This window comes from Gigantopelta aegis, chromosome 7 (genome assembly GCF_016097555.1).
Source record: "Gigantopelta aegis isolate Gae_Host chromosome 7, Gae_host_genome, whole genome shotgun sequence".
Classification (NCBI taxonomy): Eukaryota; Metazoa; Mollusca; class Gastropoda; order Neomphalida; family Peltospiridae; genus Gigantopelta; species Gigantopelta aegis.
The window spans coordinates 32,012,235-32,084,323 of NC_054705.1; the positions used below are offsets into that span (position 1 = coordinate 32,012,235).

General features: G+C 37.1%; 2 protein-coding genes across 6 annotated transcripts in view; one reads left to right on the plus strand and one right to left on the minus strand.

The window, feature by feature from the left end:
• Positions 1-21,989, minus strand: part of LOC121376970 (proline-rich receptor-like protein kinase PERK2) — a 29,491-nt gene extending 7,502 nt beyond the window's left edge. For 2 of the 3 annotated variants that reach the window (XR_005958564.1, XM_041504782.1), the window contains exons 1-5: positions 21,724-21,989; positions 17,872-18,012; positions 15,365-15,591; positions 7,748-7,924; positions 412-506 (exon numbers count right to left, since the gene is read on the minus strand). The gene's annotated coding sequence lies outside the window, so the exon portion shown is untranslated. Of the gene's footprint in view, positions 1-411; positions 507-7,747; positions 7,925-8,310; positions 8,468-15,364; positions 15,592-17,871; positions 18,013-21,723 lie in introns of those variants that run through there. The other variant, XM_041504783.1, reaches the window with a different exon arrangement.
• Positions 21,990-29,848: 7,859 nt separating this feature from the next.
• Positions 29,849-48,919, plus strand: LOC121376969. Of its 3 annotated transcripts, XM_041504781.1 has the most exons (3): positions 29,849-30,008; positions 30,481-32,594; positions 48,805-48,919. In XM_041504781.1, exon 2 carries the CDS (start codon positions 30,711-30,713, stop codon positions 32,244-32,246), a length of 1,536 nt encoding a protein of 511 aa, XP_041360715.1. In that variant the 5' UTR covers positions 29,849-30,008; positions 30,481-30,710; the 3' UTR covers positions 32,247-32,594; positions 48,805-48,919. The 3 variants fall into 3 exon arrangements, 1 of the variants encoding a protein (XP_041360715.1); XR_005958562.1 differs by lacking the exons at positions 29,849-30,008; positions 30,481-32,594 and adding an exon at positions 38,569-39,256; XR_005958563.1 differs by lacking the exons at positions 29,849-30,008; positions 30,481-32,594 and adding an exon at positions 46,379-46,440.
• Positions 48,920-72,089: the final 23,170 nt, after the last annotated feature.

Here is a 72,089-nt window from a genome sequence, read left to right on the forward strand (position 1 = left end):
AAAATTATACGCATCAGTAAATAAAAATAAACTCCCCCACACAACAAGATATAAATAAAATTATACGCATTAGTAAATAAAAATAAACTCCCCCAGACAACCAGATATAAATAAAATTATATGCATCAGTAAATAAAAATAAATACCCCCAGACAACAAGATATAAATAAAATTATATACATAGGTAAAATTATATGCATTAGTAAATAAAAATAAACACCCCAGACAACAAGATATAAATAAAATTATATACATAGGTAAAATTATATGCATTAGTAAATAAAAATAAACACCCCAGACAACAAGATATAAATAAAATTATATGCATAAGTAAATAAAAAATAAAGTATTCAGATGGAAGTTTACAAAGTTAAAAATATCTGTAACATAAAAACACTTTGTAATACTGACCGTTGACCCTAAATCACTGTTTGTGTGGAGATTATGATATTCACTTTCTGGGAACAAAATGGCTGTCACCTCTTTAAACATTTTGTCAATATCCTCTAAAAAGACAAACATCATCATGTATTAAAACATATTTTAACAAGCATACTGAGAGTACTGCTAAAACAATACAGGTCCCAGAGTCCAGACTCAATCTCTAATGATGTCACACACATACAATTTGTATGGCGTTGTCATGACGTTCACATCTCAGACTCTATTAGTTTCGAGTCTAAGACTCTAAAAGTTTTATAAGCACCAGACCTGGTCCCCTATGGGTTGGACAGGTAGGAAACTAGTAAGCTCACTAAAATGGTCAGACAAATGACATTTACTAACTGGCATTTCAAGGGCTGAAAGGAAATGTTTTATTTAACGACGCACTTGACACATTTTATTTATGATTATATGGCATCGGACATATGATCAAGGACCACACAGATACTGAGAGACGAAACCCACTGTTGCCACTTCATGGGCTACTCTTTTCGAGGGATCTTTTATATGCACCATCCCACAAAGAGGACAGTACATACCACAGCCTTTATTACACCAGTTGTGGAGTACCAGCTGGAATGAAAAATAGCCCAATGGGTCCACCGATGGGAATCGATTCTAGATAAATCGTGCATCAGATGAGCGCTGTACCACTGAGGTACGTCCCACCCCTTTCAAGGGCTGTGTCATATTCTGACTAGCATGGATAAAACTCGCCTTGATGCTACACAAATATGGTGAGCCCTGCAACAGTTTGCTCTGAATGTCAACATAAAACCCTATGACCTGACCTACATAAATATATTGGATGTCAAATATTTGTTAATTCTGACACCGAGTCTTCAGAGGAAATCCGCTACATTTTTCCATTAGTAGCAAGGTATATTTTATATTCACTATTTCAGACAGAACAGCACATACCATGGCCTTTGACATACCAGTATTGGGGTATTGCAGATCAGTGTTTAAAGAATTTATTTTCTTGCACTAATCTAAGATTGATAAGGTATGAGAATTAACTCCTCTTTACAGAAGAAAAGGGAGAATTGTTTTGGGGGGGGGGGGGGGGGGGGGTTGTTTGGGTTTTTTTTTTCAAAGATAAATTGAACATTCATTAATACATTTATTAATGTTTGATTATGTTTCTCATTTACCCATTTTTAATATATTCGCAATAAAAAGTCGCGTTTTTTCCATCGCTAGCCAAAACGCCTGTCGACTCCAAGACCTAAGCCACGTGACCCTGTAACGCGCTAACCGGCATAACATGATAGCGTAATTCACAGCCTTTCAGACATTTTACTGGGAAGGTGGAACACGTGTATTTTTAAAATGCGAAAAAAAAATTCTATTGAATTGAATTGTATGGATGGAATGTTCTTTTGGAGATACATGTAGTTTTCAAATGTAAAATATGGTGAACCATTGTTTAGTGTTAGGATGTATCAAAGCAGCAATTTTTCCGAACTTTAACAAACCGACAATCACAAGGTTTGCTAATTGCAAATTTTTTTTTTTTTAAATGGCGAAAGAATTTTCGGTTTGGCGAAAAAATTTGCGAAAGATTTTTTCCCTACTCGATTTTTAGAACCAAACGAGTTCAACCAGTTTTGTTCAGTAGTGTACTGCCAGCTGCTTGTCGTAAAGCTAGTAAACGCAATTAAATAAAATGAAATACTGTTTAAGACATGTTGCATTGTTGATACTAAATGTTTGATTACTATCGACAAGTTTTACTTGTTACTAGTCATGTTTTGTCGTACCGGTTAATGTTGTAAATCTAGGTCACATGGTCGAGTTCATTTCCACGAAGTGGGTACGTTGGTAACAAATACATATTGTTTCTCACTTATATACAATCATTATTAGTTAAAACTTTCTACGTTTACAGATTATATTTCAAGCATATTAAATGGCAAACTTATAATTCATTTGTGCTATATCTACTGATATAATACTAACGCCGACATGATACATCCCGCCGCCCCTTGCACAGAAATACAAAACACTCGAAACCAGTGTGAAACTGAAAGAGCTTTTCCCCCCACTTGTGAAAGACTGTCGCAGTCCAGTGTTTTGATAGCAATTACATGAAGACGTTTCCTTTGTCTTTATTTTAGGCGACTGGCTATAATCTTGAGTTGGACACCATACTAATTATAATTCAGTTATAAATCATACCTGTAGGTTAGGGAAGCTAGTTACAAAACGAGGTCATGGGGTAGGGTATGATCAAGAGTTACACACTTTAAATTTTTTAAATTTTTTTTTTTTAACATAAAATAAAACAGCCAGTATATGGCCATTTTGTTTCTTAAAAATATTATTTTTCTATTAATTAGCAAAGAGATTAAAGATACATGCCTACAGGCCTGTGGCATTACAACGGTATCTGGAGGGGGGTAGCACAGTCTCGGGTGGGACGATAGAGTTTTATCTTTATATAAAGCAGAAAAGAAATAAGATAACCAAAATATGAACAGGAATAATGGCAAAACGACCTGATACCTAAATTTATAATGTTGGTAAAATCAATGCCAGTGATAGGAAAAGAAGGAAGTGGGTGGGAGAATTGTTAAATAACTTCAGAGGGGTAAGTATTGTTATCATTACAAAACATAACGCGGGCAGGGTTACAAAAAAAAAAGAGTCAGATCTTAATTGTTGAAAGTCTCCATAATTGGATATTTATAAACTACTTTTGTCATTTTAAAATTATTTTGATGTCTTATCATATTTTTAAAAAAATGTAACAAAAACAAAAGGGTACTGGGTCCTGTTCTGGGCCTCATTTATTCCAGTATTTTGCACGCATATCTCGAAAGCTCAGATACTGAATGATAAAAGTTGTTAGGCTATTAAATATGTAAACATTATGTACCAGTACTTACATTTCACACTTTTGGTGCAAAAATATATGTATAGTGTATATCTTAGTCCGGTGAATCTTTTGGGGAACATATATATCGGATAAAAATTCACTTGTTTCTTTCAAATTACAGAGAAAGATACAATTTCTATCATTATCTGATGCATACAAAAAGTAAAATTGTCTCTTTTGTGATATACATGTATACCACTTGTGGTGCACTGACTTCAATGAGCCCATGGACGGGGATCAATCCTAGATTGACCACACATCACACGAGTGCTTTACCACTGGGCTATAGCCGGCCCTACACATATTACAAGACGTCAACTGAATAATAAGTACATTTTAGCATATACTATATTATCATAAAGAACTAGGTTAAAAATAAAATCTTTTGACTGAAATGCCAATATGTTACTCAGTGATAGAAATAAGCAAAATTTTCCACTTGTCCACAGGACAAGTCTGGTGTAATTTTCACTTGTCTGCCTGAATTTTCACTTGTCCACAGTACTTACCTTTATTATCTCAGTTAACCTCCATGGTCATTTAAATTTGATTTGTTGGTTTACAGGCAATATTTTTCAATATGGCAGAATGGAGGAAGGAATAAAAATATAAATGACTTTCAGATTATATTTATTGGGATTTATTAGCAGCATTCTCTCAAAGCCAGAGAGGACGGAATAAAAAAAAACCCTTAAAACTACAAAACTTATTATTTATTGATATACATGTTCATTGTTTAAGCCATATGTTTTTGTAACAGTTTCATGCATTCATTCTGAACTCAAATTTATCCATTTTTATTCAGTACAAAATTAATGTAATATGAACCTTTTGAATACTGCAGGTGAGATATCTCAACTAAGTTCATAATTTAAAAAAAATTATAAAATTAATTTTAACTCAATTATAAAACAGAACTTTTTTTGTACTATTTATAACATCTGATATTTTAGATATTAATAATTAAAAATTAAATTAATCATAAAGATTATTCTACACTTTCTGTTTTCAAACAAGAAAATAAAATAAAATAATAAAAATGGAAATTGTTCTTGGCACTTAATTTAAATGCATTTCGTAATTAAGGTCAAGGTTGATAACAAAACTAAAAGCTATTATTAAAATATAATATAATGTTGCTACCTTACTTTGTTCAGTATGATGCATCACATACTGTTTTTGTGCTACGAAAATGATCAAAGGTTGAGGTATTTCCATAGTAACCTAATATCGTACAGATCATTTTTCATGGAAATACCTTTTTTTGCAACTTAAAATTTAAAACTTTAATTTGATTGGTTTTAAATTTATGTAACACAAAAAAAGTATTTTTATATATTTTCATTTTCAAGGTCCCTTCTCGGCCTTTCCATGTTTGTTTTCTCGACACGCGAGGCAAAACATTTTATTTTTGTTTACATGGTTACATGGTATCGGAGCCACGATCGTCCATTCTCCCACGAGGAAAGATATCTCCGTTGCCGTTTGTTGGCATCATACTGTTGATCTCTTTTCCGTTTAGTGCTACTGTCTTTGGTTGGCTTTGGTTTCGGTGTTACACCTAACCAGCTTTCCATGTTTACGATACTGAGTCGTACACTAACAGCTATCTAAATTGACCTGATTTTCGCAGGAAAGATGCGCGTCAATAGTACCGTTCGCTGCATTTAAAAATGATAACGGAAACCAAACAAAATCGCGAAATACATGTTTTTCAGCCCAAAATTTTCACTTGTCCAACGGAAAAGCTCAAGCCATATTCTGCTTGTCCGTGCCAAATCTCACTTGGCTCGGACAAGCGGACAAGCCTTATTTCGAATGCTGTTACTGGCGAATACATATTTAGATGGGTGAAAGAAATTGAAGATTGGCGAACAAAAATAGCAACCCAGGGCTAGCCCTGTGGAAGTGGTTCTTAAACCGAACCTGTGTGTAATGGAAAGGACTATCACGATGGGATAGGATCTGCAGTGACCACTTCATCCCTGGTGATTACGACAATTATTTAAGGTGGTCGATAAATATGACACCTATTTTTTAAAAACATCTTTTCCAAGCCTGTATCGCCACCGGCACGTTCTACGATTGTGCATAATACAGCAAACATGAAACCACGACGAGCAGGAGCTAAACTAGAGCTCAAAAGGGGGTTGGGGAGGCGGAGAGGGTACCAGAGCAGGGGCAGCAGTGTAAAAAATAGTGGTACGGCTCGAGGTTGCCACTCTTCTTTTAAATTCAGTTGAGAAGGACATTTTCACAGATACAACAAATATAACCCACAAACGTGCCTCTTTTAAAAGTGGTATGGCTATGCGACGCCCCTGCAGTGGTGTAGGGAGGAGGCCCACGGGAACTCGCCCCCACCCCCACCCCATCAAACTTATTTTTAAAACTATTAAATTTTATAAAATCATACAGACACATGTATATATATATATAGTGTGGGTTGTACCCCCACCCCATCCCAATATAAAATCTTGCCTACGCCAGTGGAGGGTACCAAGCCTAGAAGTATAACAAATATGGGGCCAGTATTTTATAATTAAATACACAAGGTTTGTATATACAGTCGAACCTGGTCTAACGGTCACCTGTACATAACGGTCACCTGCCTATAACGGCCAAAATAAATCTCCCCCAATGTATTTCCTTCCTTATTTGACCTGTACCTAATGGTCACCTGTCTATAACGGCCAGCTGTCACTCTTTTTCACCCAAAATCACAGGTTGAACCTGCTATAACGGTCACAAGATGATCGTTGTGAAGACATTTTTTTTGTTTATTTTTTTCACCCTGGTTATGTCTTTACTTTTTCAATCATCTTAAAAATTATAAATTAAATGTGTTTATATGGCCATGGCTGTAGCTTTGGGTTTATTTTCCGTCAAAGTAAAGTTCCATTGTAATTCTCTGATCGTAAGTGAAAAACAAACGGACACTCAGTAACTTCTGTGACACGCAGTTACTGGTGGTGTAATTCGATTGGTTCTCGGCATCCTCACTGAACAGTAGACGACTTCCCATTGGCTGTACATAATGTAATCTGTAGGTACGGCCACTTTTGTCAGGTCCCATGGGTGGCCGTTATATTCCATGTTTGACCATCTATCATAATTAAATACAAACTTTATATGTGTGTGTGTGTGTCGTTTAAAGTCCCGTTCAGCTACCGTTAATTTACTAGCAGAAATACTCTGTCGACACCGTATGCCTTCTATTCCGGACTTCGGATGCAAATTCAAGAACAAAAGAACAGTTCGTTTAGTAATTAACTGTCTACACTGGCGCGCGATCTACATCGGCATGCAATCATACCCCTACTGTCTGCCAGTGGTCACCTGTTAAACAATGATGGCAGTTTCCCAGTAATTAGGACACCCCAGAAAGTGTTATGAAACAATTGTGCCTCTTTGAAAGCTTAATAAACGATGAACAACACCTGTAGTAACGGGTGTAGGTAACAAGATAAATCGTATTATTATTTGCATGTGTTCATACCTGCATTGCACCATACCGATCTGTCTAAAACAATAAATTCAGATCCCTATTTTATTAGACTAGATGTACAAATGTGATAAGACCAAAATGTCCAAACTAGTGTCCGTTAAGAATCAGCTGTTTTTCGAAAAATCATTCTTTGCCGTGAGCATGTTGACCTACTAACAGAATGCCGGTTGCTACGTAACAGGTCTGATGCAGCTCAAATCGACTAAGCAGTGGGTTTTTTCCTCAAGCCTTTTACAAAAAGTCACTTTATTAATAATCGGGATGGTATTTTGTTTTTTGTTTTTTAATACGGAAATATTTATGTATTTTTTTTAATATACTGTGTAATAATAATGTGCCATAAAGGTTGACCTTTAATGACACCACTAGAGCACATCGATTTATCAATCATTGGCAACACAAACTTAACTTTTTTTATATGTCTCATAACGTGTCTAATTTCGTCACTAAATTTCCTGCCCTCTGCGGAGGAGCCGACATGGGTCGACATCTGTGCCCATGACAGGCGTGCACTACAACAGCTTGCTCTGAATGTGCACGTTAAGCCCGATGACCTGAACTGAATAAATTTCTCAAAAGTGCTTCTCAATTTTTAATAAATATTTCCTGCCAGATTAAAATCTGAGAAGCAGATCTTGTACTCCAATGTTAAAAATTAATTTTGAGTCTAGTTTTTGGTGACCCCCCACCCCCATTCTCATTCCAGCTAGTGCACCACAACTGGTATATCAAAGGCTGTGGTATGTGCTATCCTGTCTGTGAGATGGTGCATATAAAAGATCCCTTGCTGCTAATGGACAAAAATGTAGTGGGTTTCCTCTCTATGACTGTCAAAATGACCATATGTTTGACATTGATTAATAAATCAATGTGCTCTAGTGGTGTCATTAAATATTTTTTTTTTTACAAGATACCTGATTTGAGTTTCTTCTCTATCACTGAAATGAGATGCTCAATTGTCACCACTGTCGGACTATCATCTGTATTTGTGTAACAACTCTGCTGTGTTCCTCTTGCCAAGTTAATGCTAACTCCACCAGTTGGAAGAGTTCAGCTAGTTCATCATATGAAAAGTTTAGACTCTTGGCCGCCTGCAAAATGGAACAAGATATTATGAGTGTTCTAGCTAGGCATATGTCATGGCACTAATTTAATTGTAACTCAGTATCGCTCGCTTGATGTGTGGTCGGACCAGTATGCAAGATCGTTCTGTCTATGTCGGACATTCCTGTTCGATACCATACATAGACAGAAACACATACCAGCTGTTTTGCCACATTATCAATTGCATGAGTTGATAGTACACAAGAATATTATACCATGAGACTGTGTAGTGGTCAAGTGGTATAAATCTTTCGCACTATAAACCAGTGCAATAAATAGCATGACAAAACAAATGGTATGTGGTGCTGTGTTTATTACATCCAACATTTCTCTATTACAATTAACAAACGTTCAATAAAATAACACAACTTACTTCGTCTGGAAAGTTGGTTGGTTAATTTTATGGAATTGACTAAATGCTGAGCATCCTGGTTAGGAACATGTCATTCCCGGCTAGGGACATGAAAAAGTACTACACATGCAGTATTTTGTATCACACATGTTAAATTTTTTTTTTTTAATTGCACGGCCAAAATTGTCTTTATCGCTATATAGTAAGATTAAATGGGTATGTAATAAATGTACTCATAACGGGGAAAATAAAAATCATAATTCATGCATTGGTTTAACGTACTAAATATGACGTCATCACGATTTGGCAAAGCACACACGATGACGTCACATAGTCTAAAGTGTTTGTCTGTAACCTCACCGTGATGCAGGGGTGTAACATTCTCTTTGAGAATGGCCAATACAGCATAACTCCCCTTTGGGGGCACCTTGATGGCCGTGAGGTGCATCCCGCAATGCTGGATGATGGGATCCTGGTGGTTGAGTTGGAACATACCTGCGGGTATGTTTTCTGGCAACAAACCACTTTGGCCTGGAGTTCAGCCAGATGGGTGGTCATGCAGGAAGGCCCGACCTGATCAATCGGCTATTCACGCCAAGCTCGAGAGCAAACAATCTTTGTTTTGTTTATATTGTCAAGAACAAACACTGTTTGATTTATCGTTTGTATTTGTTGCTCTAGGGGCGGTGGCTAGGGTCAATTGGGTGATTTATTGTGTGTTTATTGCCCAAGTATGTCAACCATGTATGCCTGGCATGGGTGCCTGCTGGTTATCTGCAGCGTCATGTTCACTTGTTGGACTCCGTGGTGGGTGGGGGCATGGTTGATGAATCACATGACCTTAATTATGGATCATTAAAAAAACACTGTAATTTAAGATGGGACCCCGAAAAGTGTCCACACCGAAGTTTCGGACACTTCTTCATCTGATAAAAGAGTCCACGACTATATCGACTTTGAAGAAATCAGAAGTGGTTTCTTCTCTAGCTTGGCCAAGGTTCCATGTCATTGAATCTTCAGATGATGGAGCCTTGAAAAAATTGTCACCTTCTGCTGTACAAAAGGGTCTCGACGGCTTGGCCAGTGAACCTAAAAGCGTTAAAAAGGCTTCGAAATGGTTCATTGCTGGTGGAATGCTCTGCAGAGTCATTCAAGATGCCTTTTGAAATCAACGATGTTGTGCAATATTAAAATCAAGGCAAGTGCACATTCATTCCTCAGGGCTCGAACTTAACGGCAGCAACTGCCGTCGGTGATATATAAATTGCCGTCGATTGGGAGCATCACCAATGGCACTTTTGTGTCGCCGGATAAAAATTACTGCCGTCGGTAAAGCTCCTCACCGACGACAAAAATTTAATGTATAAACGTGTATGAACATTATCTGCCAGTATTTAACACGGACGTTTGGGTCCTTGTGGGAGTTAATGGGCGTTTAGTTAGTACCACACGATGGAACAATATTTAGTCATGCGCGTACCCTGTGTTGTATAATATACGTTCTCACTGCATTTTGCTTCCTCACTTTCGTGTTATGCCGCCCCTTTTCACGTTTGGCAGCCCCATTTGGTTTTGTGCGCCTCTCTTTATTTTTCGGCATCCTGTTATAATTTACAGCACCCAGCTCTGCTATTTCAAAATGCACACTTTTATTAACACTGCAAAACATCAATCAGTCTATACACTGGACATCAAAGGAAACAAGCCGCAGTGTGTACGAAAGTGCAACTAACGAAAAACTTCTGTAGCTTACGACAGTTACCATAACGTAATTTAACACTACTTTTTAACAGCCTCTGTTGTGTCCCATACCAGTATCCATTTGTATGTTTAATACACACAATAACAGTTATATTTTATTTTAGTAATGAAAACATTTTATTTTTATCGTTTCGGCAATCTCAGACTGAAAAAATTACTTATTTGGCGCCAAATTTGTCACGTGATCAAAACAGTCATTCTGTCTTTTGTGTCCAACTCGTATCTGATATTTTAACATCAACTGCTGATTTAATTGGTTGTAACTGATGATTTATACTTACAGTACTGTCATTTGTTTATTCAGCAATTCCTTATAAAATATTAGAAACATTTAATAAAATAAAAAAAAGAGTTGTTAATATATACATATATATTTTTTTGGGGGGGGGGGGGGGGGGGAGAGGGAGATATCACCGCTTATAAAAACGAAAGCGTAGTGTTCATTATTAAAATCATTTATCTTGGGTGCCAAATAAAATATACACTGCCTTTACAACGAAACTTTTTATCTGCTGGCAATATCAATGCGATCGATTCACTCGATGAAGATGGAAATAAAAAGAACAGAAAAATGTTATCCCACAGTAGCGGATCACTTAAAAAATGTCTTTATTATTTTTCAGATATCTTAAAATCTTTATTAAAATAATATTAAAACTTTGATCGGTTTAGCAAAACGAATACCCGTGAATGTCACACCGACACTCTGTTTTAACTGAACTACGTTTTAACTAACAGTGCACAAAAAACAAGGCAGCTTGTACATCGTACTAACTTTTCAGTACCAGATACCGAGGGGCAAAATATGGGATAGGTATTTCTACAAAGTCAAGCAACATACAACGATATACGGTAACCAAACATGGTTGTTGTTTTTGGGTTTTTTTGCTTTTCAGTTTTTTAGTTTGCTGTTTTATTTAAGTGGTGGGGTGGGGGGACGCGCAACCATCCTCCTTTAGTTTTCGCCCAACGAGAACACTGTATACAATTTAATGTCATCCATAGATCAATTTTTCATGTCATATTCACCGAAAACTTGGGCAACTGCATCTCAGAAACACCAGGTTCCGTTAAATGTTAGCTTATGTCAGTAGTCCATGATTCCATTTATAATAAATTCTTGTTTATTGAAGTTTATCAACATAAACTGAAGAAATTTGACTACATGTACATACTGTATGATACAGAAAAATAACCTTTGTGAAATTCATTATCAGTTATTGAATCATTTACCTGAATCATCTTTGATGGTTCTTTTGAATATTTTTAATAACATCTGGATTTCTGGTAACTTTCCTTCTGATTGGAGGAAAGCAATTATTATTCCTATTCCCAAGCCTGGTAAGGATCCAGCTAATCCTACTAGTTATCGCCCTATTGCTCTGACAAGTTGCATTTGTAAAATCATGGAACGAATGATCAATCGTAGACTTGTCTGGTATCTTGAATCCCATAAATTGCTTACTAACGTGCAATGTGGGTTCAGATCTAGACGTAGCACGGTTGATAATTTTGTTAGATTTGAAACATTTTGTAGGGAAGCTTTTATCCATAATCAGCACTTGGTTTCGGTGTTTTTTGATTTGGAGAAAGTTTACTATACCACGTGGAAATATGGGATTTTAAACGACCTCCATGGCATGGGCCTTAGAGGTCGACTTCCAGTTTTTATTTCACAGTCCGGGTGGGGTCGACTTTATCTGACATTCACCCACAGGAGATAGGTGTGCCTCAAGGTAGTATCCTGTCTGCGACTTTATTTTCTGTGAAAATTAACAGCATCACCCAGTGTTTAACACCTGGTGTTGATTGCTCGTTATATGTCGACGATTTTCAGATTTGCTATAGATTGTCCAATATGAGTATCATTGAACGTAAGTTGCAGCTTTGTTTGAATAAACTTCATTAATGGGCAACTGACAATGGCTTTAGATTCTCAAAGGCAAAAACAGTTTGTATGCATGTCTGCCAGAAAAGAGGTCTCTATTTAGATCTAGTTTGTTTTTGGACAAAAATCCAATTCCAGTTGTGGAGGAGACTAAATTTCGGAGGGTTATATTTGACAGGAAACTATCTTTTGTGCCCCATCTTAAATATGTTAAACAGAAGGGCTTGAAAGCTCTCAATATTTTAAAAGTTATTGGTAATACGGAATGGGGAGCAGACCGCAAGGTTATGCTTCGTCTGTATACAGATCTCTTGTGAGGTCAAAACTTCATTATGGGTGCATTGTGTATGGGTCGGCATGCAAGTCTTACTTGCAGACGCTAGATCCTATACACAGCCAGGGACTTAGGCTTTGTTTTGGTGCATTTAGAACATCTCCTGTAGAGAGCTTGTACGTTGATGCACACGAACCTTGTTTGGGAGCTAGACGTGCAAAGTTTCTCTGCAGTATGCTACCAAGATTAAATCATTACCAACATATCCTAAACATGATGCGGTATTTTATAATAAATATATGAAGTTGTTTGATGCAAGACCAAATGTTGTTCGTACATTTGGTCTGCGCATTAAGCGTTTTTGTCGCTTTCCAACATTGATTTATCACTTTGGAAACTCCTTCATATTTTGTTTTACCACCTTGGAGTATTACACCACCTAACATTGTGTTTGATCTTGCACATCTGAAGAAAGATCGTACAGATGCTGTTGTGTACAAGCAATTTTTCATGGAAATTCAAGACAGGTACCGTGATTACATTTCTGTGTATATAGACGGATCACGGGATAGGAATTCTGTGGCTTGTGCTACAGGTTTTCCCATTAGACACAATACTTTGATACTAGGATTTTAATCAGGGTAAGGCCCTGATATTTTTGCACCGGAAGTGTCAAGTTGTAAGTACCGGTACATTATAGCCAGTCACCCAAATCTGTCCTGGACTGGGCGTCTGGCTTTCCAGACGACAGACCCAGACAGACATGCTCGAAACCTTCGTGGTATAGGAGCATGTTAAAACTTATCCATCCATCCAGTCACCAAAAATAAAGACAAAGGAAACGTCTTTATTAGTTTATATCTTACTGCTATCAAAACACTGGCGTGTGATACTCTTTCACAAGTGGAAAAAAGTTGGCATCAGGGGTAATGAAAAGGCAGATTCTGCTGCCAAGTTTGCTTTGCCTCATGCCAGGGTTGGTGTACCGTATACTGATTTTAAACATACATGTAGTATCAACCAATATATTTTTTCGACTTGGCAACATGATTGGGACGGTGCAGTTGCGAACAAGCTTCATGCTATCAAGCCAGTCTTGGGAGAGTGGCAGTCCTCCTATAGGCAGTGCAGGAAGGATGAAATTGTCTTGTCATCCCGCATCGGTCATACTTACTTGACCTATTCATTTATCTTGAAGAACGATCCTCCACCTCAGTGTGAACACTGTCAGTGTACTCTGATATGGTACGCCACATTTTGGTGGAGTGTAAGAATCTTAAAGAAACTCAAAAAGATCTATTTGGCCAACGTAATGTGATGGAATCATTTCGATTCCATCCCGAATTTGTTTTACAATTTTTACGTGATACTGTCTTTTATTCTACATGGTTCATACAGGCAAGGACCCATAAAATTCAAGCACTTTTCAAGGACTTTTCAAGGACCTACCTTATGTTTTCAAGGACCATAAATACAAACCTTAACCAGCCTTTTCGAATAATATTTTTTAATAGAAAATGTATATAGCATTTATCCCGGAATGGGCCGAGTACATTCGGGTCGCGGAACGTCGCGAGTGCTGGAATGAAAGTGCGAACACGGAAGTAAAAATGCTAAATTTCTTTCGAGATTGTTCCGTAATTTCTGGTTAAAATGATGCACTAGTCACACTGACATGAAATTCAAGCATTTTTCAAGGACTTTTGCACTTTTCATTTCAAACTCCTAAATTCAAGCACTTTTCAAGACCGTGCGAACCAATATGTTCTAAATTTTAATTGTATCTATCTGTGATATTTGTATTTTTGCTCAGTTCTTTACACTGTGTTTTTATTTACCTGTTGAATTTTTAACTTGATGATGTTCATTATTTGCTTGCATTTACCATAGTTAAATTAGTTTGACACCCAATAGCCAATATAGCCAATGTATTTTTCGTGCTGGGGTGTCGTTAAACATTCATTCATTCATTCATTCTGATTTCAGTGTTAAACTTAAAATAAAATGGTAGTTTAAATGCAATTCATTATAGATTTTTTTTTACAGAATATATAGAACTTTGGGTTTTGAAAATTATCTGTGAACTGTGAATTAAAATATAAAGTTAAAGCAATGCCCAGAACAGTAAAGTAGTTTACACCATTTCTATATACATGGACGGGTACCCATTGTAGGCTATATCGAAAATAAAGGCTTTAAAGAGACTAGTAATAAATAGAATAAGAAACTCGGTACCAGTTACTATCAAATTTATGTCGTCGTGAAATAATGTTCACTATAGCTAGCGATAAGTGAAAATTATAAATTGATAATAACTGGTAACTCGTTTATTATCCTCTATATCTCACCCAGGGTTCTCCATTTGTAAGAAACGATCCTGCACACTTTATTCTGATGACATACGTAACAAACTGTCAAACTGAAGCATTATTATATTGCTATTTATCCTATAATTTACAATGATATCAATGTCATACACCCAATTATTGCATGTGACAATTTAGTGTATTAACCGTGTTAATAATGGTATGGAAATAATGTTATTTATCCTATTAACACTTCCAAAATAACATTTTCATTCGATATTTAGTAAATGACAGCACTAAAGTCAGTAATATGATGTCATCACGATTAGCACAAATTACTTTGACGCCAAACACTTTTAAGTAAATCTTATGAAAATGTTACACTTAGGTATACACGTCTTGATGGTTTGTAAACAAATGACCCATTCACAGCAACACATTATTACCTAGAGACCTTAAAAATGGTCACTGAGAATTTGCTACTCGTGTTTTTTTAATATGTAAAATATCAACCTCGTCTAGTTAATCTGTATTTGCCTCGACAAATACCGATTTAATGTAGACTCAGTTGATATTTTTCATATAAAAAAAAAAAAATTGTGACGAATCCTCTACTGCGTTAGCTCTGGGTAAGCAAAACAATTCGCTAAATTATCTTTAAATATGCAAAATCCACTGTTATTTTTCAACAAAAAATACCAATTACTACATGAAACGTTTTTGCTAAAAATCAAAATAAAATTTGCCAGTTGTTCCTGAAATTTGCAATTGACGAATTTGGCGAGTGACAGAGCTAGCCTTGCTCTATGTATGTAATTTACAGCTTTTATTCTCTAATGTTATTACCTCATCTAACTCGGATTTGTAGTTTTCCTTCAGATCGAAAGCGCTTTCAAATAGCTGTCCTGTATACAATGCGCTGAAAAGTCGAACTATCTGTAGAATGTCGTCGTCTCTGCCAGTATAATCGACACCCTCTTTTTCATCGTAAATTTGTTTTGCTGTTCCAAAATCTAAAAACTTTATATCTAGTTTGCCTGAACTTGTGTTTTTCTGTATCATCACGTTTCCAGCTGAAAAACAAAACGTTGAAAAAGACAATACATTTTAAATAAGATTTTTTTTTTTTTTTTTTTTTAAACCTGTATAATTTTAAGTTTTTAAGCATTATGAAACATAATGTTAATAGGCAGATTCACGATTACTCAACGATACGGTCTGGTGCCAAAGTTAAAACACTGTTTGACATACAGCGACAAGGTGCCAAGTGAGTTATGACAATAAACAAGTCGGGGTCTGTTGTGTTATTTTGTTTCTGAAATCGGATTAGATCCAGAATATTGCTGAAAAGTCAAATTATCTGTAGAATGTCGTCGTCTCTGCCAGTATAATCGACACCCTGATTTTTATCATAAATTCGGTTTGCTTTTCCAAAATCTAAAACCTGTATAACTTTTAAGTTTTTAAGCATTAAGAAACATAAAAAGAAAACAACAACAACATTAGTACGTTCTAAAGATACTTCAACTCGTGTAACATTAAAAAAAAAAAAAGGTATCGTAAATTAAAAAAAAGTTTCTTGACAAATTACAGGCCCTAATCTTGTTGGCGAAATTAGTGTTGTTTTTTTTGCTGAAAGTTGGCTCAAGTTGCCGAGTTATTAGCAGTAGTGAGAAGTTGAAGTAGCCGTAATATTCTGGATCTAATCCGATTTCAAAAACGAAATAACACAACAGATCCCGACTTGTTTATTGTCATAACTCACTTGGCATCTTGTCGCTGTATGTCAGTGTTTTAACTTTGGCACCAGACCGTATCCTCGAGTAATCGTGAACCTGCCTATTAACAGAAAATGGTTTCTGCGCATGCGCACTGTAATGTTTGATTGATTTGATAAAATAATGGTTTATCTTGTTCAATTTATTATCAAAATCAACCAAATAATGTTAATACTCATGCCAGTTTCTGCTGTGAACAGATTAAATACATGTCGTAGTCTAATGTTGACATTCTTCAGATACACCTGTAAATGGGCTATTGTTTTTTAGAGTGATGCGTGTCGCGCCACGTGCTGCGACCAGTCAAGTGTTGTTAATCATCACCCACATTCAATTCAGTATTGCCACAAAAAAACTAATTAATACTTTAATTTTAACATAACGACACATTATAACTATTTAATAATATCACGTTTTTAACCTTCTGACTACTGCAGGCGAGATATCTCGCCCGACGTCACGTCAGTCGATATACTGTACACTGTATACAGTGCATTCCCCAATTCATATTTCCCGCCGTTTTGCACACGACACTCACCGGAAACGGAAATATAATTAAAGAAAAAAGATTTTTTTTCAAAATGGTGGTTTTTGTTTTGATTTTTTTCAATTGAAAATACCTTGAAATTTTTAGTTCAAAAAGTGATTTTCGGCAAGTATTTTCGCTTGACAACAATGGCGGCACGTCGCGGTAATTTTCAGGGATCGATAGCTGATTGTAACAGCTAATTTGATAATAAATTTGATCGTTTTACCAACAACGAAAATTACCAAATATTGCAATATGAATCGTAGTTCGGGTTTTAAAAAAAATTCTGGTCAAAAAACCACTGTTATCGGGAATAATGGACATAAATACTGGACAGCTGGCCACAAATGCCCGTAAGTAAACGCAACTTTTTCAATTTTTTGCCTAATTTTAATCACCATTAGCCGATCTAAAATAATAAAAATTACAAAAAAAGACACGAAAATAATACTTACCGATTCATATATGAACTTTATTTCATGTATTTATGAAACATTTAAGTGAATATATGTGAGTAAAAATTATAAACTTTACCCACTCAACGAGGTTTTTGTTAAAAATTAATCCAGTAGTCTAAAGGTTAATGAAACATAGAACTGTTTAGTTTAAATTTTATTACCAGAAGTAGTAGTTTATATTGAAATATTACGATTAGAAAAACGAGTGTAAAATTCTGAAATTCTCCGATAGAATGTGCAAACTGGCGAAACGTTACAAAATGTACTGATAAATGTTCACTTTGCCTATTTTTATCAAACGTCTCCCCTTTCTTCTTAAGTCATTTCTCATACTTTTTCAATTCTAGATTATGGCCCGAATTATCATCAATTAGAGTAAAGATTAAATTTACTTAGTAATACATGAGAACAAAATAAACAAACAGTACCATATTGTTTTTGGTGCAATAATCACTTTATATTTTCGCATTTTAACCTGGCCAAACGGAACTTTAATTACATTAGGTGATAATGTGATAGTGGTACTCAATTTCAAGCCCTGTTCAATACATACAACGATCAGATAAAAAACTTTAAAAGATGACTTACCGTGAAGATCTCTGTGAGTCCAGTTTTCATCGTGCATTGTTTTAACTGCACTCAACAATCCTTTGTAAATATACAGACAAAATGGCCGACGATATGGTTCAGGGATTGTATGGTTTTCTATGATGTCGTTCAATGTAATTGCTAGAAGGAAGAATAAAAAGAAAGAAATGTTTTATTTAACAACACACTCAACACATTTTATTTACGGTTATATGGCATCGGACATATGGTTATGGACCACACAGGTATATTGAGAGAGGAAACCTACTGTTGCCACCTTCATGGGCTACTCTTTTCGATTAGCAGCAAGGGATCTTTTATATGCACCATCTCATAGACAAGAGTAGTACATACCACGGCCTTTGATATACCAGTCATAGTGCACTGGCTGGAATGAGAAATAGACAAATGGGCCCACCGATGGGGATTGATCCCAGATCGACCGCATACCGAGTGAACGCTTTACGAGAGGGCTACGTCCCGTCCCTGAAGAATAAAGGAACTTAAATCAACAAATAACATTAAAGTGTAAAGAAGCAGACTGTAGATGCTTCTCAAAATGTACAATAAGCTTTGTAATAATTAATGTCACAAGTAATCTTGCGCTTTCCATCTAATCTATTTTGACTACAAAAGTTTGGAGTTGTCTGCCTTTAAACACTGCATCTTTTTGCTGCTGTAAGTGGCTGCATACCAAAAGTACTGTTGCTCGAGGCGGATCTAGGGGAGCCCCAGGGGCCCAGCTCCCCCCTAAATTTTGCGATAGTTATAATTTTATTATATATTAATTTTCTTTTTTTTTATGATCCCCCTCCAAACCTTCCCCAAAGTTTCCTTGGCATTCCATCTCATGTCACTGGGTCCCCACCCCCCTAAATGGATTTTCTGGATCCGCCACTGGTTGCTATCATTTAATAACAAAAATAACAAGTAACTTCAAATCAATGGGTTGTCTAAACACTAAAGTTTGCTTTGTTTAACAACACCATTAGAGCACATTGATTTATTAGTCATTGGCTGTTGGATATCAAACATTTGGTAATTTTGACACGTAGTCTTAGAGAGGAAACCCTGCTACGTTTTTTCATTAGTAGCAAGGGATCTTTTATATGCACCATCCCACAGACAGAATAGCACATACCACAGCCTTTGATATACCAGTCATGGTGCACTGGCTGGAATGAGTAATAGACCAATGGGCCCACCTGGAGGGGATCGATCCCAAACCGACCGCTCATCAAGCAAGTGCTTTTTTTTGGTTTAACACCAGAGAACATTCACTCTTTTTATATTATTATGCACTTCTCAGTCAGGGCAGCACATACCACAGCTTCTCATATACCAAACATGGGGCACTGGTTGGGATAGGGGAATGGGGAAAATCCAATCAGAGCTAGGAGCAAAGGTCCACGGAGAGAATTTGATCCAGTGACTCAAGTACTGCAGGATATTTCCCAACCCAGACTATTAAAGGGACATTCCTGAGTTTGCTGCAAATTTAAAGATGTTATATTGACTAACAGAGACTTTTTAACGATTGTAATTACACATGAAATATATTTGTCTGCATAAAATATTAATGGCTGTATATTAAACGTGTTTCTGATCGTTCTAATATTTATACTAGGTTAAATTTAATTTTATTTCCTAAAATAAAAAATTTCCCTACGTATGAAATTATTTGGCAAAATCCAGTTTGGGCTTCTTACAAATATTAAGACGACCAGAAACGCATTAAATATACAGACAATGATATTCTAAACAAGAAAATATATTTAATATGTAAGTTTAATAGTAAAAATATGTTATCAGTCGGAAACATCTTACAATGCAGTAAACTCAGGATTGTCCCTTTCAAAACACTAATTTACCTTTTGTTGTTCTGCTTGATCCCAGTGGGTTATTGCTAGGACAGGTTAAGATGGATAACAGCAATCACCATCCCTGTTGCCAAGTGTGTTGCGGACAGAATCATAAATTGTAAGGCTTGATGTACATAAGCTCATGGACTTAAAAGATTTTAACCTTTCATTTAAATATTAATTTCGCTCTAGCCAGTGAACCACGACTGGTATATCGAAGGCTGTGGTATGTGCTATCCTGTCTGTTGGGTAGTGCATATAAAAAGATCCCTTGCTACTAATGGAACAATGTATGACTGTATCAACATGATATGTTTGACATCCAGTAGCTGAGGATTAATACGTCAATGTACTCTAGTGGTGTCGTTAAACACAACAAACTTTATTTTAAGTATTAAAGGGATATTCCTGAGTTTGCTGCAATTTTTAAGATGTTATCGACTAACAGAGACTTTTTAACGATTGTAATTGCATATCAAATATATTTTTCTACATAAAATATCAGTGGATGTATATTAAACATGTTTCCGATTGTTCTGATATTTGTACTAGGTTAAATTTCATTTTATTTCCTAAAATATGTTTTTTTCATACGTACGAAATTATTTGAAGGCAAAATCCAGTTTGGGCTTCTTACAAATATTAAGACGATCAGAAACACATTAAATATACAGACACTGATATTCTAAACAAGAAAATATATTTAATATGTAAGTTTAACCATAAAATATTTTATTAGTCGGAAACATCTTACAAGGCAGAAAACTCAGGAATGTCCCTTTAAGCATCTGAAACAGGAATAGATATTTTAAGAATATACATTTTAAAATAACGTTTTCTACATTATTGCATAATCTGCAGAATTTGTTTATAAATGAAAATGCTGAACTATTTTACTACTAGTTTAGTTGTTTAATTAATACAAGTGATTTTGAGTTGATTTATGCATAAGGCAGGTAACCACATTGAATCTGGAAAAGAGGTGCATAAATATTCCTTCTCCTTGCATTATCTTTCTGGGTAATTCTTACCACACAGGCGGAGCAACTTGGTTGCTATCTGTGTTCTATACTATTTTATTCTCTTTGCAGCCAAGCAATTCAATCTTCTGACTACTGCAGGCGAGATGTCACGCCAGTCGACATACTGTACACTGCATACAGTGCATTCCCCAAATCATATTTCCCACCATTTTGCACACGACACTCACTGGAAAAGTTTTTTCTTAACAGGAAACAGTTTAGTTTACAATATGCTAGCTTTTGTTTGTTTTTCAGTGGAAAATAGCTTGGAATTTTTAGTTCAAAAAGTGGTTTTCGGCAAGTATTTTCGCTTGACAACAATGGTGGCACGTCGTGGTAATTTTCAGGGATCGATGGCCGATTGTGACAGTTAATTGACTTGATAATAAATTTGATCGTTTTACCAACAACGAAAATCACCAAATATTGCAATATGAATCGTAGTTTTTTTGTTTTGTTTTTTTAATTCAGGTCAGAAAACCACTGTTAACGGGAATAATGGACATAAATACTGGACAGCTGGCCACAAATGCCTTTAAGTAAACGTGTCTATTTTTACTTTTTGCCTAATTTTAATCACCATTAACTGATCTAAAATATCATAAAAATTACAAAACCCCACGAAAATAATACTTACCAATTCATATATGAACTTTATTTTATGTATTTATAAAACATTTAAGTGAATATATGTCAGTAAAAATTATAAACTTGTACCCACTCAACGTGGTTTTTGTCAAAAATTAATCCAGTAGTCTGAAAGGTTAAATTGCTAGTTGCATCTTTTTATTCCCAAATCTTTTCACTGCCGAGCATTAATTGCTACTCATCTCTTTCCCCTCTTGTGTTTGTAATGTTTTATTTGTGGTGCCTGGTTTCCTAGCTAGCCAAGTAACAATACCGAATTTGTCTAGGGCCAAATATTTTTTTTTAATTAAAACAATAATAATAATAATAAAAATTATTACCATCGAATAGTGCTTCCATGTGAAGATTTATGTAGTTATATTCTAGGTGAATTAGTAACAGGGAAGGGCAAATTCCAGTCTCGTTCAGGTCAAGCCAACATAAGACTTCATTTTCTCGAAATTCAGAAATCATCACCTGAAAGTCAACAAGGAAAACATAAAAACCAAATATATTATATTATCATCCATTAAAGGCTTTTGTAGGAGATATTGCTGGCACTATAATTTGCAATATTTCCTGCGACATTCTCCTAGGAGATATTGCTTCTTTTTGTTATGTCACTGTGTATGTTTCAGCACTAAACCTATCATTAGTGACGTGACGTCACACCACTGTCGTTATGCTAGTTAACAAGTTTACCGCTGCTAAATATAGTGGCATTCAACCCACATTACTGACATTGTTTACAATTGATATCAAAGGCCGTGGTATGTACTACCCTGTCTGTGGGATGGTGCATATAAAAGAACCCTTGCTGCTAATCAAAAAGAGTAGCCCATGAAGTGGCGACAGCGGGTTTCTTTCTCAACATCTGTGTGGTCCTTAACTAAATATCTGACGCCATAATAAACGTAAATAAAATGTGTTGAGTGTGTCATTAAATAAAACATTACTTTCTTTGTAGGAGATATACATGTAGCTGGCGCTATAATTTGCGATATCTCCTGTGACATTCTCCTAGGAGATGTTGCTTCTTTTTGTTACATCACACTGTATGTTTCAACGCTAAACCTATCATTAGTGACGTCACGCCAATGTCGTTCTGCTCGTTAATCTACCGCTGCCAAATATAGTGACATTCAACCCACATTACTGACACTGTTTACAATTGTCACAAATAAAACTAATGATAATGGATGATAAAGAATGTTAATGGATGATGTCTCGTTGATATATGACAAAATGTAGTGGGTTTCCCTCTAAATGCCTAATGACACAGGAGAATGATAATGAAAAGTGGCGAATGGAGGGCGGTAAATCGCAGTTTTTTAAAGCTGCAGTGTCTGGAATATTTTTATTATTTAAGCATTTAGAATAGATGATCCAGTTCTGTTTGGTACATAAAAGGCCCACCACATCGCTATAGTTTCGCAATGCTCGCTTATCTACATTATCTAGGTCAACTGCAAACCCAATGGCCAGCTTGTTTTTCTTCAATTAGGCCACACAAACAAAATCGTTTGTTTCCGGTCACCCGACCGACCCTAAATTTTGCCACCGACCCTGAACTTTTTTTTTTCTGCTGGGGTTGGGTGGGGTTGGGGGAAGCGCACATAGAAGTTGTGGTCGCGGATCGACAAAGCAGACGACAGAAGTACTCAAGTAGGATAACTCTTACACGTCAGTGTGTGTGTTAAATGGAGGTTGAGGGGTGTGGAGGGGGGGGGGGGGGGCGGGGCATCAGCAGCGATGTTTTTTATACACCCCACCCCACTTTTTGGCACCTTCTTACGCCGTGCCCTGGACCCAATCACTGGTGTTGTTAGAAACTGGACCCAGACTAGACATGCCTGGACGTTGAATGGATATGAGCATAACTAATTTGTTTGAAATTGGAATCATTAATCAGTGTTCTACGTTGCGACCAAAATGGTCGCCAATGCGACCAAAATGTTGGCGTGGCGACTGACTGAATTTATTATCGTCGCCATCTGGCGACTGACTCCAAAAACGTCTAAGTATTAAATTATTTGCCATATGTGCGTTCAGAGTCCTAGCAACGAAAACAAATGAAATTTGTTGACATCATTGTGCAGTCGGAACATTTCACTATTTACGAAGTTGTCCGATTGATCACTGTGAATTCCGTATTAATTGTCGGTACAATTCGGAACTCGTCGTTGATTTTAGTAATTTGGCGAAAACAATCCAGATACTTACAACACATTCATAAATGATACAAAATGAGTAGTGTCGCACTGTGGCGAGTAACATTTTAAGCTTGGCTAGTAAATTTTGTTTGTCCACTAGCCAAAGAAGAGTAAGTTATAAAACCGAGTGTAGAACACTGTTAATAACACGTGCTCTTATTAGGTACCACAGTAATTGGCGACACACGAGATCGCATGACACTACGGTAACGTATGTGGCGATTAAACGGCTTTTAATAAAAACTGCTAAATACTGTAGGCCTATAGAGGAAAATATATCGTATTATCGTAACTCCAGTCATCTCATACATTGTAGGTTTATTTTCCAAAAACAACAACGTGCGATCTCAATAAAACAATCAAGGATTTCTCGATACCACATGCACAAACTACAAGTCATCGCGTTTTTTTCCGCATGCAAAGGTGAAGGTCATTTGAAGAAGACATGGTACAATTTTCGTTGTTGGCTACTGCTTAGGCCTAGTACCCAAAATTTGTTAATATACACGGGTGTAGCCTGTAGGAAGATACCAAAAAGTGGGGTGGGTGGGTACACACACATATAAAATTAATATATAAACCATCGATGTTGCTACAAAGTACCCCCCTTCCCCGCTTCCTACGCCAGTGATGTATAGGCCTATCAACTGCTGAGCATGGGTAATGATTAAATAAACGGAATATTCAAGAATAACCACAAACATTAAACAGTTCACATTTATTTCAGTGTTTCAGTTAATTGGGAATAAATTAACTTGGGTGATTTTAGCATGGGTCCGTTCAGTAGGCTAATAAACATTAAAACTATAAGTCCGTCCCACAGGGAACGCCTTAGCCCGAGTACTCTGACTGTAAGAGAGTTAGACGGACATGTGAACATAAACACGCTCTCATTATTTATGTCCAAATGTCCGTCTAGCTCTCTTACAGTCAAGAGTACTCGGGCTAGGAACGCCTTTTTTATTACTATGAAATTTATTACAAGTTATTAATTTCTAAGCCGACTGATTTGTAAATTGCACACAAAATTAGTATTGTTTTATTATTTCCAATACAAGTTGGACAAATCTGTGAAGTTTTTGTGCAGTCATCTACTGACTGGATAAATCTGTGAACTTTTTGTGCAAACATCTATTGACCAACTTGGACAAATTTGTGCAGTCATCCTCTGACAAAACTGGACAAAGCTGTGAAGTTTCTGTGCAGTCATCTACTGACTTTTATTGGTGAAAGGAATAGTTTGAACTTTTTTTGTTTTCCTGTCTTTTGAAAATGGCATGTGAAACTTAAAACTGACATTGACAGTGAAATTGTTTTTATTTCTCTCTGGCTGCAAAGAGTAAACTAAGATTTTTCAGACAGCTTGCCTTCATGTCTTTCATCTTGAGACTGAGTTTTCCTATGGCAAACATATTTAAGGTAGGGTAACCTTTGAACTAAAAAACAAATCCTACCTACCTACCCTACTTTTTTTGGCCATGTTACCTGAAACAAACATCTTTTTTTTTTTGGCCTTAGCAGGATGTACATGTAAGTAGAACTGGGAATTTACGCGATTTGCGCAGGCGCTGAGCTTCTCATGTGATTTTAAACAAATTTAACTGTCTTGACTGAGGGGTCGTCTCATACCTCCAAAATATATTTATATCCATAGAGGTATGGTACAATACCTTTCCAGGGGTCGGTGGGGGATTTTGCTTGAAATTTTGACAGTGACCAGTTGTTGGCATATGCGTTACATGTAAGGGGGTGTTAATAATTACGTAACGCTCTAGGGGTAGAGGAAGAGGGTAGTATCGTCGGCTCTCCGACGAAGGGGCGAATATGCAGTTTTGCCAAATTACGTAATAACGTTATCAAAATTTGACGTTTTTAAAAATGATCCTATTTGAAACTGATATCAAAAAATCTCATAAAATTTTGAAAGTCATTAAACTGAACATCGTGTATTTTAATTCCAAAAGGTTTCACGTGATTCTGAATATTTTTCTATTAACTACAGGCTATTTAAAATGGTAAGTACATATTCGCCCTTTTGTGAAATAACATATCATTCCACTTTGATGATTCGACCACGATTTCCCTTTTTGATGGATATCATCTAGCTTGGCTGCAATGTATTCAGCCTCTGTTTTCTAACGATATGACCGGCCTCGGTGGTATAGTGAGTAAGCCATATCACGTACGGTTGGTAGGTACAGGGGTTCGCATCCCACTATCGGCTTCCACCCAGAAATAATTCACTAAATGAATTAATGAATGGTTAACAACACCCCAGCACAAAAATACACATCAGCCATTGGGTGTCAAACAAAGAACATGAATGGGTTCTCTATTTAACCACCGACAACTGCCCTGTCCTAGACAGACCACCCAGATAGTAAAGGTTTGTGTCCAGGGCATGGTGCTTTAATTTTAATATAAGCAAGGAAAAATCAAAGTTAAAATGAATTAATGTAACCATATTCTAACGACTTTGGTCTAAAAATGAAGCACTTATCATGTGGCAGGCAATTAATGATCCAGTATTAAAACATACAACGCAGTTTAATTATAGAACAATAAATGGACAATGAGTAACTTACACGACCGCTTTGTTTGCTATTCATGGTCATAATAATGAATTTTGTGGCAACTTTATTAAGAAAACATTTAACATGAACATCAATAAGTCTTATTTCTGCATTGTCATAAAATAGCAAATCTAGCAATTAATAGTATTGAAAAACAACACTTCATTGAACGTGAAAGTTTGTTTTGTTTAACGAATCCACTGGAGCACATCGATTAATTAATCATCGGCTATTTGGAAATTTGGTAATTCTGACTCGTAGTCATCAGAGGAAACCTGCTACATTTTTTTCTAATGCAGCAGGGGATCTTTTATATGCACTTTTCCAGAGACAGGAAAACGCATACCACGGCCTTTGTCCAGTTATGGTGCACTGGTTGGAACGAGAAAGAAAAAACAATCAGCTGAATGGATCCACCGAAGTGGTTCGATCTTGCGACGCAAGCAAACACTCAACTGACTGTGCTAAATCCCGCCCCTTTAATTGAACGTATGCATAGCTGATGTCAGTAACTGCTGATGGGCATTCCACATATCAAATCAATTGATCAAAAATGCATATAATAATGAAACAATGTTATTCAATAGTTAGTGAATACTCATGATAAACCAATACAATATAACATTCCCATTCATGAACTAACATTATAGATGATGACATTTAACTGTAAAATATACTGATCAAAATAAGTATGGAATATTCAAAATCAATTGTGAATAATTACAGAACGAAAATAAGATATAATATAAACCAGGAGCATTATGCATTACAACATTTCTACCTAACGCACCCCCTAAATACAGCTGTACGTACAAAATCTTGTGAGCACATATTGCACGTGATTGGTGTGCAACCTCGAATTTGTTTGCGTACATTTTGCATTCACTGTGGCAGAATGCCGTCTTGTTTTTAATACAGACACTAGATCTTAACCCCAGAGGCAAACTGTCGTCAATATTCGTCCATTTCGTAAACATTCGACATCTGCGACGTGGGAAAAGACTCGGAGTTCTGGGTATGCTCCAGGTTGGAACAACATAGCGAATTGTTGCACAAACACTCAACGTGTCTCAGAGAGTGATTAGTAGTTTGAGGACCCGACATCCAATGATTGTAAACGTGAATGATCGGCCTCGTTTAGGCCTGCCTAGGGCCACAACTCCAGTTCAAGATCGCCTGATCAGAACCTACACTTTGAGGAATCGGAGCCAATCTACATCTCAGATAGTCTACCACCTTCGTGTTACAGCTGAAGTGACAGTTTGGGATCAGACGATTCGAAACAGATGACATATGTATCAACTCCAACGTCGGCCTCACTTCACGACCAATTTGACGGTGTGACACATTGCTGCCAGACGCCACGCCAATGTTGTGAACGACGTAGACAATGGTTGGCACGTCGCTGGGCCAGAGTGATGTTTTCAAAGGAATTGAGGGGTACTCTCTAGATGTACATAATCAGCGTGACCGGATTTGGCGACGTCCCATTGAACAGTACGTCGAGGTTAACATCCAAGCTCATGACTATTTTGGAGGGGCAGTTATACCCGTGGTGCCAGAATGCAACTTCACATTGTCCAATGGAGGTTCACAGGCCAGTACTATCGACCAATATGTGCACCTTTCGCGCATCACGCTGACCGACAATTCGTTTATTGAGACAACAATGTCCGTGCATATCGTAGTACACTAGTGACGGCATTCGTGCAACAGCAAACCATCCACACTCTTCCTTGGCCAGCTCCCGACCTTTCACCCATTGAACAAGTTTGGGACATCATGGGGTGACAACTGGAATGTCAGGCGACTACTTTGGCCGAGTTGGGTGTAGCGCTCTAAGACGAATGGATCAGAATACCCCATCATCAGATTGGACGCTTAATAAGGAGAATGTCTCACCGGATCCGTGCATGTTTGGCGAATTGTGAGAATTCAACTAGTTACTAACCCCTGAACCAAAAACATCAAATTTGGCAACAATTTGTGTTTCATCTCTCCATGTCAAACTACCCAGACAATAAAATTTCACGCTAATGCATTGTCTAATAGCCTGCAATAATTCCTATTAAAAGATATAATGAACAATATCCATTATTTAATGTTATATATGAATACTCCTAATTATTTTTAACAGTATATAATAATAATTTCATCATGAATGGAACAGAATTAATTATTGGAGCTAATCAACACTAGACATATAGTAGTTGTGGGTTATTCTTAATGTTGGCAGTGATCAATTTGAAATTTACATGAATATAAGAGTGATAAATAGAGCACGTATTTATAAATGCATTCATCAAGTTGTCTTTTGCATTAAAACATGTATATTCGCCCTTTCGTGCGAGAATACAATGCACTAGTTAATCGCGTCACTTCTCTGACAAACGGGCGAATGTAAATTCGGCTGTTCGTCAGATAACGTTACGGGCTTTATCCAGCGATTTGCCTCATTGTCTAAATTTAATTAATTAATTAACTAATTAAAGAAGTAAAATATCAAATTGTTGTTTTTAGAATAAACGTCTATTGGCCCAACAATATGAAAAATGCTTTTATGTCAATTTTCAAAATTTTGAATATTCGCCCCTTCGTCGGAGCGCCGACGGTATGTTCGATATACGTAACATTTATGAAGACTATATGTTATTTCTATTCATTACTTAAGACCTAAAAATGTGGGGTTTTTTTTAAATGCGCTGTCGGTCTAGGATCGATTCCCATTGGCGGGATTTTTCCAGCCAGTGACTGGTATATAAAAGGCCATGGTATGTGATATCCTGTCTGTGGGATGGTACATATAAATGATCCCTTGCTAAAAAAAAAAAAAATACTAAAAAAATATTTTAAAAATGAAGCGGGTTTCAGTGGGGTTGGGGGTTATAGACTGCATTGAGCAAAGTTTATATGGGGCCATGTTCCCCCAGAAAATATATTTCAACTTTTTTTTTATCTTGGTCAGGAAAGGGTTTCGACCCCCAATACCCTCCCCCCTGCACATGCGCCCGTTTCCTCTCTTAGATTATATGTCAAAATTACCAAACGTTTGACATCCAAAAGCAGATGATTATTAAATCAATATGCTCTAACACTGATGTCGTTAAACAAAACAAACTAACTTTACCCTTTCCAAACGAAATAATATTTATTTGAATTTGTCGATTTTACCACACGTAAAATTAAAAAGTGAAAACGGTCAATTTCTACTTTAGTATATTGTATTAAAAATATATACATGATCAATGTGTTATACAAACTAAACTTTGAAAGTTCTACTAACACTTTATAAAATGTTAATTCTTAAATAGTACGTTGTCAAGATCAAAATGGATTTTAACGAAAGAATAGTACGTATCCTCAACCGAACGTTCTTTGTACAGCATAAGAATTTACATTTCATTTTTTGAGACGAACCCTACAATTTCAAATCCGCAAACGCACCTGTTAACTGAAATTGACAACAGACTGTCATTTGTGGTTTGCCGGGCAATGGTTGCACAGGCGACGAATCGAGCGTATACTTTTGACGTTCTCCGTTCATAGCGAACACACACACATTTTTTAAAAGTGCAGCTGAACTTGTATTTCATATTTGTGCATGATATTATTATATGGTAACCAGACACTGTAACTTTAAATTACACATGACACGAAAAACTGTGCTGGTATATATCGTACCGTCACACGTTTTCGATCGACACGCGTTTCTGATCGCTCATTTGTAATTGCAATAGTGCGAGAATGCGCGAGCATTGACGTCACCACAAGAACGAAAACGAACACGGAAGTCACTGCTTTTGTTCCGAGAGAAAAATGCTGCGTGTCAAGTTTCCAATGGTAAGTTTTAACTCAAATATCAACAACCATAGTATATTTTATCAGTTTTCACTAATGTACATATTTGGTATGAAGAAAATGCTTTACGGAGCAATATCTAGTTGTCAAAAAATGTTGTAAACTTGTCGGCTGCTACACTGACGTCACATCCGTCAAAAGTCACGTGATACACCACGTGATACTCATGCAACCATAAAAATATATGGAAGACAATTTGGGGCAAATCTTATGTTGTTTTTGACGTTACCTTGTTTTGGACATATTTTAATTAAGGGTTTTTCCCATAAGCTAAAATTTGCCACAGTTATGGGCAAATTTAGAATTGATATTCAATAAATTATGTATGTATTTTATATAATTATAAATAAATTTTATATTTAATTTAAAAAAAAAGAAGATATTCCTTTTAAAATTATGTACCGTTGATTTAGGAGTTTGATTTTTTTTTTTTTTTTTTTTTTTTTTTTTAAAGGCCGTGATCAACCGACCAAATGTAAATTACAGACAATACAATCACCAGTCTTTAGAAAATGCATATGAGGCGGTTAAAACTCAGGGAATGCCGATTAAAAAAGCAGCTAGGATTTGTTCAGTGCCATACTCCACCTTGCACGAAAAACGGACATCGATTGTGTTAAGTCAGGACCAGACCCTTTGTTGTCTCAAGAAGAGGAGCAAACTTTAGTGACACATGTTGAGTTTATGTCATCTGTGGGCTTTGGGTATACCCGCACTGAAGTACTTAATATTGCCACAGACCTTGCTGTTCATCTTGGCAAAAGAGAAACGGGTGAAAAACCATTTTCCCTGCGATGGTTTTATGGGTTTATGAAGCGATGGCCCGAGCTTAGAGTTCAAAAACCACGATCACTTGAAATCATGCGTGCCAAAGCAACATCAAAAGATACCATCAACAAATACTTTGATAGCCTGGAACAGATTTTAGACAAGTATGATTTACGAAACAGTCCAGAGTCCATCTACAACATTGATGAAAAAGGCATCGTAGAAAATCACAAACCCCCATCTATTGTTGCATCACGTTCCAATGTCCCAGTTGCTGTAACAACGAGCAGGTCCAACACTACTACGGTTATTGGGTGTGGAAATGCCCTTGGTGTTGCCATACCACCGTATTTTGTTTTCAAGGGAAAGCGCATGCGGGAGGAATTGTTAGCAGGTTGTACGGCAGGCACTGCAGGAACCGTTAGTGAAACGGGTTGGTCGAATACTGGTATTTTTCAAAAGTATCTTAAAGAACATTTTTCAAAGTATGTTCCAGCAGCATCTTCTGACAAGCCGGTCTTAATTCTTTATGATGGTCACACGTCACACATAAATGTTTCCCTGATCCAGTGGGCACGAGAGAGGCACATAATATTATTTGTATTACCTGCTCACACATCGCATGTTCTTCAGCCAATGGATGTGGGATGTTTCGGCCCGTTCGAACGCATTTACAATGGCATGAGACATACCTACATACGCGAACATGCAACATCGGGTATTGACAGACATTCCCTTTGTGAGACTGTCTGCAAAGCTTACTGTGCAGCACTCACACCCGCCAACCTGCAGTCATCGTTCAGAAAGACCGGGATTTATCCATTTCATAGAGACGTTATACAGCCTTCAACATTCCTGCCTTCAGCTGTTTTAAGCAACAACATGGAGTCAGAAAATGAATCACAAACCAGGGCAACTGTCAACTGTGAAGACAATTCATCAAAATGCAAGACGTTTTTCACAACTGCAGAAGAAGTGATCACAAGAAAACCAAAACCTACTAAGAAGAGGAAAGTACTCAGTGCTGTGGTCAGTGGTAAAGCCATCACGGAAGATTTGGTTTTGGAAGATATCAGGGAACATCAAAAGAACAAACAAAACAAGGAAGGATTGCAGAAAAGAAAATGTACAAAATCAAAGAAAACTGAAGATTCACCAAAACCAAGTACGTCAGGAATTCTTTTCCCACCCAGTGCTAACACAAAACAGCAGCTTGAAGATGAAGACGATACATCGGAGGAATCTGACGACCCTAGCGATCTTTGCTGCAAGTGCAAGAAGAGCCAACCAGACGAATACAAACACTGTGTTTCACTTTGCTTCGTTTCGTGGGCACAATGCACCTATCCGGCATGTCAGCATTGGGTACATTTAAAATTTTGCACTCCAGTTAGGGTTGTACGGAGACATTCCGAATTTTGGTGTCCTTGCCATAATGGAATGGAAGAGTAATAATCACTGGAGTAAAAAAAACCTGAAAAAAATTATGTAAAATATGTTAAACGTTTAGCCTAAATTTTTCTTTATTCTGAAAGTTAAGTAACATTGATTGAAAGTTACAAACATTTTTAAATCAGTTATATAACGTGGAATTAAGTGTAAAATATGACATCAATAGTGCTCCATACAACGCAACAGCGACCGAGAAAATAGCCGACCAACGAAACGATCGAAAACATGTGACGTTATTAAAATACAGAGGAAATTCCTTTACGACAAAGCAAGACGTTTTCTCCAAGGATATTATGGAATTCATTGCGGATTACTGGTGTTTTATGTGGTAAACTATTGTGGCAACAGGTAGGTAAATTATTAAATACTTACAATTTTTTATTTATATTTTATTCATATATTTCGCTTAAACGATCGAAAACACGTGACGCCAGGATATATATTTTTAATCTCATGGCTACATGTATTTTATTAAAATGATATATTACATATTTTTTGCATGTTTATACATATATAATTCCATTTTATAATTACTGTTTTCTAATAATAATAGGCGTCTGGATTGGTTAAAATGCTATCATGTGATCTAAAAAAACAATGTTCATTCTTCCATGAATGTCAAAACTGCACTTTTTCGGTAAACAAATAAAAACAGAATGTTATTACCGGAACTACTTTTTAATAATTATGTTAACATAATCCCCGAGGATTCCATCATTTCTATTTTTAAACCAATATCGTCTGCATTGCTTTAAACGACTCCGGTTTTGAACTGAGACACATAATGTATATGACAGGCCACAAAAACTAAGCTTCTATTAGAAGTTATATAGCAGAAAATGCTCAACAAATCAACAGAGAGACATGAGCGCAGCTCTGTCACATTTGACAAAAACACCAAATCGACAACTTACACGCACGAAAACACATACGCCTTCGTGCACAATTACGTGATGTCCTTTCCGAGAATATCACAAACTTCCTCTGAAATCCACACACAGTAACACTGAAACCACTTTATCCCGTTCAAGTCAGTCTTCACATTCACTTTTCACAAATTCAACTTTTGACAACTGCAATTTTAATATAGTAATTGATAAATCTTCTAAATAATTTGACGCTTAGTTCAAAATTCTTACTCTAACCGCTTTACAGCACATTTTCCATTGAAGTATATAGATCGTTCAATTCTTAATTATCATTTGATATTTTTGAAAAAAAACTGTTTGCATTATCAGTTAAGCTCAGTTATTTTAAATTTTATAACTATTTATCCACATTTGATTCAGGAAATTAAAATGTATAAAACCGTATGTAAATCATTATAATGAATCGGAGATTTGACAGAAAAAAACGAATGCAACTTTCCAAGGGAATTTCCTTATTTGTGTATTGATACAGTGGTAAATCATTGTGGAATAGAGTTCGATTGGATTTTGAAAAATATACATGTAGTTTTGTATAATGGCAATATTAATGCATTTGAAATTATAAGAATTGAACGTTATATTTTTGACATTCATGTGATGATAAAACACCAAAACCATTTTACACACTTATGTATGAATGGCTTCGTGCTAACGCACTTCAGGTTCAGGGGCCGCTCAACACAGAAGCTAAATTACGTGATAAATAAAAAAATGAACTAATTTTATAATTATTACATTTTTTTTAACAAAGGAAGTCCTTAGTCTGGGGCCCCCTTACCGAAATGACTTATATTTTTCACTTATAAGTGAAGTATAAATCGTTAATACTTTTCAAGTATAAGTGACTTATAAGTAAATGATTAGGATTTTGTATGCAAATGAGGTATCACTTATACAAAGTATATGTGACATATAGGTGAAGTGTTAACTATATATATATAAGTGAAGTGTAAGTCATTCGCTTATATTTAACAGAAGTGTTAGATATATATAAGTGACTTATAAGTGAAGTATAAGTGTAACAGAAACTGCTGTATAAGTGAAATATAAGTGAGGTATAAGTGATTCACCAATATTTAACAGAAACTGCTGTATAAGTGAAGTATAGGTGAAATATAAGTGAAGTATAAGCAATTCACTAATATTTAACAGAAACTGCTGTATAAGTGAAGTATAGGTGAAATATAAGTGTAGTATAAGCGATTCACTAATATTTAACAGAAACTGTTGTGTAATTGAAGTATAGGTGAAATATAAGTGAAGTATAATCGATTCACTAATACTTAACAGAAACTGCTGTATAAGTGAAGTATAGGTGAAATATAAGTCAAGTATAAGCGATTCACTAATATTTAACAAAAACTGCTGTATAAGTGAAGTATAGGTGAAATATAAGTGAAGTATAAGTGATTCACCGATATTTACATAACATTACTGTATAAGTGAAATATAAGTGATTCACCGATATTTTACAAAAAACACTGTATAAGTGAAGTATAATTAGTGAAATACAAGTGATTCACCGATATTTGAGAGATACTGCTGTATAAGTGAATATCTATCAAAGGCAGTGGTATGTTCTGTCCTGTCCAAGGAAAGATCATATAAAAGATGACTTGCTGCTTTTGAAACATGTAGAGAGCTTCCTCTGAAGACTATGGGTCAGAATTAATTATCAATTTAATTTTTTACATCCAGTAGTCAGTGATGAACTAATCATTAAACAAATGAAAATAGGCAGCAATCTGTCCTTGGCGGCCACATTTCAATATTCTCGGGCAATTGCTGTATTAATGCCACCGCTTACACACCCTATCTGTAAACTACATGTAGCTGTCCACAAAACATAAAAATTGAAGCACAATAGTCTTAACAAACAAAGTGATGTTTCATTCTGACTCACTAATATATCTACCGGCGTTGTGGTAGGCCATCGGTCTACAGGCTGGTAGGTACTGGGTTCGATCCCAGTCGAGGCATGAGATTTTTAATCCAGATACCGACTCCAAACCCTGAGTGAGTGCTCCGCAAAGCTTAATGGGTAGGTGTAAACCACTTGCACAGACCAGTGATCCATAACTGGTTCAACAAAGGCCATGGTTTGTACTATCCTGCCTGTGGGAAGTGCAAATAAAAAATCCCTTGCTGCTAATCGGAAGAGTAGCCCATGTAGTGGCGACAGCGGGTTTCCTCTCAAAATCTATGTGGTCCTTAACCATATGTCTGATGCCATATAACCGTAAATAAAATGTGTTGAGTGCGTCGTTAAATAAAACATTTCTTTCTTTCTTTTTTTCACTAATATATCTGAACAGTATATGCAAACAAATATTTTATAAATAATATACATGTTGTATATATTTATTTCCAACTGTTAGATTGGATTCTCTCACATCCATTTTCCTCAGTTATGTCCTGTTCAGTGTCCTTGATATATGTCATCCAACATTCAGATGGGATTCTGAAAAACAAATGTAGTCTGGATAGATCTGCTATGTAATTAGCTATTGTTTATTATTAATGTAAACATTTAGTTCTTTCTGTTAGTTTTAAAAAGACTACCCTAGAGAATCATAGCCTACCAAGTTTCAGGTGTGGGGAATCAAAACTTCAAGAGAAAACAAACTAATTTTCAGTTAAATTTTCAAGTTTACTTTTTTACCTGGTATCAATCAAATCTCAAGGATAAAACAGACTTTGAAATATTCAATGTTGACCTTTAATTTTAATTATGAAGAAATCAAAAAATAAAATACATGATATATATTTGAATCTAAAGAATCTGTACCAATTTTCAGGCCTACAAAATATAAACTATTACGAAAAGATAAAGGGTGTTGGACTGGGAGGGAAATAATGAAATTAAAAAAAATAATACATGCATTTGTCTACATGTATTAGTTTGTACATGTATACTACAATGTACATCATAGAACTGCATGCAACTCCTTTCCAGCTATAGGGGTAAAGCGCTCGATTGATGCACGGTTGACACATGATCGATCCCTGTCGATGGGCCCTTAGGGCTTTTCTTGTTCCAGCCAGTGCACCACAACTGGTATATCGAAGGCTGTGGTATGTGCTATCCTGTCTGTGGGATAGTGCATATAAAAGATCCCTTGCTACTAATGGAAAATTGTAGCAGGTTTCTTCTCGCTTAATTAATGATTAATTAATCATCGGCTATTGGATGTCAAACATTTGGTAATTCTGACTCGTAGTCATCAGAGGAAACCTGCTACAGCTTTTCTAATGCAGCAAGGGGTCTGTTATATGCACTTTACCACAGACAGGAAAGCACATACCACAGTCTTTATCCAGTTGTGGTGCACTGGTTAGAACGAGAAAAAGCCCTGCATGCTTGTCAGTGACCATACATGTGATGTCAGATGCTGTTCAAATGTAAACTGGAAGTTACTTTTTTTATTATTAAAATGTTTAATTCAAGATGCTCACTCAAGAATATGGGCGGACAAGGAAGAATTGAAAAAAAATAAAAAATTCTAATGTTAAGGAAAGTGTAAAAGTTATTATCCTGAAATAGATGTTTTAAAAATTACCAACCAACTGTCATGCAGAGATTGCATTTCCTACTAACCTGATAACACATGTTAAAGTTAATTTCCTCGACTGGTGACGGGGTAGCCAGACTTTCTTCGACTGGTGACGGGGTAGCCAGACTTTCTTCGACTGGTGACGGGGTAGCCAGACTTTCTTCGACTGGTGACGGGGTAGCCAGACTTTCTTCGACTGGTGACGGGGTAGCTAGACTTTGTTTTACTGTTCCCCCAAGGCTAACTTCATTAGTGTCTGTGTTTTCGGTTTGTCCTTCCATGATGTATGAAAGACTGGAAAACAAAAATAGTATAATTAAAGATACATGTATGCATGCATCCGTCTAGTTCTTTTAGTTCTATTATGTATCGTCTCGGTATGTATTATGGCGCAGTATGTATTTTGACGCGCTATCTTTAAATAGCTATTGTGCATCATCAAATTAAAAATACTATGTAACTAAAAGTACTCAGGTGCACAAATCGGTTGTGTGCACAAATCGGTTGTCCGCATGCCCGGGACAACCAAAATATGTTGCGGGCAACCATTCTTTGTCAAACAATTGCCCAACTGGCAACCAAGAAAATCATAAAACAAATAAAATGAAAAACAAAACTTCACGACACTCGGACAGTTAGGGGCAATTCAAACATATCAGCACTGATAACTTGACTGACAAGCAATATAAATATCCACCCTAACGCTGCCATTCACTCAGCGTCCACCGTGCATGATTTTGGCAGGCGTTTGAAAAAGCCATATGCCAGATATTTTTTCCCGAAACTAGCTGGTTTCTACCAATTCTCACTACAAAATATTTCCTATTCACCGTAAAAACCTTTTTGACGCATCTCAATACTGACAACTTGTGCTTACCGAGTGTGATTGTGACACCATCTGGCAAGCTTTATTCTAATTAATAATGAAATATTTCTTAAATGTCATTATTAACTTATTTGATAACGAGTTCTGCATTTTCATGAATTAAATTGTATTTTTGTTAAATGGTTTAGTAATATCATCAATATAAATAAAGGCCGCACCGGAAGACTGGTAGCCCCACTCACACCCGTTACACCATTGCCGAAAGCAAGGTTTGAAAAGCACATGTTAGTTAACATCTATAAAACATTTATTGTTTACTATTGGAAGAATACCAGTACTTGTAACAGGTATAAAATACATTGATAAAACTTTATAACAAATATAGAACTCGTGTTACTTGCCACTTTACGTTTTATTCAGTGGCAAAGTGAAAAAGTAGCGATACCACATTTAATTATTAAAAAATAGTGTTGTTGTCGTTATTACATGTATTTATTTTTGTGAGGTAATTATATTTAATTTATTACTCTTGCAGTACATGACAAAATTTAGATGTTTTGATTTATTGTATAATTGTGATAGCCCGTTAACAACATCTTCCTGTTTGTGTGTTTACTACAATTCAAGATGGCGGATATTTGTTTCCATTTTTAATGATTTGCTATGATGAATACATTTATTGTAGCCCTGACACACATGTTGCTAGGGAATCACATAAAAATAATCCCTATAACCACATCTTTATAATTAACGGATGTAGGACAAAATGTCACTGGAAAAAATGTCAAGTCAAAATATCAACTATTAAAGTGGAAGGAAGGAAATGTTTTATTTAACGACGCACTCAACACATTTTAATGACGGTTATATGGGGTCAGACATCTGGTTAAGAACCACACAGATATTACGAGAGGAAACACGCTTTCGCCACTAAATGGGCTACTCTCTTCGATTAGAAGCAAGGGATCTTTTATATGCACCATCCCACAGACATAATAGTACACACCACAGCCTTTGTTATCCCAGTTGTGGAGCACTGGCTGTAATCTATTAAAGTGGTACCCAGGTAAAATGTCAACTTTGACATTATACTTAATGTGTAAAAAAAAACTTTAACAAATCCTAACTACATGTATTCTACAACTTTTCGTTTCACCAATTAAACCACTGTTTGCACACCTTTGACAATGACAGCGCTAAATGTGTATATAATTGTCTCAATAACACAGCATATGGGTGACGTAATTTTGTATTTTAATGCCACTAACCTATTTTTTTAAAAATCAAAGACAGGTTAGCTAATAAGCCATACAACCAACAATGAAGCATTCTCTAATTATTCAAAATTTTGTAATTATGAAGAAACTCAATTTCCAAAAACCTAACACATACATCTGTTATATCTCTTGCTCTGTCGTCCTTTTCCTCCGCCCCCCCCTCGTCTCTCTGTCTCACTTCTCTCTATCTCTCATATAACACACACACAAGTTGACATTTTGACAGAGATACAACATTAATGGTACACATTTTGTCCTCTTACATATTGACCATTGACCTGTATATCACTTTTTCCATGGTCGACTGATGCTCTTCACTCTGTACAACTGCATGAATGCTGTGATAATGCGGGTAACGAATGAGGAGTTACTGATTACCATGACGATGATGGTAAGGCCAAAAAAAAGAAGAAGTTTGTTTCAGGTAACATGGCCCAAAAAAGTAGGGTAGGTACATGTAGGTAGGATTTTTTTTTTTTTTTTTTTTTTTTTTTTAGTTCAAAGGTTACCCTACCTTAAATATGTTTGCCAGAGAAAAACTCAGTCTCAAGATGAAAGACATGAAGGCAAGCTGTCTGAAAAATCTTAGTTTACTCTTTGCAGCCAGAGAGAAATAAAAACAATTTCACTGTCAATGTCAGTTTTAAGTTTCACAAGCCATTTTCAAAAGACAGGAAAACATAAAAAGTTCAAACTATTCCTTTCATCAATAAAAGTCAGTAGATGACTGCACAGAAACTTCACAGCTTTGTCCAGTTTTGTCAGAGGATGACTGCACAAATTTGTCCAAGTTGGTCAATAGATGTTTGCACAAAAAGTTCACAGATTTATCCAGTCAGTAGATGAATGCACAAAAACTTCACATATTTGTCCAACTTGTATTGGAAATAACAAAACAATACTAATTTTGTGTGCAATTTACAAATCAATTGGCTTAGAAATGAATAACTTGTAGTAAATTTCATAGTAATAAAAAAGGCATTCCTAGCCCGAGTACTCTGACTGCAAGAGAGCTAGACGGACATTTGGACATAAATGATGAGAGCGTGTTTATGTTCAAATGTCCGTCTAGCTCTCTTAAAGTCAGAGTACTCGGGCTTATAAGGCGTTCCCTGTGGGACGGACTTATAGTTTAAATGTTTATTAGCCTATTGAACGGACCCATGCTAAAATCACCCAAATTAATTTATTCCCAATTAACTGAAACACTGAAATAAATGTGAACTGTTTAATGTCTGTGGTTATTCTTAAATATTCCGTTTATTTAATTATTACCCATGCTCAGCAGTTGATAGGCCTATCTACATCACTGGCGTAGGAAGCGGGGAAGGGGGTACTTTGTAGCAGCATCGATGGTTTATATATTAATTTTATACGTGTGTGTACCCACCCATCCCACTTTTTGGTATCTTCCTACAGGCTACACCCGTGTATATTAACAAATTCTGGGTACTAGGCCTAAGCAGTGGAAAATAAACCTACAATGTATGAGATGACTGGAGTTACGATAATACGATATATTTTCCTCTATAGGCCTACAGTATTTACAGTGAAATGTTCCGACTGCACAATGATGTCAACAAATTTCATTTGTTTTCGCTGCTAGGACTCTGAACGCACATGGCAAATAATTTAATACTTAAACGTTTTTGGAGTCAGTCGCCAGATGGCGACGATAATAAATTCAGTCAGTCGCCACGCCAACATTTTGGTCGCAACGTAGAACACTGGTTAATGATTCCAATTTCAAACAAATTAGTTATGCTCATATCCATTCAACGCCCAGTCATGTCTAGTCTGGGTCCAGTTTCTAACACCACCAGTGATTGGGTCCAGGGCACGGTGTAAGAAGGTGCCAAAAAGTGGGGTGGGGGTGTATAAAAACCATCGCTGCTGCCCCACACGCACACACACCCCTCAACCTCCATTTAACACACACACTGACGTGTAAGAGTTATCCTACTTGAGTACTTCTGTCGTCTGCTTTGTCGATCCGCGACCACAACTTTTCTGTGCGCTTCCCCCCACCCCAGCAGAAAAAAAAAAGTTCAGGGTCGGTGGCAAAATATAGAGTCGGTCGGGTGACCGGAAACAAACGATTTTTTTTTTTTTGGCCTAATGTGCATTTGTAATGCACAAATGAGTTTTATTACATTCCACATGTTGTATGATATATGTTTATGCAACAAAAATGGTCTTTTCTTATGTTGAACCCTTTTTGGGGGTGGATGGGTATTATAATGACCAATTAGTCGATTATACTGATTATATTAATGGTATTGAAGGTATTTTATTTGAAAATAATGAATACATTCCTAAAAATTTTAGTGTGCCAAACATTTTGGGTTTTAATTTTTTTTTTTTTTTACCTACCCTGATTACAAAAATTTTATTTTGGGGGTCAGAGCCAATTTTATTTTATTTTTTTAAAATTCTTTTAAAGGTATTTCTTCAGTATAACAAACAATCAATATCATTCTTGTCACATTTAAAAATTGTCCGCGGTCCCTACATTAAGGTTTAAAATTAATTCTTTTACTTCATTTTCCACTAAATATTTGATAAAACAGTACACTTTAATTAATTGGAGAAAATCAGTCATGTGACCCGATTGACGAATATGAGGAAATGGAACGACAATAAAATGGGTGAATAAAATCGCCATGCATCTGCTCCGTACATTTATTATTTAGGAAAAAAACATGTTTAGAACATAATAAATACTATTAAAATTCATTTCAATGCCATATTTTTTATAAATCTGTTCGATGTGAAGGATTTGGAAAGCATTTTGTACTGGTGAAAAATCTAAAAAATATGGTGGGGGTTGTTTGTTAACAATTATGTATTCTTTTAAAAACAATATTTTGTAATATTACTGTGTTTAATTTGTTCGATCTCATACATAGCCAGCGAAAATCCGCGACCGCGGAAATCACCCGTTGAAAACGGAATTATAATTTTTCGCGGAAAACATGTTTTTTTGTAGCGCAAGTACTCTGACTGTAAGAGAGCTTGACGGACATTTGGACATAAATACGCTCTCATTACAGTCAGAGACCAAGCTATGTATTTTTTTGGCAATTGCCAACAACCAAAAAGTTGTCAAAGATTTCCGCTCTAATACCACAACAATCTTATGATAGGCTATGTTTGACGTCAAATACATTTACATCGACCATTTTCGAGTTACTTGATTAAAACAAATTCAGATATTAATCACTAATACACACACTACAGAAAGAAACCCGACAGCACCCACATTCAGCTAAACTTCGCAAACTCCGGAGAGCAGAATTCTAAGTTCGTCGACCTAAATCGTGACGTTGTGTCACATGATCGCTTACTGAGCCATTCCGTCTTCCAGGGGCCATCTCAAAACGACAAGTGCCCAACAATCACAAAAACAAGTTTGTTTTGTGTAACGACACCACTAGAGCACATTGATTCATTAATTCAGGCTTCGAACTTCATTTGCCGTACTGCCTTGTGTCTTTGCCGTGATGCCTCAAAAATACCAGTTACTTTACGGCTATGAATAACCGTGCCCTTTTAATTACCTGCCGTGGTGCCCCTTTTGTGTATGTTTGTTTTTTTAAAACTTGTATTATGTATAACCCTAACTTTTATTTTAAAACATTAAGCATGCACGAATTCGATGTTCCTCGGTAGTGTTTGTATACAGTTTCTTGGTCATGTATTATAATTGCACATCGAACATAACAAATGATAAATTACGGTTGAAACGTACAGCGTTACGGGAAAAAAAACCCACCGTAAATTGCCTCAAGTTTTAACGTCGTACATTTACGGAAAAAAACACGTAAATAGCCGAAAAAGAATCCACTTTAGACAGACATTTGCTGGTTTAACTTGGGGCTGTTGAAATTATTAAAAAAAAAAGTCTGCCCCATCATTCTATAAAAAATGTTTTTTGCTATTAATTTTAGTTTTGTTTGAAGTAACAAGAAAAGTAAACGTGTATTGGAAATAACAAAACGATACTAATTGTGTGTGCAATTTACAAATCAATCGGCTTAGAAATGAATAACTTGTAGTAAATTTCAAAGTAATAAAAAAGGCGTTCCCTGTGGGACGGACTTATAGTTTTAATGTTTATAATTAGCCTATTGAACGGACCCATGCTAAAATCACCAAAATTAATTTATTCCCAATTAACTGCATGAAACACTGAAATAAATGTGAACTGTTTAATGTTTGTGGTTATTCTTGAATATTCCGTTTATTTAATTATTACCCATGCTCAGCTGTTGATAGGCCTGTACAATACATCACTGGCGTAGGAAACGGGGAAGGGGGTACTTTGTAGCAGCATCAATGGTTTATATATTAATTTTATACGTGTGTCTGTGTGCCCACCCACCACACTTTTTGGTATCTTCCTACAGGCTACACCCATGTATATTAACAAATTCTGGGTACTAGGCCTAAGCGGTAGCCAACAACGAAAATTGTACCACGTCTTCTTCAAATGACCTTCACCTTTGCGTGCGGAAAAAACGCGATGACTTGTAGCCTGTGCATGTGGTATCGAGAAATCCTTGATTGTTTTGTTGAGATCGCACGTTGTTTTTGGAAAATAAACCTACAATGTATGAGATGAGTGGAGTTACGATAATATGATACATTTTCCTCTAGGCCTACAGTATTTAGCAGTTTGTAATAAAAGCTGTTTAATCGCCACACACGTTACCGTAATGTCATGCGATCTCGTGTGTCACCAATTACTGTGGTATCTAATAAGAGCATGTGTTAATGATTCCAATTTCAAACAAATTAGTTATGCTCATATCCATTCAACGTCCAGGCATGTCTAGTCTGGGTCCAGTCTCTAACAACGCCAGTGATTGGATCCAGGGCACGGTGTAAGAAGGTGCCAAAAAGTGGGGTGGGGGTGTATAAAAACTATCACTGCTGCCCCCCCCCCCCCCCCCACCACACGCCCCTCAACCTCTATTTAACACACACACATTAAAAATAATCCATAAATGCTGAAAACATACTTAAGAAAATAGGCCATGGTGTCCTCCGACAATATTTACGTTTTTGTGGGTATGGTCACATGACAGAATGGGATTTCCCTCCACATTTTTTATTCTATAATTAAATGGGTCATTTGGTTAATCTTGTTATTACAATTATGTTTGTTGGAGAAAAAGTTGAAATTAGGGTGGATTTTTTTTTATCATTGTTAAATATAGAATTTACAACAAAAATAATATAAAGATTAAATTTTAAAAAAACTAAATGATTTGGTTTGAACATTTATTTATTTAATTATTTGTATTTCAAATAATTTAACACTGAACATTTCATCCCTTTTCCTAAAGCTTTGATTGTATTGTTCTGAAACGTAATACACATATTCTCTTGGTAGTCTCCACAAAATAATAAAGATGTCTGAACTTGTAAAAACGTTGTTTTGTTTTGTTTTTTTGTTTGTTTTTTTAAATTAATGAGATTGTAAAATTGAAATAGAAATCTTGATTGGTTAATTCTGAAACTTAGTACCTGTATTCTACAGTGATTCTCTGGAGATACCTTCACAAACTAATAGATAAAATTAACATATCTACTTTTATTATAGATTATTTTATTTTATTTCTTTAATGTTAAGACTTTAACATAACTGTCCAGCCATTCAAATATAATTTTCTTTCAGTCATACTCCATCTGCTCAGATGGTCCGAAACCAGTGGACTTTGATCCATTACCTGCTGTAATGAGATAGAACAGCAGCAGTGTTTGTTCAAGGAGACCAAATACGTCATAATCTCTCTCCACCAAAGTTGTCTTTAAGGACACCACAAAAAAATATATATATTGTTTTGTTTAATGACACCACTACACTACTTTGATTTATTGATGAATGACCAATTTAACAGAATTAAAGATACAAGTTTTTTTCTGGTTAAATTGACTTCCTAAAAAAAAAGACTGCCTTGGTGCCCTTTGAAAATGTATGAACGTAGCCTTTGTGCCTTTTAGGTTAGCCTTGATGCCCTTCATTTCCTAGATTTTTAAAGGCTATTATAGCCTGCCCTTTTAACACCGAATTTTGAGGCCTGTTAATCATCAGCTATTGGATGTCAAATATTTGGTAATTTTATCATAGTATTAGAGAGGAAACCTGCTAAATTTTAACATTAGTAGCAATTGATCTTTATATAGGCCTATGCACCATCCCAGACAGGATAGCACATACCACGGCCTTTGATATACCAGTCGTGGTGCACTGGGTGAAGCAAGAAATAGCGCAATGGACCCACCAACAGGGATCAATCCCTGACCGACAACGCATCACCAAAGCGACAGAGAGTGGTACACACACACACAGAAACAATATTACATTCACGTTTTCTCAAGGTGAAAAAAGTATTTCATCTACGATTCGTATGCCTGCTTTGCATGTGCATCACTCTGGCATATCAACGGCCGTGGTATGTGCTATCCTGTCTGGGATGGTGCATAGGCCTATATAAAGATCAATTGCTACTAATGTTAAAATGTAGCGGGTTTCCTCTCTAATACTATGATAAAATTACCAAATATTTGACATCCAATAGCTGATGATTAATGAATCAATGTGCTCTAGTGGTGTCGTTACACAAAACAAACTTGTTTTTGTGATTGTTGGGTACTTGTCGTTTTGAGATGGCCCCTGGAAGACGGAATGGCTCAGTAAGCGATCATGTGACGCAACGTCACGATTTAGGTCGGCGAACTTAGAATTCTGCTCTCCGGAGTTTGCGAAGTTTAGCTGAATGTGGGTGATATCGGGTTTCTTTCTGTAGTGTGTGTATTAGTGATTAATATCTGAATTTGTTTTAATCAAGTAATTTGAAAATGGTCGATGTAATGTATTTGACGTCAAACATAGCCTATGATAGGATTGTTGTGGTATCAGAGAGGAAATCTCTGATAACGTTTTGGTTGTTGGCAACTGCCAAAAAAATACATAGCTTGGTCTCCGACTGTAATGAGAGCGTATTTATGTCCAAATCGCAAATGTCCGTCTAGCTCTCTTACAGTCAGAGTACTCGGGCTAGGTTTTTTGGTCAAAATCGTCCTCTTTTTTGGGTCATTTTAACAACAAAAAATATTCAAAATCGTACTTTTGTCGATAAACAGATACCTTTTGACTTCTTATTCAATGAAATAACCTCGTGCTTTCTTACTTGACTGGTAACTGACAATAACTTAAAATACATTGAACGCAATGGCGCCTAGCGCATCATATCATATGGCCTCAGATTACAGTTATCTTCCCATTTGGTTGCGGAAGTTTGACCGCGCAAGTAGTCTGCTGTTTGACTGTGATTATTTCATGGCAGACAGCTATGAAGTGGCAACTGTTTGACTGAAGTGACAGGGGATAGCATGTAGTTTGTAAACATGTGTAACTTGTTGACATTGAAGACTTGTTTGTGGTAATTCCGGCCCATGCAAAAGTAGTGCTTTTTGTGTAAAATGGGTGTACTCCGGCCTGCTTTAGAGGGTGTGTCTGTTTAAACCAATATGCTGGGAGAAAGAGCTGGACAACAGGGGTTGTCCTTTTCACGGTATGTGTCCCCCATGCAGGCAAAGGTACATACAAAACTTCACGGGCCTTCTGATATTAATAAAAATGTTATAGCCACTAAGGCTATATAGAAACATATAGCGAAATTAATTGTGGTCTGAGGCCTGATATTTTTCAGTCTGTCTGACTATTTACCCCAAAACACCACAAGACACACCAAGACACCACCAAGATACCCCAAGACTCCAGAATATATTTTTAAATGAATGAAAGTGTACTATTTTATCAAATATTTAGTAGAAAATGAAGTAAAATAATTAATTTTAAGCCTTAATGACAGCCGATTGCTAAGGGAGATAATCGACTATTTACCGCAAGATACCCCCAAAACACGATACCCCATATACCCCGAAGGCTTTAAAATGTAAATAAACTTTATTTTTAAGAAAGGTACACGCGTTTTCTTGCTGTTGTTGGGGTGTTTTTTCTTTTTCTTTCTTTTTTTCTTTCTTTCTTTCTTTCTTTCTCATTATTATTTTCTTTTTTAAAATTATTATTATTTTAAATTATTTAAACGATCGATCTATGTCGTTGTCCGCTGCCTGCCGGGGGTGGGTGGATGGGGGCTGCTTGGGGATGTGGATAGGGGACTGGAGACGGGTTAAATACTCGTAAGCTTAGGGTGTTTTGGCAAGTTAGAATTTGTGATAGGTTGCTCTGGCTGCATTCCTTATCACCGGCGGTCCATGCGCTGAGATCCAATACTTATATATATATATATATATATATATATATATATATATGTAATCGCGGCCTGCACGTGCAGACATATCTTACTCCATGAACAAGGATCTCAATATCTTGTCATTCCAGGGAACATTTTGTTTTCAAAATCTTGATTAGTGATATTTCTAGTCAATGGAAAATTGATTAGCAACTAGGCCTACTGTTTAATGTTTTAAAATTGTTTCGCGATTTTTGATACTTCCGTTATATACTTGTTTAATTTAATATTTTGATGACGTTAAAAGCATAGTGTACGACAGTGATTTAGAGCTCCTCAAGCATGATATTGTCACTGATCTGCGGATAATAAAATTTATAATTATAAATATATTTTTATATTAACACTATTGGCATCTACAAAGTGATATTGAAACGGTTGTGTAAGAAATTAAGTTTACAATGATTAATTTTGCTAATAATTTAACTTTCAAATAATGTTCAACTTCTAATTTTTTTAAGCTATACTTGGGTTAACTTGTGACATAATTCTACATCTAAAAAGTTGAAAACATGTATTTAATATTTGTTATTTCTTATTTTCTGATGATGCTGCCAAAAACTGCAACATAAAAGAGGCAGAAGCGGAACTGCATCTTAGAAATAGGAAGGAAGTGGGGGCCGCAAAATGACGCATGATAAGAAAAGGAGTGTTTTTTTGCCATCATATTTGACTATTTCCAGTTTATAATTTTATTGGGGCCATTCCTTTTAAAAGTCATGGTGGGGGGGGGGGGGGGGGGGGGGGGGGCGTGAGGGTCTGGCCATTTTTGAAACTCCTACCTACCTACCTACACATTTTTAGTATTTTTAAAAATGGTGAACGTAGAAGAATCTGTATAAATATATCCCTCCCTCCCCACATTTAGAAAAATCTTCAGGCTTACCCAACCCATTTTAAAAAGAACCAGTCCTTATATCTTTTAAAACATATTTAATGTGTAACACTGAATAAGATTAAAAAAAAAAATCAAGAACAAAGACACAACAAGTAATGTCCATCAACATGGAATAAAATGAAAGAATGACTAGTTGTATGTCACATCTGTATGTAGCAAAACATGTAATAACTAGGTTATTTTGTTTTAGAATGATGAATAAGTACTTCCATGGGGGGGGGGGGGGGGGTGTCGCCCAATGGTAAAGCACTCGTTTGATGTGCGGTCTGTTTGGGATCGATCCCCGTCGGTGGGTCCATTGGGTTATTTCTCGTTTCAGCCAGTGCACCACGACTGGTATATCAAAGGCTGTGGTATGTGCTATCCTGCCTGTGGGATGGTGCATATAAAATATTCCTTGCAACTAATGGAAAAATATAGTGGGTTTCCTGAGACTATATGTCAAAATGACCAAATGTTTGACATCCAATAGCCGACGATTAATAAATCAATGTGCTCTAGTGGTGTCGTTAAGCAAAATAAACTTTAAAACAAACTTTGTACTTGCATTTAACTCGAGGGAAATGGTATATGCTATTTTTTTGATAACTAATAGTCTTAACAAGGTGACATGTGCGTATACTGATGACATACGAACAACCTTTTTATTTAGTGATATATACTTTAATTTTCCAGGTGCATATTTAAGACTAAACTGTTGAAATCCTTTTAGTGTAACACCTTTATCTTCTGCATTTGTCATTGCAGCACTTGAGATTGAGAGGCAAAGTGCGAGGCCAGCAGCCATGGAGACGTCGTCGGAATCCGAAAAAGATGATGAACAAGATCGATATGTAGTTCGATAATAAATGTTACAACTGTATTTTTGTTATTCTGAATTACATTGGCCCAGTGGTGACACAACGTTGAGCCAACTATATAACGTGGTATGAAAATGTTGGCACAACGTTGGTACACCATCGGTGCAACGTGGAATTGGCAATAGTTAGCCAACGTTAGCCCAACGGACAAAATGTCCATGTGCCAACGTCGGCAGTCTACGTTGGGCCAACCATGGTGTGCTGTCTGGTGTGTGTGTGTGTGTGTGTGTGTGTGTGTGTGTGTGTGTGTGTGTTGGAGTGAGGGAGTAGCCTATATGGTTGTGAGCTTTAGGGGGATAAGGAAGTATTGTCTGGAATTTTATAAATTAAGCAAATTACCAACATTGAACCAACGTTGGGCCAACCATGTTGTGCTATCTGTATGGTCCATGAGACCAATAAAACAAATTTCATTATATTGTTCAGAAATGTGGTTTTGCATTTTCAAGATCATCATAATATTTGCACCCATAATGATACAATTATTATTTATAAGATATTCAGCATAATTTAATGTTTAAAGCAACTAGTTAAAACTGTTTAATTATTATACTGCATTATTTCCAGGTACAATAGTGACAATTGCAGCACTGTTGCTTGGCGCAGTTCTGTTGATTGCTGGCTTGCTCTCCCTGGGCTTCAGTCATACCAGTGAATAGATTGTAAAATATCTTTTTTTTTTTAAATGAATGGATTCTTAATTAACATAATTTATACACTCAAAATTATTTACAATTGTTACAGATGGATTATATGTCTACTATTCACTACAGTCGAGGCACACAAATGTACATGTAGCATACCTTTTGCAGATCGAATATAATAACTGAAAACAAATTCTAACAATAGGGGGGCTTAAAAGTCATAAAAATTCAATGATTTGGCTTTGTTGATATAGCACGTTAAAAAAATCTGCATGTGTTTTCGCTGGTTATTAACTAGTGACAAGTAATTTAATTGTTTGTTTTATATGTAGATGTATACCAAAACAATTTAATAGAGCAACACCTTTTAATAATAACAATTAACCAAACAACTAACTGGTACTTTCAATTTCCGGAAAACATGGTTAGCTGTTTAATATGAATGAAGCTATGTAATGCGCTGATTGGCTGTAGTTCAGATTAATCACTCTATTGACCCGCAAGTCGACACATGAAGGCAGAACAGAACAGAAAAAAACCCCACACTGTCTATACACATTGCATAACTGATTACAGGGAAGACGGCTACAATTATTTTTGATGCGAAAACTGTTAATTATTCTGATGTTGGCTAGACAGTGTGCTTAGGAAGAAGTGTTATTAATATATATATATATATATATATATATATATATATATATATATATATATATATATTTTTCTTCTTTTTTTTTTTTCTTTTTTTGATGACTTTTTTCTCTTGACTTTTTTTCTTTTGACTTTATTTCCATGACTTTTTTCCCTTGACTTTTTTCCTTTGACATTTTTCCTACAATCAATAAGATACTGTAGAATAATATAATGATAATATGCTATACTGAGCAACAGGAGAACGAAACGGGAATGTTAATTGTTTTCTTAAATCAAATTAATTTATTGTGAGGGATTCAACTGAAGCACCCAGCATAATGTGTTATTATACTAAACATGCATAAACACCACTAAGGCGTCCTAGGTTTATTTCTCTTTATTTAGACTTGTTTAAGGTACTTGGGGGAAATTCCTCCAAGACACTTGGGACATTAATATATGTCACTGGGGCTATCTTAAGAAAATGCAGGGAAGGAGGAAACAGGAAAAAAAGTAACGGAAAGAAAGAAACACCCCATATATACTAATTTATACTTTTTATTAATATATACTAACCCTACCCTTAACCCTCTAACCCTAACCCACTAACACAAACCCTAACCCACTAACACTAACCCTAACCCACTAAACCTAACCCTAACCCACTAAACCTAACCCTAACCCACTAACACTAACCCTCACCCACTAAACCTAACCCTAACCCACTAACACTAACCCTAACCCACTAACCCTAACCCACTAAACCTAATCCTAACCCACTAAACCTAACCCTAACTCTAACCCTAACCCACTGACACTAACCCTAACCCACTAAACCTAACCGTAGCCCTAACCCACTGACACTAACCCTAACCCACTAAACCTAACCCTAACCCACTAACCCTAACCATCTAACTTACTAACACTAACCCACTAAACTTAATCCTAACCCACTAACACTAACCCTAACCCTCTAACCCTAACCCACTAAACCTAACCCTAACCCTAACCCACTAACACTAACCCTGTTTCTTTATTTCTTTTACTTTTTTTTTCCTGTTTCCTTTTTTCATACCCGATTTTGTTTCTTTTTTTCCTCCACGTCATTTCTCCGACTGACTATGTCGACTTGTTTTTTCGTGACTCGTATGACGGCCATTCCGCAGAACGCCACGGTTGTTCACGTTTAATCTCTACATGTCCGAGTCTGTCTTAGCAGCACTGGAAGATTGACCGCCCCACTTTAAGAAGAAATAGGAAGCGGGGTCGGCCCCTACTACTCTTTTCTAGACTTTACTTTGCTTTATAGTGATACCATCTCGTATCCTCCGGAGTCGGGCCCGCCCGCACCACTATACCAACCCATGACGACTGGTACCCGTCCGATACTCTCTCTCTCTCTCTCGTTCAGACGGATCCGGCTTCTCGAGATCTGTATTTCAGCACAGCACTACACCTTCAACGTCTAATGACTGTCAATTTAGGGGTTTTTCTTGACGGGATGCAACCCATCTCGTCCCAAAAAGCTGTGCACCCAAACGGCCTTAACGAGGCCACTCACGTGAACATATAGATCTGTCCTTTCTAAAATGCTCCAAATTATATAAATATTCGGCCGAGCTTTCAATTCTTTTTATTTTTGGCTTGTAACTTTTTATTTAATTAAAAAATAAATACTTCTATTAACTTCACAATTCTCCCCCCCCCCCCCCCCCCCCCCCCGATGCCGAGTCAGGCCGCCGATCTTATCGGAGGCAGGACTCGGTATGGACGTGTTCGAAACCCAAGTGGTATATGGGCACGTTAAACTAGATATCTATCTATCAGCGTGGTTTCCCTAATGTGCAGCATCGAGATATCGCAACAAAATGCCTGGATCCGCCGAGGGCGTTCAATCCTATGACATAAGGACATCAGTTGAGCACTCTACCCACTAGGTTAGATCCCACGACAGTCTCCAATGAAGTTATCGCAAACCGAAACATCCTGTTTGTTATCAGCAGGGATACAAACATCACGTTTCGTCACTTGCAGGTTAAACCTGCGTCATATATGTCTATCGAATTTCTTGGATGGATGCTTTGTGTTTAGTTCGATTACCATCTGCTTGACACTCTAGAAACCCATAGATAACAGTGATACGGAAGTAATTAACCTGATGTGCTGTCGCTGTCGCAGCGGGTCCAAGTTGTGAACATCCTTTCGAAGTGCGCCGAAAACCCCCCAAACAAACTGTGTTTAGCAGATGAATACAACGAATTTATTTTTAATGGGAACATGTAATAGACTGGTCTCTCTGGAGTTCTGGTGGAAAATTGTATATTAGAGTATATTAAAACAATGTAAATACTCTTTTTGAGTCATTAGAGCGGGGCGTAGCCCAGTGGTAAAGCGTTCGCTTGATGCGCGGTCGATTTAGGATCGATCCCCGTCGGTGGACCCATTGGGCTATTTCTCGTTCCAACCAGTGCTCCACAACTGGTGTAACAAAGGCCGTGGTATGTACTATCCTGTCTGTGGGATGGTGCATATTAACAAATCCTTTACTGCTAATCGAAAAGAGTAGCCCATGAAGTGGCAACAGCGGGTTTCCTCTCTCAATATCTGTGTGGTCCTTAAACATATGCCTGACGCCATACAACCGTAAATAAAATGTGTTGAGTGCATCGTTAAACAAAACATTTCTTTCTTTCCTTCGTTTGGAGCCATTCCCTAACCTCCCTGGATAACATAAGTGTCCCTATAAACGTTGTACTACTTCCATGAATACTGTAGGTGCTCCTATAAACATTGTACTACCTCCCTGAATACTGTAGGTGCCCTCTATAAACGTTGTACTACCTCCCTGAATACTGTAGGTGCCCCTATAATCTCCCTGAATACTGTAGGTGTCCCCTATATACGTTGTACTACCTCTCTGAATATTGTAGGTGTCTCCTATATACGTTGTACCACCTCTCTGAATATTGTAGGTGCCCCCTATAACGTTGTACTTTCTCCCTAAATACTGTAGGTGTCTCCTATAAACGTTGTACTACTTCTCTGAATACTGTAGGTGTCCCCTATATACGTTGTACCACCTCCCTGAATACTGTAGGTGCCCCCTATAAACGCTGTACTACCTCCCTAAATACTGTAGGTGCCCTCTATAAACGTACTACCTCCCTGAATACTGTAGGTGCCCCCTACAGACGTTGTACTACCTCCCTGAATACTGTAGGTGCCCTCTATAAACGTTGTACTACCTCCCTGATTACTGTAGGTGCCCTATAAACGATATACTACCTCCTTGAATACTATAGGTGCCCCTATAAACGTTGTACTACCTCTCTGAATACTGTAGGTGCCCCTATAAATTGTGTACTACCTTGCTGAATACTGTAGGTACCCCCTATACACGTTATACTATCTCAATGAATACTGTAGGTTTCCCCTATAAACATTGTACTACCTCCCTGAATATTGTAGGTGCCCCTATAAACATTGTACTACCTCCCTGAATATTGTAGGTGCCCTCTATAAACGTTGTACTACCTCCCTGAATACTGTAGGTGCCCCTATAAACGTTGTACTACCTCCCTGAATACTGTAGGTGCCCCCTACAGACGTTGTACTACCTCCCTGAATACTGTAGGTGCCCTCTATAAACGTTGTACTACCTCCCTGAATATTGTGGGTGCCCCTATAAACGTTGTACTACCTCCCTGAATACTGTAGGTGCCCCCTATAAACGTACCTCTCTGAATACTGTAGGTGCCCCCTATAAACGTTGTACTACCTCCCTGAATACTGTAGGTGCCCCCTATACACGTTGTACTACCTCCCTGAATATTGTAGGTTTCCCCTATAAACATTGTACTACCTCCCTGAATATTGTAGGTGCCCCTATAAACATTGTACTACCTCCTGAATATAGGTGGGATGATGCTCCACATGTTATACTCCCTCCCTGCTACTGGAAAAATGCCCCTACAGTCGAGGCACACAAATGTACATGTAGCATACCTTTTGCAGATCGAATATAATAACTGAAAACAAATTCTAACAATAGGGGGGCTTAAAAGTCATAAAAATTCAATGATTTGGCTTTGTTGATATAGCACGTTAAAAAAATCTGCATGTGTTTTCGCTGGTTATTAACTAGTGACAAGTAATTTAATTGTTTGTTTTATATGTAGATGTATACCAAAACAATTTAATAGAGCAACACCTTTTAATAATAACAATTAACCAAACAACTAACTGGTACTTTCAATTTCCGGAAAACATGGTTAGCTGTTTAATATGAATGAAGCTATGTAATGCGCTGATTGGCTGTAGTTCAGATTAATCACTCTATTGACCCGCAAGTCGACACATGAAGGCAGAACAGAACAGAAAAAAACCCCACACTGTCTATACACATTGCATAACTGATTACAGGGAAGACGGCTACAATTATTTTGATGCGAAAACTGTTAATTATTCTGATGTTGGCTAGACAGTGTGCTTAGGAAGAAGTGTTATTAATAATATATATATATATATATATATATATATATATATATATATTTTTTTTTTTATTTTTTTTTTATTTTTATTTTTTTGATGACTTTTTTCTCTTGACTTTTTTTCTTTTGACTTTATTTCCATGACTTTTTTCCCTTGACTTTTTTCCTTTGACATTTTTCCTACAATCAATAAGATACTGTAGAATAATATAATGATAATATGCTATACTGAGCAACAGGAGAACGAAACGGGAATGTTAATTGTTTTCTTAAATCAAATTAATTTATTGTGAGGGATTCAACTGAAGCACCCAGCATAATGTGTTATTATACTAAACATGCATAAACACCACTAAGGCGTCCTAGGTTTATTTCTCTTTATTTAGACTTGTTTAAGGTACTTGGGGGAAATTCCTCCAAGACACTTGGGACATTAATATATGTCACTGGGGCTATCTTAAGAAAATGCAGGGAAGGAGGAAACAGGAAAAAAAGTAACGGAAAGAAAGAAACACCCCATATATACTAATTTATACTTTTTATTAATATATACTAACCCTACCCTTAACCCTCTAACCCTAACCCACTAACACAAACCCTAACCCACTAACACTAACCCTAACCCACTAAACCTAACCCTAACCCACTAACACTAACCCTAACCCACTAAACCTAACCCTAACCCACTAACACTAACCCTAACCCACTAACCCTAACCCACTAAACCTAATCCTAACCCACTAAACCTAACCCTAACTCTAACCCTAACCCACTGACACTAACCCTAACCCACTAAACCTAACCGTAGCCCTAACCCACTGACACTAACCCTAACCCACTAAACCTAACCCTAACCCACTAACCCTAACCATCTAACTTACTAACACTAACCCACTAAACTTAATCCTAACCCACTAACACTAACCCTAACCCACTAAACCTAACCCACTAAACCTAACCCTAACCCTAACCCACTAACACTAACCCTGTTTCTTTATTTCTTTTACTTTTTTTCCTGTTTCCTTTTTTCATACCCGATTTTGTTTCTTTTTTTCCTCCACGTCATTTCTCCGACTGACTATGTCGACTTGTTTTTTCGTGACTCGTATGACGGCCATTCCGCAGAACGCCACGGTTGTTCACGTTTAATCTCTACATGTCCGAGTCTGTCTTAGCAGCACTGGAAGATTGACCGCCCCACTTTAAGAAGAAATAGGAAGCGGGGTCGGCCCCTACTACTCTTTTCTAGACTTTACTTTGCTTTATAGTGATACCATCTCGTATCCTCCGGAGTCGGGCCCGCCCGCACCACTATACCAACCCATGACGACTGGTACCCGTCCGATACTCTCTCTCTCTCTCTCGTTCAGACGGATCCGGCTTCTCGAGATCTGTATTTCAGCACAGCACCACACCTTCAACGTCTAATGACTGTCAATTTAGGGGTTTTCTTGACGGGATGCAACCCATCTCGTCCCAAAAAGCTGTGCACCCAAACGGCCTTAACGAGGCCACTCACGTGAACATATAGATCTGTCCTTTCTAAAATGCTCCAAATTATATAAATATTCGGCCGAGCTTTCAATTCTTTTTATTTTTGGCTTGTAACTTTTTATTTAATTAAAAAATAAATACTTCTATTAACTTCACAATTCTCCCCCCCCCCCCCCCCCCCCCCCCCCGATGCCGAGTCAGGCCGCCGATCTTATCGGAGGCAGGACTCGGTATGGACGTGTTCGAAACCCAAGTGGTATATGGGCACGTTAAACTAGATATCTATCTATCAGCGTGGTTTCCCTAATGTGCAGCATCGAGATATCGCAACAAAATGCCTGGATCCGCCGAGGGCGTTCAATCCTATGACATAAGGACATCAGTTGAGCACTCTACCCACTAGGTTAGATCCCACGACAGTCTCCAATGAAGTTATCGCAAACCGAAACATCCTGTTTGTTATCAGCAGGGATACAAACATCACGTTTCGTCACTTGCAGGTTAAACCTGCGTCATATATGTCTATCGAATTTCTTGGATGGATGCTTTGTGTTTAGTTCGATTACCATCTGCTTGACACTCTAGAAACCCATAGATAACAGTGATACGGAAGTAATTAACCTGATGTGCTGTCGCTGTCGCAGCGGGTCCAAGTTGTGAACATCCTTTCGAAGTGCGCCGAAAACCCCCCAAACAAACTGTGTTTAGCAGATGAATACAACGAATTTATTTTTAATGGGAACATGTAATAGACTGGTCTCTCTGGAGTTCTGGTGGAAAATTGTATATTAGAGTATATTAAAACAATGTAAATACTCTTTTTGAGTTATTAGAGCGGGGCGTAGCCCAGTGGTAAAGCGTTCGCTTGATGCGCGGTCGATTTAGGATCGATCCCCGTCGGTGGACCCATTGGGCTATTTCTCGTTCCAAACAGTGCTCCACAACTGGTGTAACAAAGGCCGTGGTATGTACTATCCTGTCTGTGGGATGGTGCATATTAACAAATCCTTTACTGCTAATCGAAAAGAGTAGCCCATGAAGTGGCAACAGCGGGTTTCCTCTCTCAATATCTGTGTGGTCCTTAACCATATGCCTGACGCCATACAACCGTAAATAAAATGTGTTGAGTGCATCGTTAAACAAAACATTTCTTTCTTTCCTTCGTTTTGAGCCATTCCCTAACCTCCCTGGATAACATAAGTGTCCCTATAAACGTTGTACTACTTCCATGAATACTGTAGGTGCTCCTATAAACATTGTACTACCTCCCTGAATACTGTAGGTGCCCTCTATAAACGTTGTACTACCTCCCTGAATACTGTAGGTGCCCCGTTATAATCTCCCTGAATACTGTACCTGCCTGGTGCCCTGTGTCCCCTATATACGTTGTACTACCTCTCTGAATATTGTAGGTGTCTCCTATATACGTTGTACCACCTCTCTGAATATTGTAGGTGCCCCCTATAACGTTGTACTTTCTCCCTAAATACTGTAGGTGTGTCTCCTATAAACGTTGTACTACCTCTCTGAATACTGTAGGTGTACAACCCCTATAGTGTACGTTAAACGTTGTACTACCTCCCTGAATACTGTAGGTGCAACCCCTATAAACGTGCCCCCTGTACTACTACCTCCCTGAATACTGTAGGTGTGCCCTCTATAAACGTTGTACTACCTCCCTGAATACTGTAGGTGCCCCTGAATAGTGTAGGTGCCCCCTCTAAACGTTGTACTACCTCCCTGAATACTGTAGGTGCCCCTATAAACGTTGTACTACCTCCCTGAATACTGTAGGTGCCCCCTATAAACGTTGTACTACCTCCCTGAATACTGTAGGTGCCCCTATAAACGTTGTACTACCTCCTTGAATACTGTAGGTGCCCCTATAAACGTTGTACTACCTCCCTGTACTACCTCCCTGAATACTGTAGGTGCCCCTATAAACGTTGTACTACCTCCCTGAATACTGTAGGTGCCCCCTATAAACGTTGTACTACCTCCCTGAATACTGTAGGTGTCCCTATAAACGTTGTACTACCTCCCTGAATACTGTAGGTTCCCCTATAAACGTTGTACTACCTCCCTGAATATTGTAGGTGCCCCTATAAACGTTGTACTACCTCCCTGAATACTGTAGGTGCCCGTTGTACTACCTATAAACGTTGTACTACCTCCCTGAATACTGTAGGTGCCCCTATAAACGTTGTACTACCTCCCTGAATACTGTAGGTGCCCCCTATAAACGTTGTACTACCTCCCTGAATACTGTAGGTGCCCCTATAGACGTTGTACTACTTCCCTGAATATTGTGGGTGCCCCTATAAACGTTGTACTACCTCCCTGAATACTGTAGGTGCCCCTTATAAACGTACCTCTCTGAATACTGTAGGTGCCCCCTATAAACGTTGTACTACCTCCCTGAATACTGTAGGTGCCCCCTATAAACGTTGTACTACCTCCCTGAATACTGTAGGTGTCCCCTATAAACGTTGTACTACCTCCCTGAATACTGTAGAATAATGTGCCCCTATAAACGTTGTACTACCTCCCTGAATATTGTAGGTGCCCCTATAAACGTTGTACTACCTCCCTGAATACTGTAGGTGCCCCTATAAACGTTGTACTACCTCCCTGAATACTGTAGGTGCCCCTATAAACGTTGTACTACCTCTCTGAATACTGTAGGTGCCCCTATAAACGTTGTACTACCTCCCTGAATACTGTAGGTGCCCCTATAAACGTTGTACTACCTCCCTGAATACTGTAGGTGCCCCCTATAAACGTTGTACTACCTCCCTGAATACTGTAGGTGCCCCCTATAAACGTTGTACTACCTCCCTGAATACTGTAGGTGCCCCCTATAAACGTTGTACTACCTCCCTGAATATTGTAGGTGCCCCCTATAAACGTAGGTGTACTACCTCCCTGAATATAGGTGTAGGTGAATACCCCTATAAACGTTGTACTACCTCCCTGAATACTGTAGGTGCCCCCTATAAACGTTGTACTACCTCCCTGAATATTGTAGGTGCCCCTATAAACGTTGTACTACCTCCCTGAATACTGTAGGTGCCCCTATAAACGTTGTACTACCTCCCTGTAGGTGCCCGTTGTACTATAAACGTTGTGCCCCCTACCTACCCCTGAATACTGTAGGTGCCCCTATAAACGTTGTACTACCTCCCTGAATACTGTAGGTGCCCCTATAAACGTTGTACTACCTCCCTGAATACTGTAGGTGCCCCCTATAAACGTTGTACTACCTCCCTGAATACTGTAGGTGCCCCCTATAAACGTTGTACTACCTCCCTGAATACTGTAGGTGCCCCCTATAAACGTTGTACTACCTCCCTGAATACTGTAGGTGCCCCCTATAAACGTTGTACTACCTCCCTGAATATTGTAGGTGCCCCCTATAAACGTTGTACTACCTCCTTGAATATTGTAGGTGCCCTCTATAAACGTTGTACTACCTCCCTGAATACTGTAGGTGCCCCCTATAAACGTTGTACTACCTCCCTGAATATTGTAGGTGTACTACCTCCCCCTATAAACGTTGTACTACCTCCCTGAATATTGTAGGTGTGCCCCTATAAACGTTGTACTACCTCCCTGAATACTGTAGGTGCCCCCTATAAACGTTGTACTACCTCCTTGAATATTGTAGGTGTCCTCTATAAACGTTGTACTACCTCCCTGAATACTGTAGGTGCCCCCTATAAACGTTGTACTACCTCCCTGAATATTGTAGGTGCCCCCTATAAACGTTGTACTACCTCCTTGAATATTGTAGGTGCCCTCTATAAACGTTGTACTACCTCCCTGAATACTGTAGGTGCCCCCTATAAACGTTGTACTACCTCCCTGAATATTGTAGGTGCCCCCTATAAACGTTGTACTACCTCCCTGAATATTGTAGGTGCCCCCTATAAACGTTGTACTACCTCCCTGAATACTGTAGGTGCCCCCTATAAACGTTGTACTACCTCCTTGAATACCTCCCTGTAGGTGCCCCCTCTATAAACGTTGTACTACCTCCCTGAATACTGTAGGTGCCCCCTATAAACGTTGTACTACCTCCCTGAATACTGTAGGTGCCCCTATAAACGTTGTACTACCTCCTGAATAATATTGTAGGTGTACTACCTCTATAAACGTTGTACTACCTCCCTGAATACTGTAGGTGCCTATAAACGTTGTACCTCCCTGAATACGTTGTACTACCTCCCTGAATATTGTAGGTGCCCCCTATAAGCGTTGTACTACCTCCTTCCTGAATATTGTAGGTGCCTCTATAAACGTTGTACTACCTCCCTGAATACTGTAGGTGCCCCCTATAAACGTTGTACTACCTCCCTGAATACTGTAGGGCCCCTATAAACGTTGTACTACCTCCCTGAATACTGTAGGTGCCCCCTATAAACGTTGTACTACCTCCTGAATATTGTAGGTGCCCCCTATAAACGTTGTACTACCTCCTCTGAATATTGTAGGTGCCCCTATAAACGTTGTACTACCTCCCTGAATACTGTAGGTGCCCCCTATAAACGTTGTACTACTTTGTACTCCTTGAATATGTGTAGGTGCCCCCTATAAACGTTGTACTACCTCCCTGAATACTGTAGGTGCCCCTATAAACGTTGTACTACCTCCCTGAATATGCCCCTGTAGGTACTATCTCCCTCTATAAACGTTGTACTACCTCCCTGAATACTGTAGGTGCCCCTATAAACGTTGTACTACCTCCCTGAATACTGTAGGTGCCCCTATAAACGTTGTACTACCTCCCTGAATACTGTAGGTGCCCCTATAAACGTTGTACTACCTCTCTGAATACTGTAGGTGCCCCCTCTAAACGTTGTACTACCTCTCTGAATACTGTAGGTGCCCCCTATAAACGTTGTACTACCTCCCTGAATACTGTAGGTGCCCCCTATAAACGTTGTACTACCTCCCTGAATATTGTAGGTGCCCCTATAAACGTTGTACTACCTCCCTGAATACTGTAGGTGCCCCTATAAACGTTGTACTACCTCCCTGAATACTGTAGGTGCCCCTATAAACGTTATACTACCTCCCTGAATACTGTAGGTGCCCCTATAAACGTTGTACTACCTCCCTGAATACTGTAGGTGCCCCTATAAACTTTGTACTACCTTCCTGAATACTGAAGGTGCCCCCTATAAACGTTGTACTACTTCCCTGAATAGTGTAGGTGTCCCTATAAACTTTGTACTACCTCTCTGAATACTGTAGGTGCCCCCTTTAAACGGTGTAATACCTCACTGAATAATGTAGGTGCCCCTATAAACTGTGTACTACATCCCTGAATACTATAGGTGCCCCTATAAACCATGTAGTACGTCCCTGAATACTGTAGGTGCCCCTATAAACGTTGTACTATCTCCCTGAATACTGTAGGTGCCCCTATAAACGTTGTACTACCTCCCTGAATACTGTAGGTGCCCCTATAAACGTTGTACTACCTCCCTGAATACTGTAGGTGCCCCTATAAACGTTGTACTACCTCCCTGAATACTGTAGGTGCCCCTATAAACGTTGTACTACCTCCCTGAATACTGTAGGTGCCCCTATAAACGTTGTACTACCTTCCTCAATATTGTAGGTGCCCCTACAAACGTTATACTACCTCCCTGAATATTGTAGGTGCCTCTATAAACGTTGTGCTATCTCCCTGAATACTTTAGGTGCCCGCCCCTTTTCATGTATACATACATACATACATACATACATACAACATACATACATACATGTATACATATATACAGTGGACGCTGTCTAAACTGGACTCACTTGGGACAGATAAAATATGCCGATTTAGACAGAGTTCGTCCAGACTTACAATTCTTGAGATATACTGATCAGAAAATACCAACGTAAATAAAACGTCATTTAAAAAAATGTATTGGATTATGTGTAAGACATCTGTAAAAGCAAAGCTAAGCAATGCTTGTTTTAATGATTGGTATAAACTCTGTAAGACATCTTTATAAGCAAAGCTAAGCAATGCTTGTTTTAATGATTGGTATAAACTCTGTAAGACATCTTTATAAGCAAGGCTAAGTAATGCTTGTTTTAATGGTTGGTATAAACTCTGTAAGACATCTTTATAAGCAAGGCTAAGTAATGCTTGTTTTAATGATTGGTATAAACTCTGTAAGACATCTTTATAAGCAAGGCTAAGCAATGCTTGTTTTAATGATTGGTATAAACTCTGTAAGACATCTTTATAAGCAAGGCTAAGCAATGCTTGTTTTAATGATTGGTATAAACCTGAAATATATTTGCGTTTCAATCAAAATACGACGGATGCATATACACATACACATACACATACCACATACACATACCACAAACACATACCACATACTATATACCACATGCACATACCACATACACATACACATACCACATACATATGCACATACACATACCACATACACATACATATACCACATACACATACACACATGTATATGCACATACCACAAACACATACCACATACCTCTTACACATACAGATACATATACATATACACATTCACATACCACACACACATTCACAGACACATACACATAAACATACACATACAGATACACATACACAAACATATTCACATACCACTTACCATATACACATATACAAGTACATGTACATACACACACATACACATATACATACACATATACATATACATACACATAAACATACATGTTCACATACCACATGAACATACACTTACACTTACACTTACACTTACACATTCACATTCACATACCACACACCACATACACATACACATTCACATACCACATACACATACCACATACACATATATACATATACACACATACACATGCACATACACACATATACCACATACACATACAACATACACATACCACATACACATTCACATACTACATACATATACACATTCACATACCATATACACATGCCACACACACATGCACATACCACATACACATTCACATACACATGCACGTACCACATACACATACACGTTCACGTACACATGTACATACACATACACATACACATTCACATACTACTTACACATTCACATACACATACTACATACCAGACACATACACGTACACGTATCACATACTACATACACATACCACATACACATGCACATACACATACCACTTACACATATACATACGCCAACCACATACACATACCACATACACATTTACATACGCCAACCACATACGCATACCACATACACGTACACGTGCACATACACATACATATACCACATACACAAACCACATACGGTACGCACACACAGACATACGCATACACATACAAGTACACATACACGTATACCTACCACATACAGATACACGTAGACATACACGTGCACATACACATACATATACCACATACACATACCACATACGGTACGCACACACGTAGACATACGCATACGCATACACATACACGTACACATACCACATACACATACACATTCATATTCAGATTCACATACACATACACATACACATTGACATACCACATAAACATACACATATACACATACACGTACACGTACACATGCACATACACTTAAACATACACATACACCCCCCCCCCCCCCCCCCCCCGAAAAAAAGAAGAAAAGAAAAAGAAAAGTGGAATGGCTAAACAAACATCATACCTATTGTTATGTCTGACTAGCAACAATCAATTTGATGAGAGTCGGAGTGTTGATGAGTCGGATATAATATATACATGTAAGTTCGATGTTATGCTTACTCCAACCAATGACAAGTCGCGTTGCAAATTACCGACAACATCACATAGATATAAGATTTAAATAAGTTTAACGATGCACATGAACATGTACCGGTTTTGTCTTAATTAAAGTAAAACAGTCTCTTTATATTGTGACTGGGATAGGCCAATACATAGAGGACATTTCATGGTTTTTTTTGTCAAATATGATTTATATCTCATCGAGTGAAGTTTGCACTATCATATCTCACGAGTCGCGCTTGCGAAATTTTCTGTTTATTTTATAACTTTTGGCAATTTACCTTTATTTTTAAAATGCCAGCAGCAAAATAGTTCCGGCTTTCTTACGGTGAAGAGAACACTTTCTACAGTGAGGGGATAACACATTTTAGAGTGAAATAGTGAAATTTTCACTCTAAAATGTGTTATCGTCACTGAGTGACTGATAACACTTTTATTTTACTGATATTTTAAGATATTTCACTAAATGTTATATAATAAATGTATATATATATATATATATCTTTGATCGTTGTGGCAAGTTGAACTGTCCACTGGTCAGAACAAATAACAATGTATTTTGTGGCCATTATACAAGGTTCAGCTATTCATTTTGGTCACAAAACAGTTGCCGCTAGCCGCATTGAACATCTACAGATCGATAACTCGGACAGTATGTGACACTGTCGGCTCTCGGCGAGATCAAGAATGCCAAATGGCTGTGTGTGCTGTGAACATGCTACGACATTTGTGATTATGGTTCCAGCCAGTGCACCACGACTGGTATATCAAAGGCCGTGGTATGTACTACCCTGTATGTGGGTTGGTGCATATAAAAGATCCCTTGCTGCTAATCGGAAAGAGTAGCCCATGAAGTGGCGACAGCGGGTTTCCTCTCTCAATATCTGTGTGGTCCTTAACCATATGTCTGACGCCATATAACCGTATATAAAATGTGTTGAGTGCTTCGTTAAATAAAACATTTGTTTTTTCTCTCTCTTTTTCTTTTGATTATGTGACGTTGTAAAAAGGTGTTTTCAGATGTCGGATGCACGTTTGTTCCTAATTTGCTCTGTCATGATTCAATCATCTCCTAAATACTTACTTTTTAATTATTGAGGTTAGTGTCGCTTCATCGTTTTAAAGTTTGATGATTACCAATGCATCTGATCGTATTTAGAAATTTGTTTTTAAACAAATGTAGCTTTAAAAAATTGATATCAGGTGCAATTACGATAATATATCTAAAAGATTGTAGTACGAAGCTAAATAATGATAACACAATGTCATGTCGCTGAGTGTAAGTTAAAATTCAGGTTGGAGTTGCACAGCGGTATTATTAAATACTTATTAATTTAATAATTAAGTAAAGATATTTTTTAAATTCAATTTTGTTTTAAAAAGTCATGTAAAGTTTGTGGAAAAATTCCAACGGATTAAATATATCATGGGGTTACGTGCTTTCGATGGGATAAGCGAACGATATTGTCAAAAATTAGGAAAGATATACTAGTATAATAAAAATATATCATGGGGTTACGTGCTTTCGATGGGATAAGCCAACGATATTGTCACACATTAGGAGAGATATACATGTACTAGTATAATACTAAATATATCACGGGGTTACGTGCTTTCGATGGGATAAGCGAACGATATTGTCACACATTAGGAGAGATATACATGTACTAGTATAATAATAAATATATCACGGGGTTACGTGCTTTCGATGGGATAAGCGAACGATATTGTCACACATTAGGAGAGATATACATGTACTAGTATAATACTAAATATATCACGGGGTTACGTGCTTTCGATGGGATAAGCGAACGATATTGTCACAAATTAGGAGAGATAGACATGTACTTGTATAATACTAAATATATCACGGGGTTACGTGCTTTCGATGGGATAAGCGAACGATATTGTCACACATTAGGAGAGATATACATGTACTAGTATAATACTAAATATATCACGGGGTTACGTGCTTTCGATGGGATAAGCGAACGATATTGTCACACATTAGGAGAGATAGACATGTACTTGTATAATACTAAATATATCACGGGGTTAGAGATATACATGTATTAGTATAATACTAAATATATCACGGGGTTAGAGATAGACATGTACTAGTATAATACTAAATATACCATTTCTTAGTGTTTTTTCCAATACGACAACTTGTGATGTGTGAAAACCATATTTTCACTCATTGCTTCTTTGGATGGGACGTAACCCAGTGGTAAGGCGCTCGCTCGATGAGCGGTCGGTGTGGGATCGATCCCCGTCGGTGGGCCCTTTGGACTATTTCTCGTTCCAGCCAGTACACCACGAATGGTATATCAAAGGCAGTGGTATGCACTACCCTGTATGTGGGATGGTGCATATTAGCTGAAAATCGAAAAGAGTAGCCCATCAAGTGGCGACAGCGGGTTTTCTCTCTCAATATCTGTGTGGTTCTTAACCATATGTCTGACGCCATATAACCGTAAATAAAATATGTTGAGTGCGTCGTTAAATGAAACATTTCTTTCTTTCATTGCTTCTGGGTAATGCTGAAGTTTGTACGGTTTATAGTCTCCAGTTATATAGTTGAACAGTTGCAAGCTTAATTTTTCTTAGAAACTATGCTAAATATCCCCCCCCCCCCACCCCCAATGTTAAAGCACTAAATAAAAGTGAACAAGCATCATTTAAATTATGTTTGTTACCTGAATTTCTGTGAAATCTAACAATCTGAGATGTGTGTATGTGTGTATGGATGTATATAATATGCATGTATGTGTGGATGTGCGTGCGCGTGTTTGAAACGTGCTTGCGTATGTATATATTGAAGTCCCACCCCAGCCCATATGCGAACGTGATGTATTGTGGAAAACGTGTTTGTACCAGTTCGTTTTTCGTAAGCCTAACTTGATTAATTTTAACGCATTTTCCTCTCAACAGGATACAGGAGAAACGTAATAGTTACATCTGACACTTGGGCAATCACACATTTGAGAACAAATATCCTATAAATATGACGAGAAATATCCACAACTTTATCAGAAGCTGAAGCATTCACTGACACTGCGGACGAACCAAGACAAGAATTTTAAAGGTGAGATTTACCTAGTTTGAATCCTCAGTACATTTTCTGATTTGAACAGTGGATATATGTCGTATGGCAGTGTATAGGAGCACTACACAGAATAAATTGCAGCACTGCCAATAATGACAGGAACTCTAGTCCTACCCTGTTATCATGTTGGGTCAGACGTCACCTAGAGGGCGCCTAGAGTTTGCGGCAATTTTTAAGATGTTATCGACTAACAGAGACTTTTTAACGATTGTAATTACATATCAAATTATTTTTCTGCATAAAATATTAGCGGCTGTATATTAAACGTGTTTCTAATCGTTCTAATATTTGTACTAGGTTAAATTGTATTTTATTTCCTAAAATATTATTTTTTCGTACGTACGAAATTATTTGAAGACAAAATCCAGTTTGGGCTTCTTACAAATATTAAGGCGACCAGAAACACATTGAATATACAGACACTGATATTCCAAGCAAGAAAATATATTTAATATGCAAGTTTAATCTTAGAAATATTTATTAGTCGGAAACATCTTACAATGCAGCAAACTCAGGAATGTCCCTTTAGTCTCACATTTAAAAACAGGCAATTTTAACATTTGAGCAGACTAAAGGTTCGTTCGGTACTGTGTCTGTGTTTTTGTTGTTGTTGATGATGTCATATTCCTTTGGTTTTAGTATTCAGGAGTTCACGCATTAAACGTATCTACTTCCGACTAGTACACACGCTGTTAGAAGAGACTTGACAACTATTCGAAACAGAGTAAGCTGGTTTCAGATTGTGTTGTCGGGATCCCTCGTGTATCTTTTGTAATATTAAATAAGGTAATATGTTAGTTTAATCAATGGGGGGGGGGGGGGGGGGACGTAGCCTAGTTGGAAAGCGTCCACCTGATACCCCGACGGTGGGCCCATTGGGTTATTTCTCGTCCCAGCCAGTGCACCACGACTGGTATATCAAAGGTCGAAATGTGTGCTATCTTGTCTGTGGGACAGTGCATATAAACGATCCCTTGATATTAATGGGGAAAATGTAGCGAATTTCCTCTCTAAAACTAAATGTCAAAATTACCAAATGTTTGACATTCAATAGCCGGTGATTAATAAATCAATGTGTTCTAGTGCTGTCGTTAAACAAAACAAACAAACAAACTGGGTAAACTCGAAATAGCTGAAACCGTTCCCCGAGCAATGCTAGTAACGTTTCGTATAATATGAGGTAAACATTCATTTGAGTGAGTGTTTTGCACCAATAATTAAAAATTATATGTTAAAAGTAATTTATTTGTCGAAAATAATTACAATAATTAATTCATGGTTTCTTGGCGCTTTATATTATATGCTTTTAGTTCCAGTGCTAGGCATTACTTGTTTCTAAATGTGTTTCAAAAGTTCGATGAGGTAGATACGCAGTTTTAAGATGAAAATTTATTATGAGCTTCAAATTTATATATACTACTCAACCTTTGCTAGGGGTATACCAAATATATGTCAGTACTTGGTGCATATCTAAAATTTATGCAACAGGTGATTAATGAGACTGTGTAGTTTGGATGGTCCATACATCTGTTACAAAAAACAGTGACGCACGCCCTAAAATAAATTTTGTTCTACTGGTAAATAGAATATTTAGCAATAAGTTTTTATAGGCATAGAGCTCAAGGTATAAACTTTATGTTTCAAAGCAAAATGGTGGTTTATTTTGTATTGAAAAATACTATATACCTATTGCTGGCTAACTGCGATGGATATTATTACAGAACATTGCGATGCATCCGTAAAAATCAGATACGTTTGTTTCTTCAGTTCTAAGACGTGACACGTTAAGTATTACGTAACCACTGGTTCGCCAGAGGGCGTATTCACTGGAATGGTACAAAATGGCTGCGCTCGTTATATATAATTGCCGTCACATTTAACCATTTTTATTTACTGTATATAATACTATATACTATACTATAAATTATACTTGATATTAAAGCAATAAAGTGCATTATATATCGTTGAATATGCATACCAGTCCAAAAGCCTTGCGCGAGCATTCCTTTAAGAGATTTGTTTTTGTTAACAACCCTAATTTTTGCTCTCTCTCTCTCTCTCTCTCTCTCTCTCTCTCTCTCTCTCTCTCTCTCTCTCTCTCTCTCTCTCTCTCTCTCTCTCTCTCTCTCTCTCGTAGGGGTGTCACAGACTCTTTAAGAGAGTTGTTTTTGTTAGCAAGCCTAATTTGTGCTGGCAATTTCCAGTTACATGTTGGGGTATGTTTTTTTATGCTTCATAATTTTAGACACAATATTAAGTTTAAATTTAAAAGACGAAAGAAACAAAAAGTACGGTTCTTCGAATTTATCATATAACAAAAATGCCGTTTGATATATTATATTTATTGTGTACGAAGCCAAATCAATGTTGCAAAAAGTGACTATCGTCGACCTTATAGTCCTTCCCAGCCTCAATGAACATTTTTTTTTTCTTGTAAATAATTTCTGTTCGGCTCAGAAATAAATAGCTTGTAGTAAATACCATAGTAAGAAAAAAAGCGTTCCCTGTGGGAAGGAATATAGATACGATAACATAGCGCTGACATCTTCTGTTACACCGCTGTGATATGTTCCGTCTCCCACATGTAAAGGGACATGCCTGAGTTTGCTGCAATTTTTAAGATGTTATCGTCTAACAAAGACATTTTAACGATTGTAATTACATATCAAGTATATTCTTCTGCATAATATATTAGTGGTTGTATATTAAAAGTGTTTCTGATCATTCAAATATTTGAACTAGGTTATATTTCATTTTATTTCCTAAAATATTATTTTTCGTACGTGCGAAATTATTTGAAGACAAAACCCAGTTTAGGCTTCTTACAAATATTAGGGGCGGGACGTAGCCCAGTGGTAAAGCGTTTGCTGGATGCGCGGTCGGTCTGGGATCGATCCCCGTCGGTGGGCCCATTGAGCTATTTCTCGTTCCAGCCAGTGCACCACGACTGGTATATCAAAAGGCCGTGGTATGTACTACCCTGTCTGTGGGATGGTGTATATAAAGATCCCTTGCTGCTAATCGGAAAGAGTAGCCCATAAAGTGGCGCCAGCGGGTTTCCTCTCTCAATATCTGTGTGGTCCTTAAACCATATGTCTGACGCCATATAACCGTAAATAAAAAGTGTTGAGTGCGTCGTTAAATAAACCATTTCCTTCCTTCCCACATTTAAAAGGGGACATTCCTGAGTTTGTTGCAACTTTTAAGATGTTATCGACTAACAGAGACATTTTGACGATTCTAATTACAAATCAAATATATTTTTCTGCATAATATATTAGTGGCTGTATATTAAACGTGTTTCTGATTATTCTAATATTTGTACTTTTATATTTTATTTCCTAAAATATTTTTTTTTGTACTTACGAAATTATTTGAACACAAAATCCAGTTTGGGCTTCTTTCAAATATTAAGACGACCAGAAACTCATTAAATATACAAACAACGATATTCTATACAAGAAAATATATTTAATATGTAAGTTTAATTGTAGAAATGTTTTATTACTCGAAAACATCTTACAATGTAGCAGATTCAGGAATGTCCCTTTAAAACAAGGGCACTTTTAACCACACACACACACACACACACACACACACACACACACACACACACACTAACCCATATAATCGAATCGTTACACTTCCGTCTCAATAATGTATAAAATTATATCAGTATGTATAGCCGATAGAATACCAAACTATTTGGATAATGTAATACATGTAAATCCACAAGGTTTTTTTTTGTCTGCAATATGTATAGCCGATATATTCAAAATGCTGTATGATTTGGCTTAAATACGGAAAATACCACATTTAGAGAGAGGAATAAAATGATATTTGAAATTAGGCCCAGGGCTTAAATACGGAAAATACCACCCGAAGAGAAGATAAAATGATATTTGAAATTAGGCCCAGGTCTGTTAAATACGGAAAATACCACCAAAGAGAGGATTAAAATGATATTTGAAATTAGGTCCAGGGCTTAAATACGGAAAATACCACCGAAGGAGAAGATAAAAATGATATTTGAAAAATTAGGCCCAGGTCTTAAATTAAGAAGACAAAAAAGTTATACTATAACAAAGACAAGAGGGTGCAACCTAGGATAGTATCAAGAGTACATCATTAATGATCGTTCCTGACAACCTTAGTCACAAACAAAAATATGTTCAAAACATCAGAGGAGGTGGACATTAATTCGACTTTCAGTTGATGATGGGCAATGGAGACATGTATTGTAGTCCACATCGGTGAGTAAGAGGGGAACGCTCCGATACACTATTAAAGGGGACCATTCCGGAGTTTGCTGCATTGTTAAGATGTTTTTCCGACTAATAAAACATCTCTACGATTAATATATTTTCTTTTCTAGAATATCAGTGTCTGTATATTCATTGGTGTTTCTGGTCATCTATATATTTGTAAGAAGCCCAAACTGGATTTAGTCTTCAAATAATTTCGTACGTACCGAAAAAAAGATATTTTAAGAAATAAAGAAAAAACGTTTGATACTATTGGTGGCCATCACCATCAACCACCAGTCAGAGGGTGGAGATGTGATGTCTTATATTGTAAGAAGTTTTATTTTACAGATGAAGTACACTCTACTGCTGATACTACTGGTGACCATCACACTTACTCCCCAGGCAGATGGGGGATGGTTCAGATGGAGGTGGAGGAAAGCCGCAGATATAGCAACAACTGCAGCAGGTGTCTCAGTGATGTTATTACAAGTTCAGATTCACACCAATATTTAAGTTTTACTTTTTGTGAAAACGTTGATATATACCATGTATATTGAGCAATATTTTATATACAATACACGTAAAACTTGAACACTTTTGTTAGTTCTAAAACAGTTTTTTAAAATTTATTTTACGTAAAACCAAACTTAAATTACCAAACATAAATCCCCCACCAACCAACAAAAACAAAAGAACAACACACAAACAACAAACACATTTTAAAATATTTGCTGGTATAAGGTATAACTAA

Coding starts and splice junctions, on each gene's coding strand:
- LOC121376969 (XM_041504781.1), top strand. CDS start 30,711: ATGTCATCTGTGGGCTTTGGGTATACCCGCACTGAAGTACTTAATATT.